Consider the following 72,089-nt stretch of genomic DNA (forward strand, 5'->3'; position numbering starts at 1 on the left):
CAAAAACAAAAATGTTATATGTTTAAAACACATGACATCATCCACCCTTGTCAAATGTATTAGCATAATCATTTCAATTGCAATGCCTTCTTATCCCAACGTTACTTTGTTTCTTTGCTACATCAGTGAACACTGAACTACTGCTCGTACTCTAAATATGACAATCAACCACAAAATTCCTTAAACCAGATAACATTAAACATGATCCAAAAAATCATGCGAGTCATCTGTCAATTCACGAGTTTGCTCACAGAGAACCTTGATTATAAAAAAGTAGTAATAAAATAAAATAAAGAAGATTACATTAACAGACATATCTTTTTAACGTCCTTGACGTCCACCTAGAAGCATTTGACATTAATTGTAGTGGTATTCACCGTGATCTAAAAAACCCGCGTGAGAGAAACTCGAACCATCTTTGAAAGCTCTGACGGTTTGGTTACCGTGATATTCGAATAACGCCTCAGCATAAGAATATGATCTTCAAAATCGCTGCGATTTATCTCAAAACAGATAAGGGTTATCAACACGCTAAGGGTTATCAACACGACTTTCATTATCTGTGTTTTTAGATCTTCGCCCAGGACGTAGCAATATTTTCTACTTATTACTTGCTTTCGCATTAATGGCTACGAAAACTTTCGATAAATTTTATGGCTACTGCCTTCTATGAGGCGAAGCCATGGTGTTGTCTTGTTGAGTGAATTAATAATTATTTTAAATATACCACAAAGATACAAAAAAGTTGCTCTATTTTTTCAAAATACCAAAAAAAGGTAGGAAATTGAACTCTTGACTCGCGCATTTGTTTCATCAGCTGCTCAAAGATGAAAAGTACTTGCTATTCACCTTCGAACTAGCTAATCAATTTCAGTTCTATAACTATAAATAGGTTAAGCGATACTACAGGGCAAAATATTCCTTTACATGTTAAATGCACTCTAATTCTCTACTTTTAGCAAGATTATCATCTTTACTCTCTCATTAAAACGTTGCATACCTTTCTTAGGATTTCCCCTTCCAGTTTAAGCACGTTTACTTCTGGGAAACTTTGTTTTGATAAATAAAGCCAACTTTTCTAGACTAGTGAGCTTTTCATTCCGATTCCTTGAGTATTACATTTTCTCTTATTGACAGCTTATGCCACATAACAATGAAATGAGGGTCACCTGAGGTACCTCTCCAGCAGCTATCGCAAAGGACATTTCAGCAAAGGAACTTATCGATTTCCTGTTTACTTGGATCAATAGTAATGCTTGTAAGGTTTAAGTCTCCTTCGTTTTGAAAAGAACCGAAACAAGTGTTGCTTAGAGAAGTGTCACTTCGATAGGACCAAGTCAAATTGAGCCCGGTATGTATTCCAGGGCCAACGTTCGCGTCGTAACTTAATGAGGCATTCACAGTGACGTTTTGCTTGGACCCCAACCGTTCACTGCTTTCTCCACCAATAATGTAATGGCTCGCACGGGAGCTGCAATAACCTCGATGAAGCCATAATCAAAGGCATTGAGAACTTTGGGGGATGTTAGATCTCCGACTTCATATGTAGCATTGAATTTGACTTGATAGACGCAGCAGGTATGGATCGTTTGTTTTTCGTCCAATCCGTTGTCCCTTGACCAACTTTAGTTCTTATGCTGACTCAGAGGCAGCTAGCTTCATTTCACGGTTAAATCTTTATTTAGACCCTGTATCAGGGCTTTTTGGACACTTTTGGCTAAACGCTGCCGAGGTGTGGCCTAATACTTGTCTTTTCAAATGTTTCTGATGGTCACAGAAAAATCTCCTGAGTATAATATAGTTAGTTTTTTTGCGTCATTCTTCCCCCTCAAAAAAAACAAAAGTTGATAAGATGGGTTTCATTCCTGATGAATTGACCTGTTTTACATCAACGTTAACACTATGAAATAGCCCTATGCTTGACATTTCTACGATCTGTGACGAATGCCCGTTTAGATAAAACTGTGCCTTTTACGTTATTCCTCGTGTCCGAGCGGTTCTAAGACAATAAACGGATGGTAGAAAAGACTTATCAGCTGAATATTCTTTTATTAAACTTTGACTTAATTCTTACCAACGTACTCACAATATATTCTATGACCAATGTAGTTTTTTCGGCACTCACAGGGATCCCGAATTGTTAAAACAGTGAGCAATGCAACGCCATGAGAGTTATGAGCTGATATTGCACATTCGTCGTCATTCTATAGAATCATAGGAACGAGCGTGTATCTCGAAGAGTTGAATTGTTTCAGGTTGCAGCAGTAAGGCTCTTTATCAGAGCTTGAAGCGTTATTTACCCCCAGTTATTTTCCTTGTTTAAGACACCAGTGGTTATCTGCATCATGTGGAAAGACAATCCGCTAGATTACCCAAAATACGAGACACACAGTCGTGTAGCTTTATATTCACGTAATGATATATGAGTAGTACTTACCCAGACAGTTCACACCACGTCCTGAGTACTCATTTAGACAAGTGCAGTCATATAAGCCAAAAGTCACAGTTGTGTTTCTGATGCTGACATTCATCTTCATCTAGGCAGAAATAGAAATTATGGGAACAAAGTTATATCCCAATCTTGAGTATAACCACTATCAACAGGCTCGTGCAGATTTCAATGTTGTTAAGGACATTTAATACAGGGCCTTCATACATTTTAAAATATTTTTTTGAAATGTCTAATGAAACAGAATAAATATTACATATAAATTTGACCATTTCAGATGTCTGTGAATGCATGCAGTTATCCATCGAGTTTTCAGATGAATTCATCAATAAATCATTAGTTAAAGTAAAAGGTTTGTAGGAAACCTAACTGACCATTTCGAATACACTGAAAACATATAAGTATAAGTAAATGCCACACATAGCTGTTCTCAGTATAACTCATTATATTCATCTTTATCTGAGCCAAGATTTTTCACTTTATTTATTTGCTCTGCTGCTAAGGCTACGTCATAAAACTGCATGGCAATAAGTTTTGTTGTCAAATAACGGGGATCGTCTGCTTTGACACCAACTCTGACGTTATGCCGGCCCCGATATTATTCGTCTGTACTGCTTTCAATCAATTAACCCATGTACTTGCTATTCGGACAGTTGTATAGTGGTAAGAAGCACCAACATAATGCCATTGGTATGACGCCAAAGTCTGGTTGGTCCAGAACGGATGTAGATAAGTGCTCTCTGTTTCTGAACTGAACGAAAAGATTTCCATACTGGACTATCCAAAAGTGAACGACCCAGTTACTACTTGATTTGTAACTGAATACATATTTGCCCGTCGTGTGTATTTTCAGGATACAGCCAACAGCTTCGATTAACTGTTATAAATAGAGCGTAATGTATATACAAATTTTGTGCATAATCAACGGTTAAACCAAAGCAATCAACACCATCTCCTGAGAATCCTTGAAGACAAGTGCAATTGAATGAGCCCACAGTATTGTTACATTGTGCCATTTCATGGCAGTTATTAGTCCGCTCTTGACATTCGTCCACATCTGTGGAAATCATGTAAGTTTATATGAGTTCCTATGTGTGTTGACTACTTCTCCTATTTAACGGTCAATTTGTCTGTCTGTCTTTCTGACTTGTCTGTGGAATCTTTCGGCTTATTTGTGCATGTGTTTCCCTATAAGAATATGCAGTTGTTTGTAAAATTCTGGCACTTTAATGTATCGATTATTCAGATGGATCTGAAGCCACTGGCTTTCATCACTTGTGCGAATCACCCAACCCCCTGCGTTGTGCTGTTTCTTTTACGTGAAGTCTACCGTAATGAGCACCTTCTGAGTTACTCCATTGGAAAGAGGTGCTCATTTGATTGTCGGAGAAGGCGCCTCTTCCATTCCTTAACCCTCTAATAAATATTATAAATGCTTTATATTAAACACACTTGCATGGTTGTTTTTCAATTGCCAATTTACGCCAATTTGGCACATGCGGTAATATGGGTTTTGATGATCAAGTCTTTTTTTTCCATTGGATCACACCAAATAGTTACCTAATTAATGAAAACTGCTTTACTACATAACTTTATGGGATTTTTTTTAATTCGCGTCGTGGTTTCCTACGCTTATCTCGTGTTCTCCCAACCTCCCGCGTGTTTACATCAGGTTATGTAAACACAGAAACCATTTTACATTTCTTTTATAAAATAACTAATGAAAGAGGTACGAAAACCGTGTTTACATACGCTCATCTAAAATGGTTTTATGGCCAATCAGAGCGCGCGTACTATTTGAACTATTTTATAAACGGAATTACAGACCATGTTCTCCTTGGGTTGCAACAATTCTCACTTCAGTAACTTTCCCGAGATCGACTTAAAGCCACTGTTCGTCATCGTTTAATTCGGCGCACCATCCATCTTCTCTGGTACCGTTCAGACGTCCATATGATGGTAGGTCGTTGACCAGGTAATTACTTTTTGCACTGATAAGGCTGTCAAGAATGAGCGGATCGGAAACTCCAAGAGCATTACTGTAGCACCTATTAGGAATATTTTTGGGTGTGAGTATCTATCAAGATCCAGAGTGAATTGTCCTTCCTTATTTCAGATCCCTTGTTATTATGTTATATAAGTAACGATTTGCCACTTAGACAATGAGGAGACTTTTAACGATGTAGTCAGCATTCGTCGTGGTCTGCTTCTCCGCTCAACTTCTGTTGTTAGTTTGCAATTACCACTCAAACTTTGTTTAAACATGTGGTTTTGGTATCTTTCCTTTTTGTGCCGTATCGGGGAAATCATTAATAGACGACCAATTATTTCATATATAAGAAGATAACAAAGAGAGAAAATAATAATCAACTAAGTGGCTGCGAGCTAATGACCTCGGAAAATAATCTGGAAGGGAGGAGGAATGGAAGGAGTGAATTTGTATAAGTAATCGCATGGGCCACGTAAAATTTAGGACAAATATCTCTTCGAGAAGTGTTACTTGTTTCAGAACTTGCAGAAATTGCCCGAGTCGAGCAGGATAATTTAAGATATTTATCGTTAAGTTTACAAGGAAACATTCGATTACTTGTTTATAATATATTTGGCAAAATTTCCTTTTACTAGGAAGGTCAAAAACGCACGCTGTTGCGCTATTTCGCAGAAAGCCATTTCACTGTTAGTTAGCGTCAATTAACTATAAAAATCAGCTGTATGAAATTTTAATTTTGTACCACGATGCTAAAGCAATGAAACCAGCCCTGCTAAAAGACATTCGCCGTCAATGAAGCTATAATACTTTTAGGAAAAGTTTAGCCTTTTTGAATATTTTTAATTTTTAGTAATTTCTCCCGAGGTAGTTACCAAAACTAAAGTCCCTGTGACAAGAAATATTTTTTTGCGTATTTATCTAGCTTATGATATGTACGAGCCAATTTAAACACAAGAAAAACTCCAAAAGAAATAAGGATCGGTTTCATTGAGCCCTTAAGCGCTTTTGTTTTGTCTTTAAAGTGTCCCGTAATAGACCTCCTTCGGTCGATGTCGATGTCGACCATGGATACTGCGGCCGAGGAGGTCGTGGTGTTGTGACTAGAACAGCATTGTCGGTGTCTGGTAAGACCAATGCGGGAGTGGCAGTCTCTGCTGCACAAAGTGCAGACGTAGTTGCTTGTGTGAGGGGGGGGGGTTTGCCGGGTCTGTGTGCCTTCTGCCTGGCTCCCCTCTTTCTGCCAGGTTCAGGATCAGGATCTTCTCCTCACCTGTCTTCAGCAACGTCTTGAGCAAACAGCGCCAGCTGTTGCGGTTTGCTGCAGTATCCTCCCAGATCTCTGTATTGATGTCCAGAGCCTTCATGTCGCGCTCGCAAATATCTTTATATCTAAGCTGGGGGTGCGCTTGGGGTCTTTTGCCCAAAGCAAGTTGATCATTGAAGATGTCTTTGGGGATCTGACCATCTTCCAGCGCAGTTCGCATTGTCTGAGTATTGTGTATATTATAGGGAAACTGGCATCGGCAAGAACCTAAGCGTTGGGCACTTTGTCCCTCCAGCTGATGCCAAAGATGCGGCAAAGATATTGCATGTGGAAACTGTTCACCTTCTGCTCTTGCTTGGCATAGGTTGTCCAGATTTCACTTCTGTACAGGATGGTGATGACTATGTTTGTGTAATACAACGCCGTCTTGGTTGGAGTGGTCAGCTTGGGCTTCTCCCAGACACGAGAAGTCAGCCGTCCAAGAGTTGTTGCAGCCTTTCGGATCGAGTTGTTGATCTGAACATCTAAGGACAGGTTGTCGCTAATGGTGGAACCAAGGTAGGTGTAGCACTTCAAGTTCATAGTTGTTGATGGTGATGACAGGTGGTGTGTCCACGTCTTGGCCTAGCACGTTGCTCTTCTTCAGGCTGATGGTTAATCCAAAGTCTTTGCAGGCCTGTCAGATACTGTAGATCCTTGTCAGTGTGTGAGGTGACTGCTGTGTCATCGGCAAAGAGCATGCCTCTGGATGGTCTCACACACCTTGGTTTTTGCTCTGAGTCTTGTGATATTGTAAAGTCTGCCTTCTGATCTTGTGTGCATTTGTACAACTTCAGTTAACGTATATTTCAAAAGGGGGGAGAAGAGGACTTCAAAGAGGGTTGGAGCAAGGATGCAGCCTTGCTTCACGCCACTTTTGATGTCAAAAGGTCTGGACATGCTGCCTTCGGACTCCGGGTAGACGCATTCCGCCAGCTGTTGAGGATGCACTAACAGGACTCTGGCATACAGTTTGCCCACGATGCTTAAGAGGGAGATGCCTCTGTAGCTGTTGCAGTTGCTCCTATCGCCTTTGTTTTTGTACAGGGTGACGATCCTGGCATCTCTTGTATCTTGTGGAACACCACCGGCACCCCAACATTTGACAAACGGTGTCATACAAAGGCTGCAAAATGGTGGTATTGCAATGCTTGATCAGGTCTGGGGGATACCATCATTCCCAGGGGCTTTGCCATAGATTAAGCTGTCAATAGCCTTGCCGATTTCTTCCAGTGTTGGTATAGCTTCTAACTCCTCCATGATTGGCAGAGGCGTCCATTGCTGAGGTGACAACAACCTTCTCTCTGGAGTACAGCTCTGAGTAGTGCTCCACCCATCTCTACATCTGCTAAACTTTGTCGTTGATCACTTCTCCGCTGCTGGTTTTCAGGGGTGCTGTTTTGCTCTAGATTGGTCCAAGATTTTCTTGATACCCTCATATATGCCCCTAAGGATGCCTGCTGCTGCTGCAGTCTGGATGTCGTTACTGAGCTCCTGCCAGTACTCGTTGCCCCATCTTCTTGCTCTCTGCTGTACTTTGCTCCTGGCTGATCTGATTCCTTGGAGGGTCTTCTCAATTGGTGAGCGCTTGTTTTCAGCAACGGAAGCACGCTTTGTAACAATAACAGGAATCAACTTCTCAGACTTGGCTTCAAACCAGTCGCAGTTCTTTGAGGTCCTCCTCCCAAAGGTAGCAAGAGCTGATTTCTGAATTGCCTCATGCAGGTGATTCCATGACCTAGAAGCGGTGTTGCATTGGTGGCCTGCAGACAGATCATCTTCAAGAGACTTTGTGAAACCTCAAGCTTCTCTAAATGTTGTATTTTGTTTTTATCAGTGCGTGGCTTCCCTAAATATTTGAAGCAGTGAAGTTTTTCTGGTGGCGGTTTGATCTTACAGCATGTTAGTGAACGGTTGGAGTCGCAATCAGCGCTGTGGTATGAGCGGGTGAGAAGCACATGCTTAGAATTGTACGTCTAACAATGACCATGTCGAGCCAATATTAGTGCTTGGATCGAGGGTGGCACCATGACATTCTGTGTTGTGGCTTCGTCTGCAAATAGGAGTTGGCAGAGTCCATGATAAGAGCAAAGCGCCAACCGGCGCTCCCGTTCTCGTTTATCTTGCCAACTCCAAAGCAACACAACCAGGAAGACCAAGATTCATGGTCTGCACCTACTCTGGCGTTGAAGTCGCTAAGGAGGACAAGGTGATCGCTGCTGTGGATTTTCTTGATGGTATCGTTCAGGTAGGTCTTTTGCCTCAGGTATGGAGGTCAAGGGTGGGGCATAGGCGCTGATGAGTGTGTTCTTACGTCACTGATCTTCGGGAGGCCATCAAGTTCAGTTGTCATGGTGTGGACGTTTGAACATCCCAGTTTAAGAGCTGTTCTTTTCTTGTTGATTTTTCTCTGTGATAAATAAGTTTTCTTGCCTGGTAAGGAAGCTACGATCTGCTTGTCGGCGTATCCTAATCCTCATACACCCAAAGAGGAAGGCAGACCATGGCGGGACAGCACCTCACTGGCTGGGGGCTGCCCAGCTTGAGGTAGGCGATAGCTGTCCAATGTGATGTGAAGATCTCTTCCACCGTTGGAAGCAGCCCCTGAAACTTCACTATACGCCAATTGAGCATTGTAACTTACAACCGGTAGTCTGCTGCTTGCCGTGTTATTTCGTCTCTGTGAGGAGATGCCTGTTTGTCCTCTTCAGAGCACAAGCCAGTGCAGGGTGGTGTTGAGGACATGCTGTTGTTCAAGTAGCAGGACCCCACTCGCCACGACAGTGATTGATCCAACGGAGCAGCAGGGCTGATACAGCGGTCGATGAGGTAGAAAACGTAGAAAACTGTAAAAACTCCTAAAAATCTCTCACAACTCTTGTGATTTTGTATTAGTCAGCGTTGAAATACTCCTGAAATAATGTCCAATAGCGATAAAATGTCCTTTGTCTTAGCCGATCAGCAATTACTAATTTTGCCCTCCATGTTTAAGAGGTTGCAACATCAATTTCGAAATTGCTTTCGGCCATTTTCCAGGTTAAAATGATGGAAGTATAAAAAAGAAAAATCGATTGTGGGTCTTGCTTAGGCGCGAGCGTATCATAGGGGACGACAAATCTTTTGAAAGATTATTCCATTTTTTGTTTAATTTGTCTTAATGGCCTCTTTTACGAAACAGCCAATTAGGGAATCCGGGATGAGGCTTCAGTCAGTACCCTTTACACCAATGTTATCGATACTACATTTTAAGGGTAGATGTTTTTGTCTTTCTTTCCCATTTTCCGGAAAATAGCTTTACGGTACGAGCTCCACACAAACAGGGCGTGGGTCCTATAAAATGTAGTGACATGTTCACATTTTACCCTTTATTCAAACACAATGAAACACATGCATGGTTCTAACTTTAAGCCTGCCAAATTTCAATACTAGCGCAAGTTATCTAAGTAAATCAAAATTTAAAGTTTCTTTCGTTTTTCATTTCTACTCTCCAGCGGTGTACTTTGGAGACATTAATCTTTTTGCAGCGGTTTTGGTTGATGCTTTGTGTGTTGGGGCATCTCTGTTTGGCAAGAACCACACAGTTTTCCGCTGATCACGATTTTTATTATAGCACTCGCACCAAGATCCTGCAAGTTTCCAATCGCAACCTTGCCATCCCCAATCTTCAAATGTGTTTGGGTATGCAGTTATCTTAGAGTCACCTGCACCTTCTTTCACTTTCTTGTAATGGACACACGTTGGACCACGGCAGGAGCACCAAATAGGTTTGTAGTGGCAGTCATCGCTATTGTGGCAGCCCTCTTTTGCCAGGGTACACTCGAATTCTGGATACTCCTCGCTGGAGCTACTGGTGTGGTCAAATTTTTGTATGGCAAGTCCAGAGTTACTTATGTATGGACAACCATAATTCAAGAACCCAAGGTAGTAGTACTCAAGGTTTGTGGCTCGGATATTGTTAGGAGATCCATGCTTAAATCGGCTCTGCAGGATGGTCCAGATCGCCATGAAGGTGTGCTGAACAGACGCGGGAAATTCATCTGCCTCATTCATGAGTTGGTCAAGCAATTCAACCGACGTCGCCCCGTTTGCCAGCTTGCTATTTGTTTCCCTTTTTCCACCTTTGACAAAGCGTTTCTCGCTTGTGCTCATACTGCTCGCTTTGGATAACTCACTTTGGCTTACGTTTGAACATGCAGAGACGCCAACCTTTCCAACCTGGGTAGGTCCTGCGACCGAAACGCAAGCTTTTACTTGGAAATCTCTTTCAGTGTAAGCCTTAGTGCTCTCTGCGAATGTCATTTGCTGAAATCTTGATCCACGCTTCACAGATGTTATGGCATGAGAACCGTATTCCTTGAGAAAATTACGATACTCTCTCCATGAGTTTGGTTCCCAGGGATTTTTGATGTTTACGGGCAAGTCCTCGAGGTCATTTAGAAATGTTTTTTTCAAGGTGGAGATGTCCTCACTCAATAGACATTCTTTATCGACGTGGATCTTTTCTGTCAACGCCTGCTTGATTAAAGACATGCCACTCACTTCACTTTGCTGTGAACTTTTGCTCTTTGTTGCTACTGATACCGTCACACCCAACGAGTAGGAGGACTGCAAAGAGGCGCTCAAGCTTGACTGGGTGGCAAGTGACTTATAAAATTCCTTGGTATTTGCGTAATATTCGAAGTGGCTGCTCGAAGACTTCAAAGTTTTCTTCACGAGACATTTGGAGGGGAGCTCCTCAAAGATCCTGTTCTCATGCTCCTGAAAGTCGGCCAATAAGTTGACCTTTCGAAGATCTATCACTCTTCCCAGCGCAGAATTCTCAGCGCTGGTAGCTTCACATGTTTCTTTAAATGTACATAACCCAAGAACGAGAAGCACCAAAGGGACATGCATCGTTCTGCTTTCCGAAGTACAATCTACGGGAAAAAATGTTGCGCAATTACTTTGGAAATTGACCACAGAACAGAACCGAAACGTTTTAACGTGTTTAACATGAGGCGATAAAGGAAATGTTTTAATGAATACATAAAATTTCAGTTAAACCGTTTTTTTCCAGATACGAGAAACAAATAATAAGCTAGTATTTTAATTCGATATTTAAAACTGAGAAACTCAGTTGATTCATCTAGAGATTGCCGTTTAGTTAGACACTTTTAAACTGGGCCATCTATTTTAAACAACATTGGAGGATCTTAGCGCTCTGAGATATTCTTCTTACACATGAATAAGCACGCTGAAGATTGGAGACCAGTCAAAAATGGTTGTTTGTTGTCGTATTTTTTGGACGTATTTGCTTGCTTGTTTAATTAAAGAAACCCCATTTTCCATGTGCAAACCTCGTGGTAGGGCTAGACCTTGAACTTAAGCACTATGCCATCATAATAGCCACAAAGAATGAATGACATAAGAATTAAAACCAATTCAACTCTTACTCTTACTTAACTTTATAATTTTTGAAAGTGAAAGATATGACAGTAAAGGGGGGTCAAATTTCAGTTTACTGACATCAATGAATTGCAACTGGTGATCATTTGCTCTTAACAAGGATCCTTCGGCAGTAACCTGGATTTAATGGTAAGTTAAAGATACAACTTAAAAAGTATGTCAAATTTGTTTATGTTACATGAAAGACGTCCTCTAAACAGGTATTGGATGATTTATAACCTGTGCTAAAAGCTCAACAATCCTCTGTGTTAAGACTGAGGCAGACTCATGAGATAGAAGTATGTTGGATGAAGGCCCTTCCCTATTAAAGACTTAATGATGATCATTCTTACGATAATTGAATAACACAAGGGTATCCAAAACAAAAACACACCCTCACGTGTCAGTTAAGTTGTATTTTAGCAGTATTTGAGCGTCTCGCAAGTTCTTGTTGACGAACCGGTAGTTTCAAAACGATAGCTTTTTCAAAGGTTTATTTTTTAAAGACTGTCTCTAAAATTAAGGGGCTTACGACTCTATATTTCACTCCAAGATTGAAATGACTCGGTCATTTAATGATGCGTGTTTCTTTAAATACCACTTGAAGTAATTTTTGAGCTTTATAATGAAGCACTCTTAAGAGTTTGTTTATCAGTTGTCTTCTTTTTAGTGGCGTATATTATATATTTGCTTCTGTCTATTTTAAAGTTTGCGCGTTTGGTTCAAATTAATTGGCTTGAAGTCAGACATCCCATTTTTAACTGGTGTGAATTCCGGCTGTTAAATTTCCAACTGAATAAGAATGAATTCAAAATATCTTCAAACAGGAAGCCTGTCTGTGAATTTCACCCAAAGAGCCTTTTGAATGATACACGAAACTGTCTACAACACGTCGGTCTGGTCAGTTCTTTAAGTACCAAGATTATCTTTATAGAGGATGCACCCTTAAAAACCGTCAGCATGGAGACCTGGAACGAACGGTTCGTATGTTGACTCTGAACAGACAGGCAGTTCCGAAACCCAACCTTGGAATCTCAAATAGTCCGTTGTGTTGAACCCCATAACCGACCAAGTGACTTTCTTTAACCATATTGCAGGCTTCAATTTTGTAACGCTCAGTGATATATGCCTTTAAGTAGAATATCTATCAGTAGTAACATTGCTAGTATTGCAACTTAGAATGGAACCACTCATCTCTCAGATCTCTCAGTAAAGCAAGATGTTTTTCCTAACCAGCCTTTTGGATTTAAGGTGTACTTTTCAAATCCAAGTTTGTCAAATTTTATGCATATTTACACCACTAATACCTCTGATGTCTTCTACAAAGAAATCATTAACAAGAATTGAACAAAATGCTATAATTTTATCGAAAAAGCTAAAATCAAGACGTTTGAATCCACCTTGTCGTGTTCGTTTTTACCAGTATCCTGTTTACCAGTGGCTAAATGAGAATTGGTACTTTTGCCGGATATTTTAAAGTTCAAAAGCGGAGATTACTTGAAAACTGTAAAGTGTGTTTGATAGGTTAACTTTATGAGTTGTTCTAAACTGCAGGATCAAAGATGAATTCCCAGATGATCTCAAGAGGATTTCCTTTAGTACCTATTCTATCTACGCACCTTATGGTATCAATTCGTTCGACGCTCTCTTTCTCCTCACCTCAATGTGATCTCGATGTGTCGAAGTGGTGAGTTGCGTTTGGCTTTTACAGATTATACTGCTGCTTAATTTAGAAGTCATATTTCATAGGAACGTTTTCATGTAGGCAGTTCATGGTCCTCCATGAGTGAGTTTTGCTGGTAGTCCGCCTACGTCGAGAGTTTCACACAATTACAAAATCCAAAAAACAAAAAAAGAAATGTAATACAAAGGAGTTTGAATCGCTAGCAGCGACGCAACTCAAGAGAACCAGTCGCTTTGATCTCCAATGTTAGAAGAACAAAAAAAGAACAATTATTTAAACGAATATTCGCTGGTTATTCTATAAATTCATGAAAGAACTACCAACACTGCCATTAAGGTTAGATCGGACAACCGTGACTCTTCTATCATGTAATCGTTTGGCAGGTAGCTTGTTAAGGTGAAAAGTTACCTACCCTTTTTCCCTTTCACAGTTGTCTTAGTCTGAGCTCGTGCTAATTGGCCCATCCAGATGATAGCATTTCGATAGCATTAAGCGACTAGGAGTGTTACAAACCCCCCCCCCCCTTGAATGAGATACCAGTCCATCTGAATGCTAACTTCAAGGATTAATTCTTATCAGGCTACCCTGACAATTCGCCTGTATCCATTTATACTCCTAAGTGAAGAGAGGCACTGTGAAAACTAAGCGTGTTGCCCAAGAACAAGCCAGGTCTCGAACCCAGACCCCTCGACCGGCGTATAAACCAATACGCTACCGCGTTCACCTTGAACTGAACTAATAGTCTACTTCTAATCCGCAATGGCTGAATAAACATACAATCAGGCCGCCTGTTCTCTAACCTGTTTCAAAACCACTAAGATTACTACCACCAGGCACGGTCTTATAGGATACTCTAGTTAGTTCTTAAAGTTTCTTTTTTTGTTTTTCTAAAATAGTTGCTTAAACTGAGCGATAAAGAGTTAACTCTTGGAAAAAGTGTCGCCAAAACTTCTACTTGTGCCTAAGACTTAGACTTCGTCTTTGTCTCAGATGAACGGAAATAATGCTTTTCGGAAAACGTTTCTGTGTAGGTTAATTCAACGAAGTTTTTTATTTCACGAAGTAAATTGTGTGTAAGACCAAAACACCACTTTGTTAGCACTTGACTTTAAGTTATCTTTTGTCTTCCTTTTACTTTGTTTTAATTTTCAATTTTGCATAATATATTTGAACTAGTATTTAAAATAAAAAATTACGCGTTTGCAGCAGTTTTCTCCGTTAGTTTTGTTTCACTCGTGAAAGCATAAGTTCATACGGAAATTACCGTTGAAGTCCATCCAGTGCAGCTAAAGTAACTCAGCAATAAATGTACCTTTTATTTGATAAGTTAATTTTTCTCTCTCTCTCTTGATGTGTTGTACTTTAAAGTTTTGTTTGTAAATTTATGTTTTGGTTTCACCGCTTGAATCCGTTTTAACAGAGTCGCCACCAGGGAAGCAGATCAAATAAAGCGCGTGTAAATTTTACTTGCTGAAGGTCCCTTGGAGAGGAGTACATTTTGGCTGTGCGTGAGGAATAGCAAAGACTAGGATCGAATTTTGCATAGGGAGGCTGAATAAATTGACCAATGGAAAGTGCGATTTTATGTGAAATATGGAAAGGATTTGGAGATAATTTTCTATGATATTTGAGGAATTTACTTTGTGTCTAAACAGTTCCATGAACTCACTCAACATTATTGACCTCGTTTTATTCCAACAATGGTAGATTCCTTATTTGAAGAACAGTTTGCAGGGATATTGTTCCTCCACCCCATTCAAATGGGAAGATACTGACCAGCTTTTGAGTTTAACAGGGTAAATTAGTGTTATCAACTGAGTTGATAACATAAATAGGCTTCCGTTTAGGGTTTTAAAGGGTAACTGACGGCTCAATGGTCATTCTTATGGAGTACTGTGTGAAGGCCTCAGGTAGCACGCACAAGGTACTTTGAACGCCTATTTGTGCCTTTTTTCGCTCGATAAACTGTCCTAAGTGTACACTAAGCAAAGTAAATATGGCAGATAGTAGTTAGAGTGAGAGCAGTTCAACTTCGGGGTGTGATCATTCAGATTTTGAAGCCTCGATGAAAGGTGAAAATAATGATAGGGCTTTTAATCCTATTTGTTAAATCAGGCCTTGCGATTTGAGCCACCAGCACGAACCGAAAATAGAGCAGGAGAGTCGGGCGAACATTTTTCTGTTAGAAATCTTAAAAATAGTGTATGTGTCTTGGAAACTTTAAAAATCGACACTCAGATTAGATAGAGGAGTAGTTCTTAGTATAGGGGAGTAGGTCTCTGGGAAACTTTCCTGTCTTGGTACCTTTTGGTGTCTTCCAATACACTATCCTCTGATCTCCAGAATGAGTCGATGTGAAGAGAAACGTTTGTCTTTTAAAGAATAAAGTTTACCTTAATCTAGAGGTCATAACTCATGGAAGTATTTGCATGTAGGCGGCTGATAAAATAAAAGGTGCGATGGTGAAAACAAAACTCCACCAGTTCGTGGTCCTCTATGAGTGAGTTTTGCTAGTAATCCTCCTGATTTGTGTACTTTTCAGTCTTGAAAGTGTTCCAATTGTGGTATTAATTGTCTCTGACCAAGGCATACTTGACTGGCGGAAATTGTGACGTGATGGATCTCACCAGAAAGCGTTAAGTTCCACTAATTTCTCTTATCAAGAATTCGACGAATCGGGAAAATCTAAATGGGTTGATTTGGGCAGGAAGCCGTATTTTAATTTGATGCAACTTGGCAGTAAAATGATAACCTCTTATACAAAACGGTCCACTTAACATTCTGTTAATAATTCAAGTACAGTCTAACCTTTCTATAACGGCCACCTTGACTAGAGGAAAGTGACCATTGTTGGAAAGTGGCCTTTTAGACAGAGGTAATGCGGACAGGAAATTGCTCTTTCCAAAAAAACGCTTTTTTGGCACATGAATCTGTACCATTAGGAAAAATTTTTAAAAACAGAAACAAGAAAGATCAAGCAAAGAAGTATATAACACCGCAAACAATTTGTGAAGTATAAATACACAACATAATTAAGAATTTATACCTTTTAACTAGGAAGCAGAATATGACCCTCTTAAACAAACAATAACTAAAAACGTTTACAAACGAAAGAAGTAATATACAGCGAGTCTTTCAGTCTGTTCTACGTTCACTTTCATTACTGCAGACTACATTGCTTTTCTTTTCCGCTTTTCCATCAATGCTGTCTGCTTGTTGGATTAGTCACCTATTTAGCTACATCATTCGTCCGCGAGTCGAGTTGTAACTGGTCGTTGTAGAAAGGGTGTTTTGGTTCGTGTTACGCGCTTTACACAGGTTTTAGATGCCCAATCATGGTACTTAATCAGACTAAGTGCTGTCGACAAAACTGTTCGTAACTGTACAAATCTCGCTAATGTGCCGTTCAGCGATATCAAATAGAAAACAATAAGACATGTTTTTTGGAGCATTTCTATTTTCATCAGTTACTTCTAGTTCTTCAGTTGACTGAACAAAAAAATTTTTCCAGGAATAATTCATCTCTAAATGAACTTTGTGATGCAGCTATGACATCGGCGAATTTCTTTTCGATATGCTGGCGTTTTACAACCCAATTTTCATCACATGATATTCAAAGGTACTGTTGATACTGTTTTACCTGTATAAAGAAATTTACGATGTTTATGCTTCACCAGTTATTCTTGTTAAACTATTGCATTGTTTACCTATTCCTGTGGTAGTTTAATTATATAGAGTTATCAAGACCTTCTCCTTTGTTATTATGTTATAAGTAACGATTTGCTACTCAGATAATGAGAAGACTTTTAACGGTATAGTCAGCGTTCGTCGCGGCCTGCTTCTCCGCCCAACTTTTGTTGTCAGTTTACAATTACCACTCAAACTTTGTTAAGACATGTAGTTTTAATATCTTTCCTTTTTATGCCGTATATCTCGGTATATCGTTAATAGACGCCCAATTATTTATCAATAAGAAGATAACAAAGGGAAGAAAATAATGATCAACTAAGTGGCTGCGAGCTAATGAACTCGGAAATAAACTGGAAGGGAGGAGGAATGGAAGGAGTGAATTTGCACAAGTAATCGCATGAGCCGAGTAAAAGTTAGAACAAATAAAGTTCCTGTGACACAAAATCTTTTTTTTTTTGTATTTATTTAGCTCATCATATGTACGAGCTAATTTAAACACAAGAAATACTCCAAAACAAATAAGGATCGGTTTTTTTTGGGACGTTAAGCGCTTTTGTTTTGTCTTAAAAGTGTCCCGTAGGAGATCGTGGTCTTGCGACCTGAACAGCATTGTCGGCGTCTGGTAAGACCAATGCGGGAATGATAGTCTCTGCTGCACAAAGTGCCTTCCGCCTGGCTCTCCTATTTCTGCCAGGTTCAGGATCTTCTCCTCACCTGTCTTCTGCAGTTTCTTAAGCAAGTAGCGCCAGCTGCTGAGGTTAGCCACGGTGTCCTCCCAGATCTCTGTATTGATGTCTAGAGCTTTGATGACGCGCTTGCAGACTTATTTATATCTCAGCTGGGGCGACCTTCCGGTCTTTTGCCCGAAGCAAGTTGACGATAGAAGATATCTTGGGATCTGTCCATCTCTCATACGGCGCTCATGACCAATCCAGCGCAGTCTACGTTGTCTGAGCAGCGCGTACATTGTGGGGAGGCTGGCACGGGCAAGAACCTGAACATTGGGCGCTTTGTCCCTCTAGCTCTTGCTTGGCATAGGTTGTCCAGGGTTTCACTTCCTTTCAGGAGGGTGCTGACTATGCACACGTTATACACTACTATCTTAGCTGGAGTGGTCAGCTTGGGGTTCTCCCAAACTTGAATGATCAGTTGTCCTAGGGTTCTTGCGGCCTTGCCGATGGGTTTGTTGATTTCAGCATCTAAGGACATGTTTTCGCTGATGGTGGAACCAAGGTAAGTGAACTGTTGAACCACTTCAAGTTTGTAGTTGTTGATGGTGATGACAGGTGATGTGTTCACGTCTTGGCCTAGCACGTTGGTCTTCTTCAGGCTGATGGTTAGTCCAAAGTCTTTGCAGGCCTGATAGAATCTGTCCATCAGACACTGTAGATCTTGTTCAGTATGTGAGGTGACTGCTGCGTCATCGGCAAAGAGCATGTCTCTGATGATGGTCACACACACCTTAGTGTTTGCTCTGAGTCTTGTGATGTTGTATAGTCTGCCGTCTGATCTTCTGTGCATGTGCACACCATCGATTGAATTCCTAAAAGTATGTTTCAGAAGGAGGGAGAAGAGGATGCTAAAGAGAGTTGGAGCGAGGACGCAGCCTTGCTTCACGCCGCTTATGATTAGATGGTTGCCTTCATACCATCATGAAAAGATCTGATCATGCTGTGAAGCTTCGGAGGACATCCGAGCTTTAGGAGGATGTTGAAGAGCCTATTCCCGCTTACCAGGTAAAAGGCCTCGATCAGATCCATGAAGGCAGTGTAGAGGGGCTTTTGCTGTTCCCTGCACTTCTACTATAGCTGGCGGAGGGGCAAAATCATGTCCACTGTAGAACGTTCTGCTCGAAAGCCATATTGGGACTCTGGGTAGACGCGTCCTCCAGCTGTTAAGGATGTACTAACAGGAATCTGGCACACAGTTTGCCCACGATGCTCAAGAGGTAGATGCCTCTGAAGTTGTTGCAGTCGCTCCTTTCGCCTGGTGGATGGAACACCACCTTCACTCCAACACTGGCAAAGGGTTTCGTGTAGAGGCTGCAAAAGGGTGGTGTTGCAGTGCCTGATCAGGTCTGGGGGATGCCATCATTCCCAGGAGCTTTGGCGCAGGTTAAGCTCTCGATAGCCTTGCCGAGTTCTTCCAGTATTGGTATAGCATCCAACTCCTCCATGGTGGGCAGAGGCTCTATGGCGTCTAGTGCTGAGATGAGAAGAACGTTCTCTCTGGAGTAGAGCTCTGAGAAGTGCTCCCCCCATCTCTCCATCTGCTTGGCTATGTCGGTGATCACTGTGCGGTGCCTGCAGACAGAGCATCTTTAAGAGGCTTTGTGAATTCCTCAAGCTTCTCTGAATGTTGCATCTTAGTCTTATCATATATTCCCTACATGTTTGGAGCGATGTAATTTCTTTGGTGGCAGTTTGATCTTGCAGCATTCTTGTGAACGGTTGGAGTCACAATCAGGGCTGTGGTATGAGCGAGTGAGAAGAATATGCTTGAGGCTTGTACGTCTAACAATGAGCATGTCGAGCAGGTGCCAATGCTTGGATCAAGGGTGGCGCCATGACACTCTGTGTTGTGGCTTCATCTGGAAATAGGAATTGGTCAAACAGCGGCCATGATAAGAGCAAAGCTCTGACAGGTGCTGCCCGTTCTCGTTTATCTTGCAAACTCCAAAGGAACCCAAGCTGGAAGACTAAGGGTCGTGGTCTGCACTTACTCTGGCGTTAAAGTCGCTAAGGAGGAAAAGGTGATTGCTATTGTGGATGTTTTTGATGGCGTCGTTCAGGTTGGTGTAGAACTCGTCTCTTGCCTCAGGTCAGGTGGCGCTGATAAGTGTTCCTAGTCCTGCAAGTATAGAGGCGGAGAGGCAGCAGGCATTCTTATCCCTTGTCGCCTGATTCAACCATCTTCAGCAAGGTTCTCCTGACTGCGAACCCTACTCCGTGGTCTATATTAGAGGGCTATGTCTATGCCTTCAATCTCGGTAGCTCGTCATTGATGACAACTGTCTGAAGGTCATCAAGTCCGGTTGTCATGGTACAGACGTTCCAAATCCCATGCCAGTTTAAGAGCTGGTCTCTTCTTGTTGATTGTCCTTTGTGATAAATAAGTTTTGTTGCCTGGTAAGGAAGTTACGATCTGCTTGTTGGTATAACTTAAACCTCATTCACCCAAAGAGGAAGGCAGACCATGGCGGGACAGCACCTAACTGGCTAAGCGCTGCTCAGCTTGAGGTGCGAAGATCTCTCCCACCGTCGGAAGCAACCCCTGGCACTTCACTCTACGCCAATCGAGTATTGTAACTTACAACCAGTAGACTGCTGCTTCCCAAGTCGCAGGACCCCTCTCTCCACGACACTGATTGATCCAACGGAGCAGCGGGGCCGATACAGCGGGTGATGACGTAGAAAACGCACAAAACTGTGAAAACTCTTACAAATCTCTTACAACTATTGTGATTTTGTATTGTTCAGCATTGTGATATTCTTGAAATAACGTCTGATAGCGATAAAATGCCCTCTGTCTTAGTCTATCAGCGTTTAGTACTTTTGCCCTCTATGTTTAAGGAGTTGAGACATCAACTCGCAAATAGCTTTTGGCCATTATCCGGGCTAAAATGATCTAAGTAAAGAAAGTAAAATCCATTCTGTGTCTTGCTTAGGCTCGAGCGTATCACAGGAGACGACAAATCTTTTGAAAGATTATTCTATTTTTCATTTATTTTGCCTTTATGGCCTCTTTCATGAAACAGCCAAGTAGGCAAACCTGGATGAGACTTCAGTCCATACCGATTTACATTAATCTTAATCGATACTACATTTTAAGAGTAGCTCTTTCTGTCTCTCTTTCCCATTCTCCGGAAAATAGCTTGTCGGTACGAGCTCTACACAAACAGGGCGTGGATGCCAACAAATGTAGTGACATGTACACACTTAATCCTTTATTCAAACACAATCAGACACATGCATAGTTCTAACTTTAAGCGTGCCAAATTTCAATAATAACGTAAGCTATCTAACCGCGTCAGAATTTAAAGTTTCTCTCATTTTTCTCTTCTATTTTCCAGCGGTGTATTTCGGAGACATTAATCTTATGACCTTTTTGCAGTGGTTTTGTTTGATGCTTTCTGGGTAGCGACATCTCTGTTTGGCAAGGACCACACAGGTTTCTGCTGATCACGATTTTCATTACATGAAAATATTATTATATATTATATATTATTACTATATATTACACATTATTATATATATTACACAGGAAATGTTTTCATGAGTACATACAATTCCAGTTAAACCCTATTTTTGTTAGATAAACTCAGTTAAGTCATCTAGATATTGCTGTTTAGTGAGACACATTTAAACTGAGCGATCTATTTTGAAAAACATTGGAGGATCTTAGAGCTCTGCCACGTTCTTCTTACACATGAATAAGCGTATCACACGCTGAAGATTGGGGACCATTCAAAAATGGTTGTTTGTTATTGTATTTTTTTTGGAGGTATTTGCTTGCTTGTTTGATCAAAAAACCCCATTTTCCATATGCAAACTTCGTGGTTGGGCTAGACCTTGAACTTAAGCACTATGCCATCATAATAGCCACAGAGAATGAGACATATACGAATTAAAACCAATTCAACTCTTACTCTTACTTAACTTTATTATTTTTGAAGGTGAAAGATACGACAGTAAAGGGGGGTGAAATTACAGTTACTGATACCGATGAATTGCAAGTAGTGAGATATCGGTGATCATTTGCCCGTAACAAGGATCATTCGGCAGTGACTTGGAATTAGTGGCAAGTTAAAGATACAACTTAAAAGGTATGTCACATTTGTTTATGTTACATGAAAGACGTCCTATAAATAGGTATTGAATGACTTGTAGTACGTTTCAACCTGTGCTTATCTACTCGAAAAGCTCAACAACACTCTCAGCTAAGATTGAGGGAGACTCAGCAGATAGAAGTGTGTTGGGCAAAGGCCCTTCCCTATTAAAAACCAAATGATGATCGTTCTTATAATAATTGAATTATTGCAAGAGCATCCAAGCAAAAACATCCCCTAACATGTCAGTTAAGTTGTATTGTAGCATTACTTGAACGTCTCGCAAGTTCTTGTCGACGAACTGGTAGTTTCAAAAGGACAGTCTTTTAAAGGTTTAAATTTTTAAAGACTGTCTCAAAAATGAAGGCTTTATATTTCACTCTAAGCTTTGAATGATTCTGTAATTTAATGACGAATGTTTCTTTACATACCACTTGAAGTAATTTTTGAGCTGTGTAAAGAAGCACTCTTTCGAGTTTATTTATCATTTGTCTTCCTTCCCGTGGCGTGTATTGTATATTTGCTTTTGTCTATTTTAAAGTTTGTGCGTTTGGTTCAAATTCGGTGGCTTGAAGTCAAACATCCCATTTTTAACTAGTGTGAATTCCGGCTTTTAAGTTTCCAACTGAATAAAAATGAATTCGGAATATCTTTAAACAGGAAGCCTGTTTGTGAATTTCCTCCCAAAGAACCTTTTTGAATAGTAAACGAAACTGTTAACAACACGTCAGTCTGGTCAGTTCTTTAAGTACCAAGATTATCTTTATAGAGGATGCACCCTTAAAAATCGTCAGCATTGAGACCTGGAACGAACAGTTCGTATGTTGAGATTTTGTACTTTTGCCGAACATTATAAAGTTCAAAAGAGGAGAATACTTGAAAACTTTTAAGTGTGTTTCTTAGATTAACTTTATGACTTGTTCTAAATTGTAGGATCAAAGATGAATTCCCAGGTGATCTCAAGAGGATTTCCTTTTGTACCTTTACTATCTACGCACCTTTTGGTATCGATTCGTCCAACACGCTCTTTCTCCTGACCTCTATGTGATCTCGATGTGTCAAAGTGGTGAGTTGCATATGGCTTTTTCAGAATATAATGTTGCTTAATTTAGAAGTCATATCTCATAGGAACATATTCAGGTGGGCAGTTCATGTAGGCAGTTCATGGTCCTCCATGAGTGAGTTTTGCTGGTAGTCCGCCTACGTAGTCCACTCTTCGGTATTCAAGCTGTCCAAAATGTGGTATTAATTCATATCTGACAAAAGCAAACGTAAGTGGCCAAATTAATAATTAAACGACTGCAGTAAAAGGAAACTTCTTTTTGTCAAACGGTCGACTTGACCCGTGGCATCCTGATGAATCCGTCACAGAAGGCGAAAAAAATTTACAGAAAGAAACAAGATATATCTTGGTAGGTAGTGTAGACAGTGCGAGCGATTTGTGGTTTACAAATACGTAACATAATTAAAAATTTATGAAACAGAGAAGAAAAGAAATGTTCCAGTTATAAAAAAGAGAAAAAAGTTTACAAACGAAAATATTAATTAATAGTGATTCTCAGTTTGTTCTTCGTTAACTTTCAGTATTGTAGACTAAGATGGTATCCTCTTTAGTTAAAATAGGTTGGGAAGTGTTTTTCTGCTTGAGGGAGAAGTTGTTGCCTATTTTGTTTAGTCGCTCATCCACGAGTGATTTACTAGTCGTTGAAGAAAGGGTCTTTTCGTCATCTGATACACACTTTACATAAGTTTCATATTTCTAATCGTGGTATTTAATTGGACTAGGTGCCGTCTAACAAAGCGTTCGCAACTGTACAATTCCCAGCCATGAGGCAATTAGCGATTACAAACACCAAACATTAAAACATGTTTTAAAGAGTGTATTTATTTTTTGCAATTTTATATCAGTTAAGTTTTACAAAATTGTGTTCCCCCTAGCAATGATTATTTCGACACTCATTTTGCGACGCAGCAATGACACTGTAATGTTACTGTTTTTTCTCGATATGATGGCGTTTTACAACTCAATTTTTATCACACAATATTGACAGGTAGTGCTAGTACTGTACTACCTGTTCACAAAGCACAAAAGAACCGGGAATATTGCCACTTTCCCTCGCTTGAATGATACCTATATGTGGACAAGAATCGATCTAACATCACTGCTGAGATAGGTAGCCCGGAGAACTGATAAGAAGCGTTTTAAAAGAGTGTATTTTGAAGCTAAGTTTTCTTTGTGGGACTTGGTAATGTCTTCTTCTTCTTGGTAAATCAAGTGCCTCGTTGATGCTATTTTTAAGAGTTTCGCAGAGTCACAAAATCCAAAAACAAAAAGAGATATGTAATATAAAGGAGTTTGAGTCGCTAACAGTGACGCAACTCAAGAGAACCAGTCGCTTTGATCTCCACTGTTAGAAGAAAGGAAAAAAAATGATTTAAACAAATACTTGCTGGTTATTCTAGAAATTCATGAAAGCACTACCAGTACGGCCACTAGGGGTTAGAAAGATTGTTACCGTACAATATTACATATATCGGACAACCGAAACTCTTGTGTCATGTAATCGTTTGGCAGGTAGCTTGCTAAGGTTAAAAGTTACGTACCCCCTTCCCTTTTCACAGTTGTTTTAGTCTGTAATCGAGTTGAGCGGCATTAAGCGACTAGGAGCGTTACTACTCCCCCCCCCCCCTCTTTGAATGAGATACCAGTCCATCTGAATGCTAACTTAAAGGATTAATTCTTATTAGGTTTCCCTGACAATTCGCCTGTATCCATTTATACTCCTTGGTGAGGAGAGGCATTGTGAAAACTAAGTGTTTTGCCCAAGACCAGGCCAGGTCTCGACCCCAGACCCCTCGACCGGCGTATTAACCAATAGACTACCGCGTTTACCCTGAACTAAACTAATAATCTGTTTTTAATCCGTAATAGCTGAATGAGCATATACTTAGGCCGCCTGTTCTTTGCACTGTTTCAAAACCGCCACGATTAGTACCACCAGGCACAGTCTTATAGGATACTCTGATTGGCTCTTAATGTTTTTTGTTTGTTTGTTTGTTTGTTTTTCTAAAATTGTCGCGTAAACTGAGCCATTAAGAGCCAACCCTCAAAATTTCGACTTGTACCCAAGAATTGGACATTATTCAATTGAAATTTCCTCCACTGATTTGTCCATGTCTCAGATGAACAGAAATAGTGCATTTCGGAAAACATTTCTACGCAGTTTAGTGGTATTTCACGACATGAAGTGTGCAACACTACGGGTGTAATTTGTGTGTAAGATCCAGACACCACTTTGTAAGCAAATTATTCTACGTTCTCCGTTGTTTTTCTTTTACCTTTTTGTAATTTTCCAATTTCGCATGATGTATTTGTATTATTACTTTAATTTAAAAACTGATCGTTTGTGGTAGTTTTTTCAGTTAGTTTTGTTTCACTCGTGAAAGCATAAGTTCATTCGTAAATCACAGTTGACGTCGCGTCCAGTGCAGCTAAAGTAACCCAACAACAAATGTAACTGTTATTCGATAAGTTAATTTTTCTCTTTCCCTTGATGTGCTGTATTTTAAAGTTTTGTTTGTAAATTTATGTTTTGGTTTCACCGCATGAATAATTAACCGTTTAACAGAGTCGCCACCAGGGAAGCAGATCAAATAGGGCGCGTGTAAATTTTACCTGCTAGAATCTCCTTTGAGAAGAGCCCATTTTGACTGTGTGTATGGGATAGCAAAGATCAGGATCGAGTTTTGCGTAGGGAGGCTGAATAAATTGACTAATGGAAAATGTGATTTGATGTCACATGACAACTGCCTCTCAAATTCAGACCGACACCTAAATATGGAGAGGGTTTGGAGATAATTTTTCATATATTCGAGGATTTTACATTGTGTTTAAACAGTTCCATGAACTCACTCAACATCATTGACTTCGCTTTATTCCATCCGTGGTACATTCATTATTAGAAGAACAGTTTGCGGTGATATTGTTCCTCCACCCCATTCGCATGGGAAGATGCTGACCAGCTTTATAATATAAGTATAGTATAGAGTGTATATGGTAATTCAGTATTGTCAACTGAGTTGATAGCTTAAATTGGCCACCGTTTAGAGTCTTAAAGCTCACGTTTCGAGCGTTGGCCCTTCGTTACAGTGATCGCTCTGACGAAGGGCTAACGCTCGAGAAGTAAACTTTAAAACTCTTAGCGGTGGCCAATTTACGTTATCAACTTATTTTATAGCACAAAATTACCCTTCAGAAACTTACCCCTTTCATAGGCTCTTGAGTGTGTCTAGTACAGTGACTCGTCTTACCTTGGTGGATACTCGTTTTTGTTCGTAACGCTTTTTCCAGTAGCCCGTTTGGTCAATCTTAATCGATACTACTGACGTTTTAGTAGTAGTTTCGGCATACACTGGCTCTGTCCTTCTCTCCTTTTCTCCGAAAAATAGCTTTCCTGCCCGTGGTACACAAACAGCACGTGGATACGATCAAATATTATAACAAGTTCACGTTTAATTCTTAATTCAAACTAATTGAGACACATGCACTATTTACCAGGTTTAAGTGAGAACAATTTCAATTATTACATAAGTTATCTCAGTTCTCCAAAACTTAAATATTCTTTCTTTTTCATTTTCCTTTCCTACCGGTGTACTTTGGAGAGCTTAATCTTTTGCCTTTTTTATGTGCGCCCTGGGTTTGTGCCTTTTGTGTAGCAGCATCTCTGTTTGGCAAGGACCACACAGTTCCGCTGATCAAGATTTTCATTCTTGCAAGTGCAGCTAGCCCCCCAAAATTTCCAGTCGCAACCATGCCATCCCCAATCGTCAAATATGTTTCACAGGACAAAATTTCAAGAATCCGTAAACGGAAACGTGGCAGAAACATGTTAAACCGTTCTGGAAACACGACGGATAACCAGTGTTTCCGTTACCGGTTTCGTGACGTTTTCTCGCGTTTCCGTTGCTGCGTATACAACGGACCGGACCACTTTTTGTGCATGTTAAACATAACGGAAATATGGAGTTGCATGTTTCCACCACGTTTCAGAAATACGGAAACATGTGATTTCGTCCTGTGTTTGGGTATGCGGTCTCTTTAGTGTCACCTGTATCCTGTGTCACCGACTTGTAATGGACAAATGTTGGACCACGACGGGAGCACCAAAGAAACAAAAAAACATTAAGAACCAACCAGAGTATCCTATAAGACCGTGCCTGGTGGTAGTAATCTTGGTGGTTTTGAAACAGTGTAAGGAACAGGCGGCCTAAGTATATGCTCATTCAGCTATTACGGATTGAAAGTAGATTATTAGTCCAGTTCAGGGTATTCGCGGTAGTCTATTGGTTAATACTCCGGTCGAGGGGTCTGGGTTCGAGACCTGGTCTGGTCTTGGGCAAAACACTTAGTTTTCACAGTGCCTCTCCTCACCCAGGAGTATAAATGGATACAGGCGAATTTTCAAGGAAGCCTAATGAAAATTAATGCTCAAAGGTAGCCCTCAGACTGACTGGTATCTCAATCAGGGTGGGGGAAGAGTGGGTAGTAACACAAACTGAGAATCACTGTTAATTAATTTTTTCGTTTGTAAACTTTTTTCTCTTTTTTATAATTGGAACATTTCTTTTCTTTCCTGTTTCACTGATAAATTTTTAAATATGTTAAACCATAAGTCGCCTGCACTGACTACAATACCTGCCAAGATATATCTTGTTTCTTTCTGTAAATTTTTTTCGCCTTCTGAGACGGATTCATCAGGATGCCACAGGTCAAGTCGACCGTTTGACAAAAAGAAGTTTCTCTTTATTGCAGTCGTTTAATTATTAATTTGGCCACTTACGTTTGCTTTTGTCAGATATGAATTAGTACCACATTTTGGACAGCTTGAATACCGAAGAGTGGACGACGTAGGCGGACTACCAGCAAAACTCACTCATGGAGGACCATGAACTGCCCACCTGAAAATGTTCCTATGAGATATGACTTCTAAATTAAGCAGCAGTATAATCTGTAAAAGCCAAACGCAACTCACCACTTCGACTCATCGAGATCACATAGAGGTCAGGAGAAAGAGTGCGTTGAACGAATTGATACCATAAGGTGCGTAGATAGAATAGATACTAAAGGAAATCCTCTTGAGATCATCTGGAAATTCATCTTTGATCCTGCAATTTAGAACAACTCATAAAGTTAATCTATCAAACACACTTTACAGTTTTCAAGTATTCTCCTCTTTTGAACTTTAACATATTCGGCAAAAGTACCAAATCTCATTTAGCCACTTGTAAACAGGATACTGGTAAAAACGAACACGAGGAGGTGGATTCAAACGTCTTGATTTTTGTTTCTTCGGTAAAATTATAGCATTTTGTTCAATTCTTCTTAAAGATTTCTTTGTAGAAGACATCAAGGGTATTAGTGGTGTAAATATGCATAAAATTTGAAAAATTCGGATTTGAAAAGTACATCTCAAATCCAAAAGGCTGGGTAGGAAAAACATCTTGCTTTACTGAGAGATCTGAGTGGTTCCATTCTAAGTTGCAATACTAGCAATGTTACTACTGATGGATATTCTACTTAAGGGCATATAATACTGAGCATCGTAACAAAATTGAAGCCCGCAATATGGTTAAAGAAAGTCACTTGGTCGGTTATGAGGTTCAAAACCAACGGACGATTGAGATTCCAAGGTTGGGTTTCGGAACTGCCTGTCCGTTCAGAGTCAACATACGAAGTGTTCGTTCCAGGTCTCAATGTTGTTCTTCGTACTTAAAGAACTGACCAGATTGACGTGTTGTAAACAGCTTCGTTTACTATCAAAAGTCTCTTTGGGTGAAATTCACAAACAGGCTTCCTGTTTAAAGATATTTCGAATTCATTCTTATTCAATTGGAAATTTAAAAACCGGAATTCACACCAGTTAAAAATGGGATGTTTGACTTCACACCACTGAATTTGAACCAAACGCGCAAACTTTAAAATAGACAAAAGCAAATATATAATACATGCCACTAAAAAGAAGGCAACTCATAAACAAACTCGAAAGAGTGCTTAATTTTAAAGCTCAAGAATTTCTTCAAGTGGTATTTAAAGAAACATGCGTCATTAAATGACCGAATCATTTAAATCCTGCAGTGAAATATAGAGTCGTAGCCCCCTTAATTTTAGAGACAGTCTTTAAAAAGTTAAACCTTTAAAAGACTATCGTTTTAAAACTACCGGTTCGTCGACAAGAACTCGCGAGACGTTCAAATACTGCTAAAATACAACTTAACTGACACTTGAGGGTGTGTTTTTGTTTTGGATACCCTTGCGTTAATTCAATTATTGTAAGAATGATCATCATTTAGTCTTTAATAGAGAAGGGCCTTTATCCAACATACTTCTATCTAATGAGTCTGCATCAGTCTTAGCACAGAGAATTGTTGAGCTTTTCGCACAGGTTGAAACTCATAACAAGTCACTCAATACCTGTTTAGAGGACGTCTTTCATGTAACATAAACAAATTTGACATACCTTTTAAGCTATATCTTTAACTTGCCACTAATTCAGGGTTACTGCGGAAGGATTCTTCTTACGGGCAAATGATCACCGATATCTCTCTAGTTGCAATTCATTGATGTCAGTAAACTGCAATTTGACCCCCCTTTACTGTTATATCTTTCACTTTCAAAAATAATAAAGTTAAGTAAGAGTAAGAGTTGAATTGGTTTTAATTCGTATATCATTCACTATTTGTGGCTATTATGATGGCATAGTGCTTAAGTTCAAGGTCTAGCCCTATCACAAAGTTTGCTTATGGAAAATTGGGGTTTCTTTAATCAAACAAGCAAGCAAATACGTCCAAAAATACAACAACAGACAACCATTTTTTAGTGGTCCTCAATCTTCAGCGTGTGATATGCCTATTCATGTGTAAGAAGAATATCCTCCAATGTTGATCAAAATAGATAGGCCAGTTTAAAAGTATCTCACTAAATAGCAATATCTAGATGACTTAACTGAGTTTCTCAGCTTAAAATATCGAATTAAAATGCTAGCTTATTGTTTGTTTCTCATATCTGTCATCATAAAAAAGGTTTAACCGGAATTTTATGTATTCATTAAAACATTTCTTTTATCGCCTCATGTCAAACACGTTCAAACGTTTCGGTCCCGTTCTGGAGCCAATTTCCCAAATAATTGCGCAATATTTTTTCCCGTAGATTGTACTTCGGAAAGCAGAATGATGCATGTCCCTTTGGTGCTTCTCGTTCTTGGGTTATTTGCATTTAAAGAAACATGTGAAGCTACCGGCGCTGAGAATCCTGCGCTGGGAAGAGTGATAGATCTTCGAAAGGTCAACTTATTGGCCGACTTTCAGGAGCATGAGAACAGGATCTTTGAGGAGCTTCCCTCCAAATGTCTCGTGAAGAAAACTTTGAAGTCTTCGAGCAGCCACTTCGAATATTACGCAAATACCAAGGAATTTTATAAGTCACTTGCTACCCAGTCAAGCTTGAGCGCTTCTTTGCAGTCCTCCTACTCGTTGGGTGTTACGGTATCAGTAGCAACAAAGAGCAAAAGTTCACAGCAAAGTGAAGTGAGTGGCATGTCTTTAATCAAGCAGGCGTTAACAGAAAAGATCCACGTCGATAAAGAATGTTTAACGAGTGACGACATCTCCACCTTCAAAAGAACATTTCTAAATGACCTCGAGGACTTGCCCGTAAACATCGAAAATCCCTGGGAACCAAACTCATGGAGAGAGTATCGGAATTTTCTCAAGGAATACGGTTCTCATGTCATAACATCTGTGAAGCGCGGATCAAGATTTCAGCAAATGACATTCGCAGAGAGCTCTAAGGCTTACACTGAAAGAGATTTCCAAGTAAAAGCTTGCGTTTCGGTGGCAGGACCTACCCAGGTTGGAAAGGTTGGCGTCTCTGCATGTTCAAACGTAAGCCAAAGTGAGATATCCAAAGCGAGCCAGATGAGCACAAGCGAGAAACGCTTCGTTATAGGTGGAAAAAGGGAAACAAATAGCAAGCTGGCAAACGGGGCGACGTCGGTTGAACTGCTTGGCCAACTCATGGATGAGGCAGATGAATTTCCCGCGTCTGTCCAGCACACCTTCATGGCGATCTGGACCATCCTGCAGAGCCGATTTAAACAGGGATCTCCTAACAATATCCGAGCCACAAACCTTGAGTTCTACTACCTTGGGTTCTTGAATTATGGTTGTCCATACATAAGTAGCTCTGGACTTGCCATCCAAAAATTTGACCACACCAGTAGCTCCAGCAAGGAGTATCCAGAATTCGAGTGTACCCTGGCAAAAGAGGGCTGCCACAATAGCGATGACTGCCACTACAAACCCATTTGGTGCTCCTGCCGTGGTCCAACGTGTGTCCATTACAAGAAAGTGAAAGAAGGTGCAGGTGACTCTAAGTTAACTGCATACCCAAACACATTTGAAGATTGGGGATGGCAAGGTTGCGGTTGGAAAGTTGCAGGATCTTGGTGCGAGTGCTATAATAAAAATCGTGGTCAGCGGAAAACTGTGTGGTCCTTGCCAAACAGAGATGCCCCAACACACAAAGCATCAACCAAAACCGCTGCAAAAAAGGCAGAAGATTGATGTCTCCAAAGTACACCGCTGTAAAGAAGAAATGACAAACGAAAGAAACTTTAAATTTTGACGTACTTAGGTAACTTGCGTTAGTATTTAAATTTGGCAGGCTTAAAGTTAGAACCATGCATGTGTCTCATTGTGTTTGAATAAAAGGTAAAATGTGAACATGTCACTACATTTGATAACGCCTACGCCCTGTTTGTGTAGAGCTCGTACAGAAAAGCTCTTTTTTCGGAAAATGGGAGAGAAAGACAAAAACATCTACCCTTATCATGTAGTATCGATAAGATTGGTGTCAAGAGTATTGACTGAAGTCTCATCCAGGATTGTCTAATTGGCTGTTTCGTAAAAGAGGCCATTAAGACAAAATAGATGAAAATAGAATACTCTTTCAAAAGATTTGTCGGCTCCTATTATACGCTCGAGCCTAAGCAAGACCCACAATCGATTTTTCTTTTTTTTAACTTCCATCCTTTTAACCTGGAAAATGGCTGAAAGCAATTTCGAAATTGATGTTGCAACCCCTTAAACATGGAGGGAAAAATTAATAATTGCTGATCGGCTTAGACAAAGGACATTTTATCGCCATTGGACATTATTTCAGGAGTATTTTAACGCTGACTTATGCAAAATCACAAGAGTTGTGAGAGATTTTTTAGGAGTTTTTACAGTTTTCTACGTTTTCTATCTCATTAACCGCTGTATCGGCCTTGCTGCTCCATTGGGTCAATCAGTTTTGTGGTGAGTGGGGTCCGGCTACTTGGGCAACAGCATGTCCTCTAAACCACCCTGCACTGGCTTGTGCTCTGAAGAGGACAAACAGGCATCTCTTCACGGAGTCGAAAAAACACGGGAAGTAGCAGTCTACCGGTTATAAGTTACAATGCTCAATTGGCGTATAGTGAAGTTTCAGGGGCTGTTTCCAACGGTGGAAGAGATCTTCACATCAAATTGGAAAGCTATCGCCTGCCTCAAGCTGGGCAGCCACCAGCTAGTGAGGTGCTGTCCCGCCATGATCTGCCTTCCTCTTTGGGTGTATGAGGATTAGTTACGCCGAGAAGCTTATCGTAACTTCCTTACCGGGCAAGAAAACATATTTATCACAAAGAAAAATCAACAAGAAAAATTAGCTCTTAAACTGGGATGTTCGAACGTCCACACCATGACAACTGGACTTGACGGCCTCCTGAAGATCAGTGACGCAAGAAAGACAGCGATCATCGACGACGAGCTACTGAGACTTAAGGTAGACATAGCCACTCTACCATAGACCACGGAGTACTGCAACACCTTTCTGAAGATGCTTGAACCAAAGGACAAGGGATCAGAACGCCTGGTACCTCTCTGTCTCCATACTTTTGTAGGACTAGTAACACTCATCGGCGCCTATGCCTCAACCTTGACCTCCATACCTGGGGCAAAAGACCTACCTGAACGATACCATCAAGAACATCCACAGCAGCAATCACCTTATCCTCCTTGGCGACTTCAATGCCAGAGTAGGAGTAGACCATGAATCTTGGTCTTCCTGCTTGGGTTCCTTTGGAGTTGGCAAGATAAACGAGAACGGGCAGCACCGGTTGGAGCTTTGCTCTTATCATGGCCTCTGCCGGACCAGCTCCTATCTGCAGATGAAGCCACAACACAGAATGTCATGGCGCCACCCTCGATCCAAGCACTGACACTGGCTCGACATGGCCATTGTTAGGTGTACAAGCCTAAGCATGTGCTTCTCACCCGCTCATACCACAGCGCTGATTGCAACTCCAACCATTCACTAACATGCTGCAAGATCAAACTGCTACCAGAGAACCTTCATTGCTTCAAACATTTAGGGAAGCCACGCACTGACAAAAACAAGAGGCAACATTCTGAGAAGCTTGAGGATTCATAAAGTCTCTTGAAGATGATCTGTCTGCAGGCCACCGATGCAACACCGCTTTTAGATCATGGAACCACCTGCATGAGGTAATTCAGAAATCAGCTCTTGCTACCTTTGGGATGAAGACCTCAAAGAACTGCGACTAGTTTAAAGCCAAGTCTGAGAAGTTGATTCCTGTTATTGTTACATAGCATGCTTCCCTTGCTGAAAACAAGCGCTCACCAATTGAGAAGACCCTCTAAGCAATCAGATCAGCCAGGAGCAAAGTACAGCAGAGAGCAAGAAGATGGGCCAACGAGTACTGGCGGGAGCTCAGTAACGACATCCAGACTGAAGCAGCAACAGGCAACATCAGGGCATATATGAGGGCATCAAAAAAACTCTTGGACCAACCTAGAGCAAAACAGTATCTCTGAAAACCAGCAGCGGAGAAGTGATCGCCGACAAAGTTGAGCAGATGGAGAGATGGGTGGAACACTAGTCAGAGCTCTATTCCAGAGAGAAGGTTGTTGTCACCTCAGCAATGGATACCTCTGCCCATCATGGAGGAGTGAGAAGCTACACCAACACTGGAAGAAATCGGAAAGACTATAAACAGCTTAACCTATGGCAAAGCCCATGGGAATGATGGCATCTCCCAGACCTGATCAAGCACTGCAAGACCACCATTTTCCAGCCTTTACATGACACCGTTTGCCAAATGTTGGAGTGACGGTGGTGTTCCACAAGATACGAGAGATGCCAGGATCGTCACCCTGTGTATAAAAAAAGGCGTTAGGAGCAACTGCAACAACTACAGAGGCATCTCCCTCTTAAGCATTGTGGGCAAACTGTATGCCAGAGTCCTGTTAGTACGTCTTCAACAGCTAGCGGAATGCGGCCACCCAGAGTCCTAATGTGGCTTTCGAGCAGAACATTCTACAGAGGAGATGATCTTCTCCCTTCGCCAAATACAGCAGAAGTGCAGGGAACAGCAGAAGCCCCTCTAAATTGTCTTCATAGATTAGGAGGAGAAGGGAAGGGTTTGGAGAGTTTTAGAAAGCTATGCCAGCCCAGACATTTTGTCCTGCAGCAGCGTTCGAAAAGTAGCACAATTCAAAACCGAGTTCAAAACATTCGAAAATGTTTACAGAAGGTGAATTATGCTTAAAGCATAAGTATTGCTTTTATTTTTAATTAGGTGACCTAAAGACCATGCATTAAAAAAAAATTGATCAAGTAAATATAAATACCCATACATATAAATAAACAGATAATTAAATAAAAATAAAATTTATTAGTTAAATTCTGTAACCCTTAATCCTTAGCTGGACAGAAAGCCGATATAAATAGGAGTGATAGGGTTTTATTTTTAACTTAGTTAAACTAGGTGAGTTGCTGCATATCTGCGACCTAATTAGGTACTTGGGATTACTGTATAATACAGAGTTACACCTGATTAAGTTTATGACTAATAAATTAATGATGATTGAACTGAGTTGAGTGTAATTCAGTCTGAAGTTATACACGTAATTTGAAATTACAGTTGAAACTACCACTTTATTACATCAAATTTGAAATGGCAAAATTCAGTTGCTAATACTTAAGATTTTGTAGTCGGTTATAAACTGATGATCTTTTGGTCTGTATACTGTGCTAAACTTGTATTTTAGAAAGGCTTTCTCATTGGCTGGGAAAAAGATGCATTTTGTATACTGTGCTAAACAGTATACAAAAAATAGAGAGTAATATACTAAAAATAGAGTATACTAAAAATAGAGAGTAATAGATATGATCACCCCTAATATTTTGGCCTCCAGTTCTGAGTGTAGAACATCTAAATGTAGAAATGTATCGTAGAATTCCAATTGCAGTTAAATTAAACCCTTGTGCCGTGAGCTCATGTCATGCCCTAACTCAAAACAAGAAACAACTTTTAATGCGGTTCGTGTACAATAAATTGTAGTGATGAAATGACAAGAGTCGATTTGAAATGGAGATATTTCAATTGTTACCTTTGAAGGAGGCACCCAGAGGTTCCTTTAACGCTTCCCATATGGTGATTATCTGGTTTCTGTCCTCCACTGACAGACCAATCTGAAAAAACCCGATTTCCTTTCAGGTCATAGTTCAGAATGCGAATTATTAGAAATTTAATAGGCAGAGTCTCCACAAAAGCGCTCCATTTGATTTCGCTTGAGATACAGCTTTCGCTCATTTCTCGTGTGTTACAAGAAATTCTTGTACTTGTACTAAAACCCCAATCTTCTTGATCGAATCTCTTTCTTTTCCTTTGTTTTAAGGAAGTCAAAGTTCACTCGTGGAACTCTAACTACGACGATTTCACTCGACGTAACCGAAGAACAATTTAAAAAAAGCCCTAGAAACTCAGTTTAAAACAAATATCACTGCCTTGTATTCATGTCTATCTTAGCCATTCAGCCGACTTTTGAAAACACCGAGTTTTGAAAAAGGTAGTGCCTTGTATTCATGTCTATCTTAGCCATTCAGCCGACTTTTGAAAACACCGAGTTTTGAAAAAGGTAGTTGACTTGAAAGAACCCCTATCGGTTCGTCAAAGTCAAACACGCGAACACAGACCAACTCCAAACGGTAGTTTTGAAAAAGTGACTCACTCTAATTAAAGGCGCCATGAGGGGTCCCACCATAGAAAAAACCTCTGCAGCTCGCCCCTTATACTATAACTCCAATCTTCTTGATCGGATCTCTTTCTTTTCCTGTGTTTTTGAATATTTTCCATAAATTATCTAATGTATCCAGCTATCTAAAAGATGATAACTGTTGGTACGTTCTAAAATTCAGTCACTGGCTGACAATCCAGATGTAAATTGATACACTTTATATTACGCATCACAGTGTACACAGTATTTCATTGATTTCACAGATATTGCGAAATATTTTTAAGATGCATTTTGAATTTACTTGTGATTAGCTCTTATCAATACCATTTATTCACGAATCGCACCATTTTTTTGCTCTTCAAAATGCATCTTTTTCCCAGCCAACGAGAAAGCCTCTCTAAAACACAAGTTTAGCACAGTAAACAAAAAAAAAGATCATCAGTTTATAACCGACTACAAAATCTTAAGTATTAGCAACTGAATTTTGCCATTTCAAATTTGATGAAATAAAGTGGTAGTTTCAAGTGTATTTTCAAATTACGTGTATAATTTCAGACTGGATTACACTCAACTCAGTTCAATCATCATTAATTCATTAGTCATAAACTTAATCAGGTGTAACTCTGTATTATACAGAAATCCCAAGTACCTAATTAGAAGGTCACAGATATGCAGCAGCTCCCCTAGTTAAACTAATTAAAAAATAAAACCTCATCACTCCTACCTACATCGGCTTTCTGTTCAGCTAAGGATTAAGGGTTACATAATTTAACTAATAAACTTTATTTTTATTTAATTATCTATTTATTTATTTTAAAAGGCATGTATGGGTATTTATATTTACTTGATCATTTTTTTTCATATATGGTCTTTAGGTCACCTAATTAAAAATAAAGGAATACATAATGCTTTAAGCATAATTTACCTTCTGTAAACATTTTCGAATGTTTTGAACTCGGTTTTGAATTGTGCTACTTTTCAAACGCTGCTGCAGGACAAAATTTGCAAATAAAAAGAATTGCTTTTTACTAAAGATCTTGTCTATAAAGCCAAGTTTTCTTTGAAAAATCTGAGCGATTGACATGATGAGTCTTTACGGTGTTGTTGTCACACAATAACTCGTTCGCGTCTGAAGCTGTTATAGTCATTGGAGATTTTACCTTCTTTGTTTGCCATGAGGTTCTTATAAACATTATTGGAAGAAAAATTTTTTCTTTTACTAAAGACCTTTTACTTTTCTATATGTTTAACTTCTGATAAGTTGTACTGCATTGAAGACCAACTCGCCGACGTTTCTACTCGATTTTATACGTCGGCGAGTTGGCGTTGGCGAGTTGAACCGTCGGCGAGTTGACCGTAATTCAGGGTGACGATCCCGGCATCTCTCGTAACTTGTGGAACACCACCGTCACTCCAACATTTGACAAACGGTGTCATGTAAAGGCTGCAAAATGGTGTTCTTGCAGTGCTTGATCAGGTCTGGGAGATGCCATCATTCCCAGGGGCTTTGCCATAGGTTAAACTGTTAATAGCCTTGCCGATTTCTTGCAGTGTTGGTATAGCTTCTAACTCCTCCATGATTGGCAGAGGCGTCCATTGCTGAGGTGACAACAACCTTCTCTCTGGAGTACAGCTCTGACTAGTGTTCCAACCATCTCTCCATCTGCTCAACTTTGTCGGTGATCACTTCTCCGCTGCTGGTTTTCAGGGATACTGTTTTGCTCTAGGTTGGTCCAAGAGTTTTCTTGATGCCCTCATATAAGCCCCTGATGTTGCCTGTTGCTGCTACAGTCTGGATGTCGTTAATGAGCCCCCGCCAGTACTCATTGGCCCATCTTCTTGCTCTCTCTGCTGTACTTTGCTCCCGGCTGATCTGATTGCTGAGAGGGTCTTCTCAATTGGTGAGCGCTTGTTTTCAGCAAGAGAAGCATGCTTTGTAACAATAACAGGAATCAACTAGTCACACTTCGCTTCATACCAGTCGCATTTCTTCGAGGTCTTCCTCCCAAAGGTAGCAAGAGCTGATTTCTGAATTACCTCATGCAGGTGGTTCCATGACCTAGAAGCAGTGTTGCATCGGTGGCCTGCAGACAGATCATCTTCAAGAGACTTTGTGAATGCTCAAGCTTCTCTGAATGTTGCCTCTTGTTTTTGTCAGTGCAGGTGTGGTATGAGCGGGTGAAACGCACATGCTTAGGCTCTAAAAATGACCATGTCGAGCCAGTTTCAGTGCTTGGATCGAGGGTGGCGCCATGACATTCTGTGTTGTGGCTTCATCTGCAGATAGGAGCTGGTCCGGCAGAGGCCATGATAAGAGCAAAGCTCCAACCGGTGCTGCCCGCTCTCGTTTATCTTGCCAACTCCAAAGCAACCCAAGCAGGAAGAAGAACATTCATGGTCTACACCTACTCAGGCATTGAAGTCGCAAAGGAGGATAAGGTGATTGCTGCTGTGGATGTTCTTGATGGTATCGTTCAGGTAGGTCTTTTGCCCCAGGTATGGAGGTCAAGGTTGGGGCATAGGTGCCGATGAGTGTTACTAGTCCTACAATCAGAACGCCTGCTGCCTCTCTGCCCCCTTATGGGGGCAGAGAGGCAGCAGGCGTTCTGATCCCTTGTCCTCTGGTTCAAGTATCTTCAGAAAGGTGTTGCTGACTGCAAACACTGCTCCGTGGTCTATGGTAGAGTGGCTATGTCTACCTTTAGTCTCAGCAGCTCGTCATTGATGACCGCTGTCTTTCTTGCGTCACTGATCTTCAGGTCGTCAAGTCCAGTTGTCATGGTGTGGACGTTCTAACATCCCAGTTTAAGAGCTGATTTTTCTTCAAGATTTTTTTTTTGTGATAAATATGTTTTCTTGCCCGGTAAGGAAGTTACGATCTGCTTGTTGGTGTAACTAATCTTCATACGCCCAAAGAGGGAGGCAGACCATGACAGGACAGCACCTCACTAGCTGGGGGCTGCCCAGCTTGAGGCAGGCGATAGCTTTCCAATGTGATGTGAAGATCTCTTCCACCGTTGGAAGCAGCCCCTAAAACTTCACTCTACGCCAATTGAGCATTGTAACTTATAACCGGTAGACTGCTACTTCCCGTGTTTTTTCGACTCCGTGAAGAGATGCCTGTTTGTCCTCTTCAGAGCACAAGCCAGTGCAGGGTGGTGTAGAGGACATGCTGTTGCCCAAGTAGCAGGACCCCACTCGCCACGACACTGATTGACCCAATGGAGCAGCAAGGCCGATACAGCGGTTGATGAGGTAGAAAACGTAGAAAACTGTGAAAACTCCTAAAAATCTTTCACAACTCTTGGGATTTTGTATAAGTCAGCGTTGGAATACTCCCGAAATAATGTCCAATAGCGATAAAATGCCCTTTGTCTAAACCGATCAGCAATTATTAATTTTTCCCTCCATGTTTAAGGGGTTGCAACATCAATTTCGAAATTGCTTTCAGCCATTTTCCAGGTTAAAGGATGGAAGTAAAAGAAAGAAAAATCGATTGTGGGGCTTGCTTAGGCTCGAGCGTATCATAGGAGACGACAAATCTTTTGAAAGATTATTCTATTTTCATTTATTTTGTCTTAATGGCCTCTTTTACGAAACAGCCAATTAGACAATCCTGGATGAGACTTTAGTCAATACTCTTGACACCAATCTTATCGATACTACATGTTAAGGGTAGATGTTTTTGTCTTTCTCTCCCATTTTCCGGAAAAGAGCTTTTCTGTACGAGCTCTACACAAACAGGGCGTAGGCGTTATCAAATGTAGTGACATGTTCACATTTTACCCTTTATTCAAACACAATGAGACACATGCATGGTTCTAACTTTAAGCCTGCCAAATTTAAATACTAACGCAAGTTACCTAAGTACGTCAAAATTTAAAGTTTCTTTCGTTTGTCATTTCTACTTTCCAGCGGTGTACTTTGGAGACATCAATCTTCTGCCTTTTTTGCAGCGGTTTTGGTTGATGCTTTGTGTGTTGGGGCATCTCTGTTTGGCAAGGACCACACAGTTTTCCGCTGACCACGATTTTTATTATAGCACTCGCACCAAGATCCTGCAACTTTCCAACCGCAACCTTGCCATCCCCAATCTTCAAATGTGTTTGGGTATGCAGTTAACTTAGAGTCACCTGCACCTTCTTTCACTTTCTTGTAATGGACACACGTTGGACCACGGCAGGAGCACCAAATGGGTTTGTAGTGGCAGTCATCGCTATTGTGGCAGCCCTCTTTTGCCAGGGTACACTCGAATTCTGGATACTCCTTGCTGGAGCTACTGGTGTGGTCAAATTTTTGGATGGCAAGTCCAGAGCTACTTATGTATGGACAACCATAATTCAAGAACCCAAGGTAGTAGAACTCAAGGTTTGTGGCTCGGATATTGTTAGGAGATCCCTGTTTAAATCGGCTCTGCAGGATGGTCCAGATCGCCATGAAGGTGTGCTGGACAGACGCGGGAAATTCATCTGCCTCATCCATGAGTTGGCCAAGCAGTTCAACCGACGTCGCCCCGTTTGCCAGCTTGCTATTTGTTTCCCTTTTTCCACCTATAACGAAGCGTTTCTCGCTTGTGCTCATCTGGCTCGCTTTGGATATCTCACTTTGGCTTACGTTTGAACATGCAGAGACGCCAACCTTTCCAACCTGGGTAGGTCCTGCCACCGAAACGCAAGCTTTTACTTGGAAATCTCTTTCAGTGTAAGCCTTAGAGCTCTCTGCAAATGTCATTTGCTGAAATCTTGATCCGCGCTTCACAGATGTTATGACATGAGAACCGTATTCCTTGAGAAAATTCCGATACTCTCTCCATGAGTTTGGTTCCCAGGGATTTTCGATGTTTACGGGCAAGTCCTCGAGGTCATTTAGAAATGTTCTTTTGAAGGTGGAGATGTCGTCACTCGTTAAACATTCTTTATCGACGTGGATCTTTTCTGTTAACGCCTGCTTGATTAAAGACATGCCACTCACTTCACTTTGCTGTGAACTTTTGCTCTTTGTTGCTACTGATACCGTAACACCCAACGAGTAGGAGGACTGCAAAGAAGCGCTCAAGCTTGACTGGGTAGCAAGTGACTTATAAAATTCCTTGGTATTTGCGTAATATTCGAAGTGGCTGCTCGAAGACTTCAAAGTTTTCTTCACGAGACATTTGGAGGGAAGCTCCTCAAAGATCCTGTTCTCATGCTCCTGAAAGTCGGCCAATAAGTTGACCTTTCGAAGATCTATCACTCTTCCCAGCGCAGGATTCTCAGCGCCGGTAGCTTCACATGTTTCTTTAAATGCAAATAACCCAAGAACGAGAAGCACCAAAGGGACATGCATCATTCTGCTTTCCGAAGTACAATCTACGGGAAAAAATATTGCGCAATTACTTGGGAAATTGGCTCCAGAACGGGACCGAAACGTTGGAACGTGTTTGACATGAGGCGATAAAAGAAATGTTTTAATGAATACATAAAATTCCGGTTAAACCTTTTTTTGCCAGATATGAGAAACAAACAAAAAGCTAGCATTTTAATTCGATATTTTAAGCTGAGAAACTCAGTTAAGTCATCTAGATATTGCTGTTTAGTGAGATACTTTTAAACTGGCCTATCTATTACACATGAATAGGCATATCACACCCTGAAGATTGGAGACCATTCAAAAATGGACGTCTTTGCTTGCTTGTTTGATTAAAGAAACCCCAATTTTCTATATGCAAACTTCGTGATGGGGCTAGACCTTGAACTTAAGCACTATGCCATCATAATAGCCACAAATAGTGAATGATATACGAATTAAAACCAATTCAACTCTTACTCTTACTTAACTTTATTATTTTTTAAAATGAAAGATATAACAGGAAAGGGGGGTCAAATTTCAGTTTACTGACATCAATGAATTGCAGCTAGAGAGATATTGGTGATCATTTGCTCGTAAGAAGAATCCTTCGGCAGTAACCTGGAATTAGTGGCAAGTTTGGGTTTGAGTGACTTGTAATGAGTTTCAACCTGTGCGAAAAGCTCAACAGTCCTCAGTGCTAAGACTGAGGCAGACTCATCAAATAGAAGTATGTTGGATAAAGGCCCTTCCCTATTAAAGACTAAATGATGATCATTCTTACAATGATTGAATTAACGCAAGGGTATCCAAAACAAAATCACACCCTCACGTGTCAGTTAGGTTGTATTTTAGCACTATTTGAACGTCTCGCAAGTTCTTGTCGACGAACCGGTAGTTTCAAAACGATAGCTTTTCCAAAGGTTTAAATTTTTAAAGACTGTCTCTTAAATTAAGGGGCTTACGAGTCTATATTTCAATCCGGGATTTAAATGATTCGGTCATTTAATGACACGTGTTTCGTTAAATACTACTTGAAGTAATTTTTGAGCTTTACAATGAAGCACTCTTTCGAGTTTGTTTATCACTTGTCTTCTTTTTAGTGGCGTGTATTATATATTTGCTTTTGTCTGTTTTAAAGTTTGCGCGTTTGGTTCAAATTCGGTGGCGTGAAGTCAAACATCCCATTTTTAACTGGTGTGAATTCCGGCTTTTAAATTTCCAACTGAATATGAATGAATTCGAAATATCTTTAAACAGGAAGCCTGCTTGGGAATTTCACCCGAAGAGCCTTTTGAATAGTAAACGAAGCTGTTTACAACACGTCAGTCTGGTCAGTTCTTTAAGTACGAAGGTTATCTTTATAGAGGATGCACCCTTAAAAACCGTCAACATTGAGACCTGGAACGAACAGTTCGTATGTTGACTCTGAACAGACAGGCAGTTCCGAAACCCAACCTTGGAATTTCAATCGTCCGTTCTTTTTGAACCCCATAAACGACCAAGTGACTTTTTTTAACTACATTGCGGGCTTCAATTTGGTTACGACGCTCAGTAGTTTATGCCCTTAAGTAGAATATCCATCAGTAGTAACATTGCTAGTATTGCAACTTAGAATGGAACCACTCAGATCTCTCAGTAAAGCAAGATGTTTTTCCTACCCAGCCTTTTGGATTTGAGATGTACTTTTCAAATCCGAATTTTTCAAATTTTATGCATATTTACACCACTAATACCCCTGATGTCTTCTACAAAGAAAACATTAACAAGAATTGAGCAAAATGCTATGATTTTACCGAAGAAACAAAAATCAAGACGTTTGAATCCACCTTCTCGTGTTCGTTTTTACCAGTATCCTGTTTACAAGTGGCTAAATGAGATTTGGTACTTTTGCCGAATATTTTGAAGTTCAAAAGAGGAGATTACTTGAAAACTGTAAAGTGTGTTTGATAGATTAACTTTATGAGTTGTTCTACATTGTAGGATCAAAGATGAATTCTCAGACGATCTCAAGAGGATTTCTTTTGGCACCTATTCTATCTACGCACCTTATGATATCAATTCGTTCGACGCTCTCTTTCTCCTGACCTCTATGTGATCTCGATGTGTCGAAGTGGTGAGTTGCGTTTGGCTTTTACAGATTATACTGCTGCTTAATTTAGAATTCATATCTCATAGGAACGTTTTCATGTAGGCAGTTCATGGTCCTCCATGAGTGAGTTTTGCTGGTAGTCCGCCTACGTAGTCCACTCTTCGGTATTCAAGCTGTCCAAAATGTGGTATTAATTCATATCTGACAAAAGCAAACGTAAGTGGCCAAATTAATAATTAAATGACTGCGGTAAAAGGAAAGTTGTTTTTGTCAAACGGTCGACTTGACCTGTGGCATCCTGATGAATCCGTCATAGAAGGCGAAAAAAGTTTACAGAGAGAAAAAAGATGTGTCTTGGCAGGTAGTGTAGACAGTGTGAGCGATTTATGGTTTACAAATACGTAACATAATTAAAAATTTATCAGTGAAACAGAAAAGAAAAGAAATGTTCCAATTATAAAAAAGAGAAAAAGGATTACAAACGAAAAAATTAATCAATAGTGATTCTCAGTTTGTTCTACGTTAACTTTCAGTATTTTAGACTAGAAATTGGTGTCCTCTTTAGTTAAAATAGGTTGGGAAGTGTTTTTTTTTTGCTTGAGGGAGTAGTAGTCGCCTATTTTGTGAAGTCGTTCGTCCGCGAGTGATTTACTGGTCGTTGAAGAAAGGGTCCTTTCGTCATCTGATACACACTTTACACAAGTTTCATATTTCTAATCGTGGTATTTAATCGGACTAGGTGCCGTCTAACAAAGCGTTCGCAACTGTACAATTCCCAGCCATGAGCCAATTAGCGATTACAAACAAATAAAGAGTGTATTTATTTTTTGCAATTTTATATTAGTTAAATTTTACAAAATTGTGTTCCCCCTACCAATGATTATTTCGACACATTTTGAAACGCAGCTATGACACTGTAGTGTTACTGTTTCTTCTCGATATGATGACGTTTTACAACTCAATTTTTATCACACAATATTCACTGGTAGTGCTAGTACTGTGCTACCTGTTCACAAAGAACAAAAGGACTGGGAATATTGCCACTTTCCATCGGCAGCGTTTCCCTCGCTTGAATAATATCTATATGTGGACAACAATCGATCTAACATCTCTGCTAAGATAGGTAGCCCGGAGAACTGATAAGAAGCGTTTTAAAAGAGTGTATTTTGAAGCTAAGTTTCCTTTGTGGGACTTGGTAATGTTTTCTTCTTGGTAAACCATGTGCCTCGTTGATGCTATTTTTAAGAGTTTCGCAGAATTACAAAATCCAAAAACAAAAAGAGATATGTAATATAAAGGAGTTTGAGTCGCTAACAGTGACGCAACTCAAGAGAACCAGTCGCTTTGATCTCCATTGTTAGAAGAAAGGAAAAAAATTATTTAAACAAATACTTGAAAGTTATTATAGAAATTCACGAAAGCACTACCAATACCGCCATTAGGGTCAGAAAGATTGTTACCGTACAATATTACATATATCGGACAACCGTAACTCTTGTGTCATGTAATCGTTTGGCAGGTAGCTTGTTAAGGTTAAAAGTTACGTACCCCCTTCCCTTTTCATAGCTGTTTTAGCCTGTACTCATAGCATTAAGCGACATCGAGTGTTACTACCCACTCTTCCCCCACCTGATTGAGATACCAGTCAGTCTGAGGGCTACCTTCAAGCATTAATTTTCATTAGGCTTCCCTGAAAATTCGCCTGTATCCATTTATACTCCTGGGTGAGGAGAGGCATTGTGAAAACTAAGTGTTTTGCCCAAGACCAGACCAGGTCTCGAACCCAGACCCCTAGAACGGCATATTTACCAATAGACTGCCGCGTTTACCCTGAACTGAACTGATAATCTATTTTTAATCCGTAAGAGCTGAATGAGCATATACTTAGGCCGCCTGTTCCTTACACTGTTTTAAAACCACCAAGATTACTACTACCAGGCACGGTCTTATAGGATACTCTGGTTGGTTATTAATGTTTTTTTGTTTGTTTGTTTTTCGCGTAAACTGAGCGATAAAGAGCCAACTCTAGGTAAAGGTGCCGCAAAAACTTCGACTTGTACCCAAGACTTAGACATTATTCAATTGAAATTTCCTCCACTGATTTGTCAATGTCTCAGATGAACGGAAATAGTGCATTTCGGAGAACATTTCTACGCAGTTTAGTTGTATTTCACGACATGAAGTGTGCAACACTACGGGTGTAATTTGTGTGTAAGATCCAAACACCACTTTGTTAGCAAATTACTCTACGTTCTCAGTTGTTTTCCTTTTACGTTGTTATAATTTTCCAATTTAACATGATGTCTTTGTATTATTATTTTAAGTTAAAAACGGATCGTTTGTGGTAGTTTTTTCAGTTAGTTTTGCTTTACTTGTGAAGGCATCAGTTCATTCGTAAATCAAAGTTGACGTCGCATCCAGTGCAGCTAAAGTAACCCAACAACAAATGCACCTGTTATTTGATAAGTTCATTTTTCTCTCTCTCTTGCTGTGCTGTACTTTAAAGTTTTGTTTGTAAATTTATGTTTTAGTTTAATCGCTTGAATAATAAACCGTTTAACAGAGAGGCCACCAGGGAAGCAGATCAAATAAAGCGCGTGTAAATTTTACCTGCTGGAATCTCCTTTGAGAAGAGCCCATTTTGACTGTGTGTGAGGGATAGCAACGATCAGGGTCGAATTTTGCGTAGGGAGGCTGAATAAACTGACTAATGGAAAATGTGATTTTATGTGACATGACAACTGCATCGCAAATTTAGACCGACACCTAGATATTCGAGGATTTTACATTGTGTTTAAACAGTTCCATGAACTCATTCAACATCATTGACTTTGCCTTATTCCAACAGTGGTACATTCATTATTAGAAGATCAGTTTGCAGTGATATTGTTCCTCCACCCCATTCGCATGGGAAGATACTGACCAGCTTTATAGCATAAGTATATTATAGAGTGTATAGGGTAATTAAGTATTGTCAACTGAGTTGATAGCGTAAATTGGCCACCGTTCAGTCTTAAAGCTTACGGTTCGAGCGTTGGCCCTTCGTCACAGTGATTCGCTCTGACGAAGGGCTCACGCTCGAAACGTAAACTTTAAAACTCTTGACAGTGGTCAATTTACGTTATCAACTTATTTTATAACACAAAATTACCCTGTTATACTCTCCCACCGACGCAGTACCACAGTTTCTTCAGAAACTTACCCCTTTCATAGGCTTTTGAGTGTGTCTAGTACAGTGACTCGTCTTACCTTGGTGGATACTCGTTTTCGGTCGTAACGCTTTTTCCAGTAGCTCGTTTGGTCAATCTTAATCGATACTACTGACGTTTTAATAGTAATAGTAGTCTCGGCATACACTGGCTATGTCCTTCTCTCCTTTTCTCCGAAAAATAGATTTTCTGCCCGTGATACACAGACAGCACATGAATGCGATCAAATGTTATAACAAGTTCACGTTTAATTCTTTATTCAAACTAATTGAGACACATGCACTGTTTACCAAGTTTAAGTGAGAAAAATTTCAATTATTACATAAGTTTTCTCAGTTCTCCAAAACTTGAATATTCTTTCTTTTTCGTTTTCCTTTCCTACCGGTGTACTTTGGAGAGCTTAATCTTTTGCCTTTTTCATGTGCGCCCTGGGTTTGTGCCTTTTGTGTAGCAGCATCTCTGTTTGGCAAGGACCACGCAGTTCCGCTGATCAAGATTTTCATTCTTGCAAGTGCAGCTAGCACCCAAAAATTTCCAGTCGCAACCATGACATCCCCAATCGTCAAATGTGTTTGCGTATGCGGTTTCTTTAGTGTCACCGGTATCCTGTGTCACCCAATTGTAAATGGACACACGTTGGACCACGACGGGAGCACCAAATGGGTTTGTAGTGGCAGTCGTTGGCACTGAGGCAGCTCTCTTTTGCCAAGGTGCCCTCGAATTCTGGATACTTCTCACTGGAGCCACTAGTATGGTCGAATTTTTGTATGGCAAGTCTAGAGCTACTTATGTATGGACAACCATAATTCAAGAACCCAAGGTAATAGTACTCCAGGTTTGTGGCAATGATATTAATAGGAGATCCCAGTTTAAAGCGACTCTAATGGATGGTCCAGATCGCCCTGAAGGTGTGCTGAACAGACGCTGGAAATTTATCTGCTTCATCCGTGAGTTGGTCAATCAATTCAACCGACGTCGCTCCGTTTGCCAGCTTGTTATTCGTTTCCCTTTTTCCACCTTTGACAAAGCGTTTCTCGCTTCACAGACGTTATTACGTGGGAGCCATATTTTTCCAGAACAGTACAATACTTCACCCAGGATTTTCACTTCACTTTGTTGTGAACTTTTGCTCTTTGTTGCTACTGATACAGTAGCACCCAACGAGTAGGCGGACTGCAAAGAGGCGCTCAAGCTTGACTAGGTGGCAAGTGATTTATAAAATTCCTTGGTATTTGCATAATATTCGAAATGGCTGCTCGAAGACATTTCGGGGAAAGCTCCTCAAAGATCCTGTTCTCTTCTTCCTGAAAGTCGGCCAGTAAGTTGACCTTTCGAAGATCTATCACTCTTTCCAGCGCAGAATTCTCAGCGTCGGTAGTCTCACATGTTAATTTAAAAGCGTATAACACACAAACGAGGGGCACCAAAGGGAAATGCATCATTCTTCTTTTCTTATGTCACTTCAGATATGATAGACGATCTACGGGAAAAATTGTTGCAAAGCATGCGCAATTGCTTTGAAATGCAGTCTCCAGAAAGAACCAAAACCTTTAAACAAGTTATACATAAGGTGCGTAAGATTCCAAGTAAAACGTTTTATACCACGAATGTGGCTGGCATTTTCCTTTAAAATTTTTATTTCGGACCTTTTAAATTTTTAGATGTGATTGTTTAGTGAGACAATTATAAGATTGTTCTTTTAATTTTGAACGGCATTGGAGGATGTTAGGTCAAGTAATCTTCTAGCTAAATTACGACTACTACGTGCTTTTAAATCATTTGCTTGTTGTTTTTTGCTTTTTGATTCTATAAAAAGGAACCTTAAGTTTTAATATTAATATCAATTCTAGTTTGATGAAAAATAATGTAAACTCCACCTTCTGAAGTAACCAAAAGCCCATGACCTACGTTTAAGTTTTTCTCTAAACGATAAAAAAGTGGTGCAAAAAAGCTTGAAAAGATATGAATTTTTCTCAGGGGGCACAGTAACGAATCCGGTAATCTGATTGGCTTTTAGTGTGGTCCAGATTTTCCTGTCTCTAACCTCAGTCACAGTAACTCTCTCGTGAGTCACCTAGAACATTCCTAGCTTCGTTGCTATTTTCCATAAATAAATTTTGTTTTGCCTGCTGGGCAGTTTTTTCAGGCAAATCAAGCCGATTAATAACTTATTAATCGTCTCTTTTCTCACTCTCAAATCGCTTTTGTTGCCACTAGAAAAGTGTTTTCTAGATGAATTTTTGGTAGCAAATGTGTCATTAAATGGGTTTACATGCGGCCTAGACACAGTTTTCAATTACTCTAATCCTTCACAAAAAGTTACTCAGAAAGTTAAAACTGCGATGTATTTGTTTACAGTTGAATTTATCGATGGAAATTTCATTCATTTCATTTTTTAATTCCCTCAAACAATTTTTCGTTGCTTGCAATAAGTCTTTACACGTCTGGCCATCTGTAACGTAAATTGCACGATAAAAACCGAGTTAATTTAACGAGAAAAAAACCGCATTAAATTCCTCTTGGGTCTAGTGTCCCATTTGACTTATGTGGTGGAAAAAGACCAGATTTACACGCGCTATTGAAACTCTTCGACTCACTGGTATCTAATACTGCGCATAAACTCCACCATCTGCCATCATATGCCACCATTTTAGAAACCAGCACAGTTTTATGTTGCCAAAAATACGCGCTAATCGTTACACGATAAGAAAATCTATATTAGAAAATCCATATCTATAATTGTGTATGTAATATTCACTAAGTGAAAAGTAGTCAGTACTGCAAAACTCCTTGATGTAGACATAAGGTATATGAAAGGCAGAAGAGCCTAAAATTAAGTAAAAATTCATAAATAGTTATAAAAACTTAGATCTCAGGAGAGTTTTGGAATTCATTTGCGTGCAAGTGCATGTGATAACTTTAGTTCACGGCAAGAACAACTCCTCCTAAAAAATTTAAAATTCCCCAAAAGGCTACAATTTATTTCTTTCGGCAACTACTTCAAAAATCGTTGTAAAAACGTAGGATTTTGACATCGAGAATTGTTGAATGTTCTGATAACCTAGAAAGAGGGGAGGGTCACATTCCAAATTCAATTGAAGAAAACTTACTGATGGTTCCGTAAACCTCAACTCTACGGCAGATTGATCGTTGCCAAGTAACTGGTAGAAAACGAAGGTATCTTGCATAAATCAGAACTTCCAGAGCATGTTGGTCAATTGTGTAGGATCCACCGTCCCTGTGAAATATCTATAAAATAATGAGAAAATATAACACAGTCACAAGTATTTGAAATGAATTTTCTCGAAAAGAGGGTTCAATAACGATAAATATTGTAAACAGCTGAAAGGAACCGCTCATCTCCAATGCTGTCGCAGAAACGTGGTGCAGAATATGGACTAACGTACGCGCCCTTTCGATTTGCCTACAAGCGATACCGCTTGATTGGATCATGTTTACTGTAGGTAATCTCGACCGATATAGCCGTCGATATATCGGTATATCGATTTATCTCTTAGTGTACCCGTTTAAAAAAAGTAAAACATTCAAAAGTCAGCCTGTTTACCCATAATACAAGTAAGGGCCTTTGAACATTCATATTGTCTCCTCTTCATTCCAAACCGAGCAAAAGCATGTTACGTGGGCGTTGTTTCGGTACATAATCCTCTTAGTTATATTTTTTTTAACTGACAGGAAAAATTTCCTCGCTGAGATTTCAAGGGAAAACAACACATCAATTTTTAATCAGGTTTCGCAATGGCCATGGAAGCGCATATTCTAGAAATATTAATCAAGTAATTGAAGAAGGGAAATTGAGTAATTTTCCAACCGTGGTGCAGCGATGTTTCTCATGGAAAACAAGTGAAATAGCAGGAGAGCGACGCTCAGCGATTTCCTAGACAAACCAAGTTAACTTTGGTACACCCACCTTTTGTATGTCTTTGCTAACTGAGAGCCTGGTGCGGGATGTTAATGAATACGATCGCACATACTAGAGTACTTATGAATCCTACGGATATGCACCGATTCCACAAGCTTCTCGTTATCTATTCGTTCGATGGATTTCTTCTTTTGGAACCTTTAGCTTATTTATTGATTTTGCTCATAATATACGTGTTGTGCTTATTGTGTACGTTTGTGAATATGAACGAGAACCCACCACTGTAATAATATTTGCTAAACTACTTCGGCTTTACTTATTGCAAAGGTTGTTAAATTACGAATCAGATAGGCTTTCCCAGACACAATTATTTTGGATATTCTGACAATGATAAACAAGGAAATGGGATACGGCAGGTTTTCTGTTTTGCATGCCAGACAAATCTTCTGCAAAGCTAACCCATAGCATTATCATACAACCTCTGGTTCTTTTCAATGCTATAAAATTGTGCTATATCAGTAGCCATATGCAGTCTTAACTGCTTATTTTTAGGATATCGCTCTTTTCACAGACCGCCAACATTTCTTTCTTTTTAGTAGTCTGATTGTCCTATATAGATTATGCTAAGAGAGTGTCCGCTTGTCAATTCCAACGCAAATAAGTAGGTCAAACTAATGATCTTTTGAAGCCGATCCTGCTAAATTACCAATCACATGCAGCGATGTGCTTATTACAGACAAACTGCATACATATCTTCATGTTCCTGAGCAACCCGGCGATATGTTATCTGTAGAGATTAGTCTGATATTATATTTTTTCACAGCAAAAACACGTTAATTCTTCCTACAATGTTAATTGTGATAAAAATACTTACATTGCAAAAACTACGAAATTACTTATGTACCGGTAACTAACTAATTACAAAAACGTTGAAAACGATAACAAACAGCCTTGCAAAAAAAGATTTTCCACGCGAGAAAAACTTCGAAATCGGACTCCGAGTCCGACTGAAAAATTTGGTCGAAATCAAGTTCGCTATTATTTCAATTGTCCTCGGTCGATTTGTAGACCATATCGTCTTCAGAACCATCTAAACCATCAGGCCAGTACCACCGCAACACGATTCTTTTCGTTTCCTGTCGTTCGCATTTTTGTGGTTTTCTCGCCTGTGTTGTTGATCGCGCGATTCGGTGGCATGTCGAACGTTGGCGGAGTCTCACCCATGTTAGCAATCAGATGCAGAAGGTAACTGTGTTCTTCGCCACAGCCTGACGTTACTTTCTGACACACCAAATTCACGTTCGGCAGCCCGGTTTCCACTTTGTTCAGCAAACTGGACAATTCTCAGCTTCTCAGAAACTGTGTAGCTCTGACTATCTAATGTATCCAGCTATATAAAAGATGATAACTGTTGGTACGTTCTAAAATTCAGTCACTGGCTGACAATCCAGATGTAAATTGATACTCTTTATATTACGCATCGAAGTGTACACAGTATTTGTTTGATTTCACAGATATTGCGAAATATTTTTAAGATACTTTACAATCTTTGTTACTTGCATTTTGAATTTACTTGTGATTGGCTCTTATCAATACCATTTATTCACGAATCGCACCATTTTTTTGCTCTTCAAAATGCATCTCTTTCCCAGCCAATGAGAAAGCTTTTCTAAAACACAAGTTTAGCACAGTATACAGACCAAAAGATCATCAGTTTATAATCTCTCGTACCGACTATAAAATCTTAAGTATTAGAAACTGAATTGTGCTATTTCAAATTTGATGTAATAAAGTGGTAATTGAACTGAGTGGAGTGCAATTTTGGTTTGAAATCATACTTGTAATTTCAAATTACGTGTATAATTTCAGACTGAATTACACTCAACTCAGTTCAATCATCATTAATTTATTAGTCATAAACTTGATCAGGTGTAACTCTGTATTATACAATAATCCCAAGTACCTTATTAGAAGGTCACAGATATGCAGCAGCTCACCTAGTTTAACTAAGTTTAAAATAAAACTTTATCACTCCTACCTACATCGGCCTTCTGTTCAGCTAAGGATTAAGGGTTACAGAATTTAACTAATAAATTTTATTTTTTTTCAATTATCTATTTATTTATTTTTAAAGGTATGTATGGGTATTTATATTTACTTGATCATTTTTTTTTTCATACATGGTCTTTAGGTCACCTAATTAAAAATAAAAGCAATACATAATGATTTAAGCATAATTCACCTTATGTAAACATTTTCGAATGTTTTGAACTCGGTTTTGAATTGTGCTACTTTTCGAACGCTGCTGTAGGACAAAATTTCTGGGTTTGGCATAAAACTTTCTAAAACTCTCCAAACCCTCCCCTTCTCCTCCTGATCTATGAAGACAATTTAGAGGGACATCTGCTGTTCCCTGCACTTCTGCTGCATTTGGCGAAGGGAGAGGATCATCGGTATCTCCACTGTAGAATGTTCTGCTCGAAAGCCACTTTAGGACTCTGGGTAGACGCATTCCGCTAGCTGTTGAAGACGCACTTAACAGGACTCTGGCATACAGTTTGCCCACGATGCTTAAGAGGGAGATGCCTCTGTAGCTGTTGCAGTTGCTCTTGTCGCCTTTGTTTTTGCACTGGGTGACGATTCTGGCATCTCTCGTATCTTGTGGAACACCACCGTCACTCCAACATTTGACAAACGGTGTCATGTAAAGACTACAAAATGGTGGTCTTGCAGTGCTTGATCAGGTCTGGAGGATGCCATCATTCCCAGGGGCTTTGCTATAGGTTAAGCTGTTAATAGCCTTGCCGATTTCTTGCAGTGTTGGTATAGCTTCTAACTCCTCCATGATGGGCAGAGGCGTCCATTGCTGAGGTGAAAACAACCTTCTCTCTGGAGTAGAGCTCTAAGTAGTGTTCCACCCATCTCTCCATCTGCTCAACTTTGTCGGTGATCACTTCTCCGCTGCTGGTTTTCAGGGATGCTTTTTTGTTCAAGGTTGGTCCAAGAGTTTTCTTGATGCCCTCATATATGCCCCTGATGTTGCCTGTTTCTGCTGCAGTCTGGATATCGTTACTGGGCTCCTGCCAGTACTCATTGGCCCATCTTCTTGCTCTCTGCTGTAATTTGCTCCTGGCTGATCTGATTGCTTAGAGGGTCTTCTCAATTGGTGAGCGCTTGTTTTCAGTAAGGGAAGCATGCTATGTAACAATAACAGGAATTAACTTCTCCGACTTGGCTTCAAACCAGTCATAATTCTTTGAAGTCTTCCTCCCAAAGGTAGCAAGAGCTGATTTCTGAATTACCTCATGCAGGTGGTTCCATGACCTAGAAGCGGTGTTACATGGGCGGCCTGCAGACAGATCATCTTCAAGAGACTTTGTGAATCCTCAAGCTTCTCTTAATGTTGCATCTTGTTTTTGTCAGTGCGTGGCTTCCCTAAATGTTTGAAGCAATGAAGTTTCTCTGGTAGCAGTTTGATCTTGCAACATGTTAGTGAATGGTTGGAGTCGCAATCAGCGCTGTGGTATGAGTGGGTGAGAAGCACATGCTTAGTTTTGTACGTCTAACAATGACCATGTCGAGCCAGTGTCAGTGCTTAGATCGAGGGTGGCACCATGACATTCTGTGTTGTGGCTTCATCTGCAAATAGGAGTTGGTTCGGCAGAGGCCATGATGAGAGCAAAGCTCCAACCGGTGCTGCCCGTTCTCGTTTATCTTTCCAACTCCAAAACAACCCAAGCAGGAAGACCAAGACCCATGGTCTACACCTACTCTGCCGTTGAAGTCGCCAAGGAGGACAAGGTGATTGCTGCTGTGGATGTTCTTGATGGTATCGCTCAGGTAGGTCTTTTGCCTCAGGTGCGGAGGTCAAGGTTGGGGCAAAGGCGCTGATGAGTGTTACTAGTCCTACAAAAGTATGGAGGCAGAGAGGCAGCAGGCGTTCTGATCCCTTATCCCCTGGTTCAAACATCTTCAGAAAGGTGTTGCCGACTACAAACGCTACTCCGTTGTCTATGGTAGAGTGGCTGTGTCTACCTTTAGTCTCAGTAGCTCGTCGTTGACGACCGCTGTCTTTCTTGCGTCACTGATCTTCAGGAGGCCGTCAAGTCCGGTTGTCATGGTGTGGACGTTCGAACATCCCAGTTTAAGAGCTGTTTTTTTCTTGTTGATTTTTCTTTGTGATAAAAAAGTTTTATTGTCCGGTAAGGAAGTTACGATCTGCTTGTCGGCGTTACTAATCCTCATACACCTAAAGGGGAAGGTAGACCATAGCGGGACAGCACCTCACTAGCTGGGGGCTGCCCAGCTTGAGGCAGGCGATAGCTGTCCAATGTGATGTGAAGATCTCTTCCACCGTTGGAAGGAACCCCTAAAACTTCACTCTACGCCAATTGAGCATTGTAACTTATAACCGATAGACTGCTACTTCCCGTGTTTTTTCGACTCCGTGAAGAGATGCCTGTTTGTCCTCTTCAGAGCACAAGCCAGTGCAGGGTGGTGTAGAGGACATGCTGTTGTTCAAGTAGCAGGACCCCACTCGCCACGACACTGATTGATCTAATGGATCAGCAGGGCCGATATAGCGGTTGATGAGGTAGAAAACGTAGAAAACTGTAAAAACTCCTAAAAATCCTTCACAACTCTTGTGATTTTGTATAAGTCAGCGTTGAAATACTCCTGAAATAATGTCCAATAGCGAGAAAATGTCCTTTGTCTAAGCCGATCAGCAATGGTTAATTTTTCCCTCCATGTTTAAGGGGTTGCAACGTCAATTTCGAAATTGCTCTCAGCCATTTTCCAGGTTTCGAAGTAAAAAAAAAGAAAAATCGATTGTGGGCCTTGGTTAGGCTCGATCGTATCATAGGAGACGACAAATCTTTTGAAATATTATTCTATTTTTATCTATTTTGTCTTAACGGCCTCTTTTACGAAACAGCGAATTAGGCAATCCTGGATGAGACTTCAGTCAATATTCTTTACACCAATCTTATCCATACTACATTTTTAGGGTAGATATTTTTGTCTTTCTCTCCTATTTTCCGGAAAATAGCTTTTCGGTACAGGCTCTACACAAACAGGGCGCGGATGCTATCAAATGAAATGACATGTACACATTTTACCCTTTATTCAAACACAATGAGACATATGTATGGCTCTAACTTTAAGCGTGCCAAATCTCAATACAACGCAAGTTATCTAAGTACGTCAAAACTTAAAGTTTCTTTCGTTTTTCATTTCTACTTTCCAGCGGTGTACTTTGGAGACATTAATCTTCTGCCTTTTTTGCAGCGGTTTTGGTTGATGCTTTGTGTGTAGGAGCATCTCTGTTTGGTAAGGACCACACAGTTTTCCGCTGACCACGATTTTTATTATAGCACTCGCACCAAGATCCTGCAAGTCTCCAACCACAACCTTGCCATGCCCAATCTTCAAATGTGTTTGGGTATGCAGTTAACTTAGTGTCACCTGCACCCTCTTTCACATTCTTGTAATGGACACACGTTGGACCACGGCAGGAGCACCAAATGGGTCTGTAGTGGCAGTCATCACTATTGTGGCAGCCCTCTTTTGCCAGGGTACACTCGAATTCTGGATACTCCTTGTTGGAGCTACTGGTATGGTCAAATTTTTGGATGGCAAGTCCAGAGCTACTTATGTATGGACAACCATAATTCAAGAACCCAAGGTAGTAGTACTCAAGGTTTGTGGCTCGGATATTGTTAGGAGATCCATGTTTAAATCGGCTCTGTAGGATGGTCCAGATCGCCATGAAGGTGTGCTGAACAGACGCTGGAAATTCATCTGCCTCGTTCATGAGTTGGTCAAGCAATTCAACCGACGTCGCCCCGTTTGCCAGCTTGCTATTTGTTTCCCTTTTTCCACCTTTGACAAAGCGTTTCTCGCTTGTGCTCATCCTGCTCGCTTTGGATATCTCACTTTGGCTTACGTTTGAACACGCAGAGACGCCAACCTTTCCCACCTGGGTAGGTCCTGCCACCGAAATGCAAGCTTTCACTTGGAAATCTCTTTCAGTGTAAGCCTTAGAGCTCTCTGCGAATGTCATTTGCTGAAATCTTGATCCGCGCTTCACAGAAGTTATGGCATGAGAACCGTATTTCTTGAGAAAATTACGATACTCTCTCCATGAGTTTGGTTCCCAGGGATTTTTGATGTTTACGGGCAAGTCCTCGAGGTCATTTAGAAATGTTCTTTTCAAGGTGGAGATGTCGTCACTCAGTAGACATTCTTTATCGACATGGATCTTTTCTGTTAACGCCTGCTTGATTAAAGACATGCCACTCACTTCACTTTGCTGTGAACTTTTGCTCTTTGTTGCCACTGCTACCGTAACACCCAACGAGTAGGAGGACTGCAAAGAGGCGCTCAAGCCTGACTGGGTGGCTAGTGACTTATAAAATTCCTTGGTGTTAGCGTAATATTCGAAGTGGCTGCTCGAAGACTTCAAAGTTTTCTTCACGAGACATTTAGTTGAGAGCTCCTCGAAGATCCCGTTCTCTTGCTCCTGAAAGTCGGCCAATAAGTTAACCTTTCGAAGATCTATCACTCTTCCCAGCGGAGAATTCTCAGCGCAGGTAGCTTCACATGTTTCTTTAAATGTACATAACCCAAGAACGAGAAGCACCAAAGGGACATGCATCATTCTGCTTTCCGAAGTACAATCTACGGGGAAAAATGTTGCACAATTACTTTGGAAATTGGCCACAGAACGGGACCGAAACGTTTTAACGTGTTTCACATGAGGAGATAAAGGAAATGTTTTAATGAATACACAAAATTCCAGTTAAACCTTTTTTTTCCAGACATGAGAAACAAATAATAAGCTAGCATTTTAATTGGATATTTTAAGCTGAGAAACTCAGTTAATTCATCTAGATATTGCTGTTTAGTGAGACACTTTTAAACTGGGTTATCTATTTTGAACAACATTGGAGGATCTAAGCGATGTTCTTCTTACACATGAATAAGCATATTACACGCTGAATTTGGAGACTATTCAAAAAATGGTTGTTTGTTGTTGTATTTTTTGGACGTATTTGCTTGCTTGTCTGATTGAAGAAACCCCATTTTCCATGTGCAAACCTTGAACTTAAGTACTATGCCATCATAATAGCCACAAAGAATGAATGACATACGAATTAAAACCAATTCAACTCTTACTGTTACTTAACTCTATCATTTTTGAAGGTGAAAGATATGACAAGAAAGGGGGGTCAAATTGCAGTTTACTGACATCAATGAATTGCACATAGTGAGATATCGGTGATCATTTGCCCGTAACAAGGATCCTTCGGCAGTGACCTGGAATTAGTGGCAAGTTAAAGATACAACTCAAAAGGTATGTCAAATTTACGTTACATGAAAGACGTCCTCTAAACAGGTATTGAATGACTTGTAATGAGTTTCAACCTGTGCGAAAAGTTCAACAATCCTCTGAGCTAAGACTGAAGCAGACTCATCAGACAGAAGTACGTTGAATAAAGGCCCTTCCCCATTAAAGACTAAATGATCATCATTCTTACAATAATTGAATTAACGCAGGGGTATCCAAAACAAAAACACACCCTCACGTGTCAGTTAAGTTGTATTTTAGCACTATTTGAACGTCTCGCAAGTTCTTGTCGACGAACCGGTAGTTTCAAAACGACAGCTTTTTCAAAGGTTTAAATTTTTAGACTGTCTCTAAAATTAAGGGGCTTACGACGAACGTCGAGGTAAGATTCTACATTTCTCTCCAAGCTTTAAATGATTCGGTAATTTAATGACGCATGTTTCTTTAAATACCACTTGAAGTAATTTTTGAGCGTAAAAATGAAGCACTCTTTCGAGTTTGTTTATCAGTTGTGTTCTTTTTAGTGGCGTGTATTATATATTTGCTTTTGTCTATTTTAAAGATCGCGCATTTGGTCCAAATTTAGTGGCTTGAAGTCAAACATCCCATTTTTAACTGGTGTGAATTCCGGCTGTTAAATTTCCAACTGAATAAAAATGAATTCGAAATATCTTTAAACAGGAAGCCTGTTTGTGAATTTCATCCAAAGAGCCTTTTGAATAGTAAACGAAACTGTTCACAACACGTCAGTCTGGTCAGTTCTTAAAGTACCAAAATCATCTTTATAGAGGATGCACCCTTAAAAACGGTCAACATTGAGACCTGGAACGAACACTTCGTATGTTGACTCTGAACAGACAGGCAGTTCCGAAACCCAACCTTGGAATCTCAAATAATCCGTTGTTTTTGAACCCCATAACCGACCAAGTGACTTTCTTTAACCATATTGCGGGCTTCAATTTGGTTACGGCGCTCAGTAATATATGCCCTTAAGTAGAATATCCATCAGTAGTAACATTGCTAGTATTGCAACTTAGAATGGAACCACTCAGATCTCTCAGTAAGGCAAGATGTTTTCCTAATTAGCCTTTTGAATTTGAGATGTACTTTTCAAATCCGAATTTTATGCATATTTACACCACTAATACCCCTGATGTCTCCTACAAAGAAATTATTAACAAGAATTGAATAAAATGTTATAATTTTACCGAAGAAACTAAAATCAAGGCCTTTGAATCCACCTTGTCGTGTTCGTTTTTACCAGTAGCCTGTTTATAAGTGGCTAAATGAGATTTGGTACTTTTGCCGAATATTTTCAAGTTCAAAAGAGGAGATTACTTGAAAACTGTAAAGTGTGTTTGATAGATTAACTTCATGAGTTGTTCTAAATTGCAGGATCAAAGATGAATTCCCAGATGATCTCAAGAGCATTTCCTTTGGTACCTATTCTATCTACGCACCTTATGGTATCGATTCGTCCAACGCACTCTTTCTCCTGACCTCTACACAATATCGATGTGTCGAAGTGGCGAGTTGCGTTTGGCTTTTACAGATTATACTGCTGCTTAATTTAGGAGTCATATCTCATAGGAACATTTTTGTGTAGGCAGTACATGGTCCTCCATGAATGAGTTTTGCTGGTAGTCCGCCTACGTCGAGAGTTTCACACAATTGCAAAATCCAAAAACAAAAAAAGAAATGTGACATAAAGGAGTTTAAGTCGCTAGCAGCGACGCAACTCAAGAGAACCAGTCGTTTTGATCTCCGATGTTAGAAGAACAACAAAAAAAAAAAAACAAGTATATGAAACGAATATTGGCTGGTTATTCTAGAAATTCATGAAAGAACTACCAACACCGCCATTAGGGTTAGATCGGACAACCGTGACACTTCTGTCATGTAATCTTTTGGCAGGTAGCTTGTTAAGATTAAAAGTTACCTACCCTCTTTCCCTTTCACAGTTGTCTTGGTCTGAACTCGTGCTAAGTTGCCCATCCAGATGAAGCTTATCTCCATTTCAATAGCCTTAAGCGACTAAGAGTGTTACCACTTCCCCCCTTTGAATGAGATACCAGTCCATCTGAATGCTAAATTCAAGGATTAATTCTTATCAGGCTTCCCTGACAATTCGCCTGTATCCATTTATACTCCTGTGTGAGGAGAGGCATTGTAAAAACTAAGTGTGTTGCCCAAGACCAAGCCGGGTCTCGAACCCAGACCCCTCAAACGGCGTATTAACCAATACGCTACCGCGTTCACCTTGAACTGAACTAATAATCTATTTCCAATCCGTAATGGCTGAATAAACATATATTCAGGCTGCCTGTTCTCTAACCTGCCAGTGTTTCAAAACCACCAAGATTACTACCACCAGGCACGGTCTTATAGGATACTCTCGTTAGTTCTTAATGTTTTTTGTTGTTGTTGTTGTTTTTCTAAAATTGTTGCTTAAACTGAGCGATAAAGAGCCAACTCTTGGAAAAAGTGACGCAAAAACTTCTACTTGTGCCTAAGAGTTAGACTTCGTCTTTGTCTCAGATGAACGGAAATAATGCTTTTCGGAAAACGTTTCTGTGTAGGTTAGTTCAACGGAGCTTTTTATTTCACGACGTGAAGTGTGTAACACTACGGGTGTAAATTGTGTGTAAGCTCGAAACACCACTTTGTTAGCACATGACTTTAAGATATCTTTTGTCTTTCTTTTACATTGTTTTAATTTTCAATTTTGCATAATTTATTTGAGCTATTGTTTAAAGTTAAAAAATTAAGCGTTTGCAGCAGTTTTCTCAGTTAGTTTTGTTTCACTCGTGAAAGCATAAGTTCATTCGGAAATCACCGTTGAAGTCCCATCCAGTGCAGCTAAAGTAACACAGCAATAAATGTACCTGGTATTCGATAAGTTAATTTTTCTCTCTCTGTCTTGATGTGCTGTAGTTTAAGTGTAAATTTATGTTTTGGTTTCACCGCTTGAATAATTAACCGTTTAACAGAGTCGCCACCAGGGAAGCAGATCAAATAAAGCGCGTGTAAATTTTACTTGCTGGAGGTCCCTTGGAATGAATAAAAGGTGCGATGGTGAAAACAAAACTCCATCAGCTCGTGGTCCTCTATGAATGAGTTTTGCTGGTAATCCCCTGATTTGTGCTCTTTTCAGTCTTGAAGGTGTTTAAAATGTGGTATTAATTGTCTCTGACAAAGGCATACTTGACTGGCGGAAATTGCGACGTAATGGATCTCACCAGAAAGCGTTAAGTTCCACTAATTTTACTTATCAAGAATTCGACAGATTGGGAAAATCTAAATGGGATGATTTGGGCAGGAAGCCGTATTTTAATTTGATGCAACTTGACCGTAAAATGAGAACCTCTTCTATAAAACGGTCCACTTAACATTCTGTTAATAATTCAAGTACAGTCTAACCTTTCTATAACGGCCACCTTGACTAGAGGAAAGTGAACATTGTTGATAAGCGGCCTTTTGGACAGAGGTAATGCGGGCAGGAAATTGCTCTTACCAAAAACGCTATTTTGGCACATGAATCTGTACCATTAGGAAAAAAAATTAAAAACTGAAATAAGAAAGATCAAGCTAGGTAGTATATAACATTGCGAACAATTTGTGAAGTATAAATACACAACATAATTAAGAATTTATATCTTTCAACTAGGAAGCAGAATATGATCCTCTTAAACAAACAACAACTAAAAACGTTTACAAATGAAAGAAGTAATATACAGCGAGTCTTTCAGTCCGTTCTGCGTTCACTTTTATTACTGCAGACTACATTGCTTTTCTTTTCAGGATTCATTTCTGAAATGCCGTCTGCTTGTTGGATTAGTCACCTATTTCCCTATATGATTCGTCCGCGAGTCGAGTCGTAACTGGTCGTTGTAAAAGGGGTGTTTCTGGCTCGTGTTACGCGCTTTACACAGGTTTTAGATGCCCAATCATGGTACTTAATCAGAATAAGTACTGTCGAAAAAACTGCTCGTAACTGTACAAATCTCGCAAATGCGCCGTTCAGCGATGTCAAATAGAAAACAATAAGACATGTTTTTTGGAACATTTCTATTTTCATCGGTTGCTTTTAGTTCTTCAGTTGACTGAACAAAAAAATTTTTCCAGGAATAATTAATTTCTAAATGAACTTTGTGATGCAGCTATGACATCGGCGAGTTTCTTTTCGATATGATGGCGTTTTACAACCCAATTTCATCACATAATATTCACAGGTACTGCTGATACTGTTTTACCTGTATAAAGAAATTTACGATGTTTATGCTTCACCAGTTATTCTTGTTAAACTATTGCATTGTTTACCTATTCCTGTGGTAGTTTAATTATATAAAGTTATAAAGACCTTTTCCTTTGTTATTATGTTATAAGTAACGATTTGCCACTCAGATAATGTTTATTATAAATATGGCAAAATTTCCTTTTAATACGAAAGTCAAAAACGCACGCTGTTGTACTATTTCGTAGGAAGCCATTTCAGTGTTCAGTAAAATGCACGAATCAGCCAAATAAAATTTTAATTTTGTACCACGACGCTAAAGCAATGAAACCAGCCCTGCTGAAGAATATTCGCCGTCAATGAAATTATAATACTTTTAGGCAAAATTTAGCCTTTTTGAATGTTTTCAATTTTAAATAATTTTGCCTTGGACAATTACCAAAATCAAAGTGCCTGTGACACAAAATCTCTTTTTTTTTGTATTTATTTAGCTTATCATATATACGAGCCAATTTCAACACAAGAAATATTCCAAAACAAATAAGGATCGGTTTTTTTGGGACCTTAAGCGCTTTTGTTTTGTCCTAAAAGTGTCCCGTGGGAGATCGTGGTGTTGCTACTAGAACAGAGATGTAGTTCGTCGTGGGGGGGAGGGGGAGGGGGAGGGGGGGGGGGGTGTCGGTGTCTCTGGGCCTTCCGCCTGGCTCTCCTCTTTCTCCCGGGCTCGGGATCTTCTCCTCACCTGTCTTCAGCAGTATCTTGGACAAGCAGCGCCAGCTGCTGAGGTTTGCCACAGTGTCCTCCCAGATCTATGTATTGATGTCTAGAGCTTTGATGTGGCGCTTGCAGACTTATTTATATCTCAGCTGGGGCGACCTTGCGGTCTTTTGCCCGAAGCAAGCTGACGATAGAGGATATCCTTGGAAATCTAATCGTCTTCCATACGGCGCACATGGCCAAGCCAGCGCAGTTTACGTTGTCTGAGCAGCGTGTACATTGTGGGGAGGCTGGCACGGGCAAGAACCCGAGCATTGAGCACTTTGTCCCTCCATCTGGTGCCAAGGATGCGGCAAAGACATTGCTTGTGGAAACGGTTCACCTTCTGCTCTTGCTTGGCATAGGTTGTCCAGGTTTCACTTCCTTACAGGAGGGTGCTGATTATGCATGCGTTATACACTACTATCTTAACTGGAGTGGTCAGCTTGGGGTTCCCCAGACGTGAGTGATCAGTTGTCCTAGGTGATTTCAGCATCTACGGACAGGTTGTCGCTGATGATAGAACCAGGGTAGGTGAACTGGTGTACCACTTCAAGTTTTTAGTTGTCGATGGTGATGACAGGTGGTGTATTCACGTCTTGGCCTAGCACCTTGGTCTTCTTCAGGCTGATGGTTAGTCTAAAGTCTTTGCAGGCCTGAGAGAATATGTCCATCAGACACTGTAGATCTTGTTCAGTGCGTGAGGTGACTGCTGCGTCATCGGCAAAGAGCATGTCTCTGATGATGGTCTCACACACCTTGGTGTTCGCTCTCGAGTCTTGTGATATTGTATAGTCTGCCGTCTGATCTTCCGTGCATGTTTACACCTTCGGTTGAATTCCTAAAGGTATGTTTCAGAAGAGGGAGAAGGGGATGCTGAAGAGAGTTGGAGCAAGAACGCAGCCTTGCTTCACGCCGCTTATGATTAGATGGTTGCCTTCATACCATCATGAAGAGATCTGATCATGCTGTGAAGCTTCGGGGACATCCGATCTTTAAAAGGATGTTCAAGAGCCTATTCCGGCTCACCAGATCAAAGGCCTCGATCAGATGTATGAAGGCAATGTAGAGGGGTGTTTGCTTTTCCTTGCACTTCTACTATAGTTGGCGAAAGGACAAAATCATGTCCTCCGTAGAACGTTCTGCTCGAAAGCCATATTGGGACTCCGGGTAGACGCGTTCCACCAGCTCTTGAGGATGTACTAACAGGACTCTGGCATACAGCTTGCCCATGATGCTCAAGAGGGAGATGCCTCTGAAGTTGTTGCAGTCGCTCTTATCGCCTTTCTTTTTGTTCAGGGTAACGATCTTGGCATCTCTCGTGTCTTGTGAATGGAACACCACCTTCACTCGAACACTGGGAAAGGGTGTCGTGTAGAGGCTGCAAAAGGTTGGTCTTGCAGTGCCTGATCAGGTCTGGGGGATGCCATCATTCCCAGGAGCTTTGGTGCAAGTTAAGCTGTCGATAGCCTTTCCGAGTTCTCCTAGTGTTGGTATAACATCTAACTAGAGAAATACAGCGTCACGCCATCGTGATAACGTACATGTTTATGACAAATGACCGGTATGAGGATAGTTTCGTGTAGATCAGCCGACTTCAACATGTTTCCAATGACATACAAGTATAACAGTGTACCTTCAGAGGATTTCGGATCGCTCAAATTCCTATGAAAGAAGGTGCAGCACTCGGAATTTGGATGATATGCACACGATTTGAGTTATATGTTTGTAGTTACGCGGAGTTGTCCTCCATGAAGGTTAATCAATTTCTTTAAAAGAGGCCAGATTTCTCTTCGGGATATTGCTCACAAGATAACATTCTTTCAAATCCTCGCACGTTCCATTTGTTGAGAACATTAGATGTAAACATCGCCAAATTATGCAATATCTGGTTTTGAGCTTTTTTCGCGAATTGCCCCTATAAAAAGTAGAGGCAGGCCCGCAGAGATTTTTACATATGTAGAAACTAGAATATTATAACCAGCTAGGTGGATAGTTTTAGTTCCGGAATTGGTGTACTTTTGGAGAAATTCAGATAAACGTTTTCCCTGTTTTACCCGACAACAAAAATGACCGAAACTGTACCGAGATGAATAATCTATTGATGTGTTCACATTCACTCCAGGGAAAAATTACATGTGTCACAGTGAAGACGAATGATGTTACAATGTATGGTAGAAGTGCCAATTTATAATGTTGTATTTAGCTTGAGACAGAGAAATAAAAATTTCACTCTTTTTTTGCGACGTTTTTGTATGAAAATGTGGCCCCAGGCCTCGAACAAGCAGCCGTTGTTACCATGGCAACAAGAGTGCTGCGACCTTTAAAAAGGGCATTTTTGTGCATCCCCCTGAGCGCCTAACTGCATGCAAAATTTGAAGGGGGGTTGAAAATTTTCATTTCCCAAGATGTTTGATTCTTACAGAGACTTGTTCTTAAGTCTTCTAACTACCTTTTTTGAAACTCGGTGTCTTCAAAAGTCGGCTCCATGGCTAAGATAGACATGAAATATAAAGCAGTGGTATTTATTTTAAACTGAGTTTTCAAGGTTCTTTTTAATTGTTCTTCAGTTACGTCGAGTTTAGGTCTTGCAAATCGTCACGGTTGGCATTCGCTCGAGTGAACTTTGACTTCTTTTATAACTCAGGAAAAGAAAGAGATACGATTAAGCAGATTAGGGTTTTGGTATAAGTAATATAAGGCGCAATGGACAGTGCTATAAGCTCTTCGACTCAGTGGTATCTAATAGTGCTCATAAACTCCACCATCTGCTACCACTCAAGAACATTGGCAAATACAATTTTAGAAACCAGCGCAGTTTTACGTTGCCACAAATACGCACAAATCGTTACACGATTAGAAAATCCATATTAGAAAATCCATATTAGAAAATCCATATTAGAAAATCCATTTTAGAAAATCCATATTAGAAAATCCATATTAGAAAATCCATATTAGAAAATCCATATTAGAAAATCCATATTAGAAAATCCATATTAGAAAATCCATATTAGAAAATCCATATTAGAAAATCCATATTAGAAAATCCATATTAGAAAATCCATGTTAGAAAATCCATATTAGAAAATCCATGTTAGAAAATCCATTTTATAAAATCCATCATGCTTGCGTATGTATTATTCGCTATGTGAAAAGTGGTGAATGCTGCAAAACTCATTGATGTAGATATAAGGTATATGAAAGGCAGAAGAGCCTAAAATTAAGTAAAAATTCATAAATAGTCATAAAAAACTTAGATATCAGGAGAGGTTTGGAATTCATTTGCGTGCAAGTGCATGTGATAACTTTAGATCACGCCAGGAACAAACTCCCCCTAAAAAATTGTAAAAACTCCCCCAAAGGCTACGATTTATTTCTTTCGGCAACTACTTCAAAAATTGTTGTGAAAACTTAGGATTTTGACATCGAAAATTGTTGAATGTTCTGATAACCTAGAAAAAGGGAAGGGTCACATTCCAAATTCAATTGAAGAAAACTTACTGATGGTTCCGTAAACCTCAACTCTTCGGCAGATTGATCGTTGCCAAGTGACTGGTAGAAAACGAAGGTATCTTGCAAAAACCAGAACTTCCAGAGCATGTTGGTCAATTGTGTAGGATCCACCGTCCCTGTGAAATATCTATAAAATAATGAGAAAATATAACACAGTCACAAGTATTTGAAATAATTTTTCTCGAAAAGAGGGTTCAATAACGATAAATATTGTAAACAGCTGAAAGGAACCGCTCATCTCCAATGCTGTCGCAGAAACTGAGATGCAGAATATGGATTAACGAACGCACCCTTTCGACCTGCCGACAAGCGATCATGTTACGTTGGCTATATCGCCAACGATTGCAAGTCTGAACATTATCAACTTGCGAATAACATTGTCTATTTGGACTCTGTGCGATGATTAACCTAAGGCAATAAAAAATTTCAGTGACTTACTCAAGAAAGCTGATTCCTACCTTAAAAAAGAAATTTCAGTCAGTAATACCTTAATCAGTCCTTCTCGGGACTACTCTCACCCGGACGATCAGACTGCACAATAAACTCTTATTCCTGAGCTCAAACCGATTACTACTGAATCTAACTGTAGAACACCATGAAATGTTCGATGCTCCCGGTTTAAAAGGACATTTTGGCCCAAATCTTACCACTTCCAAGCCTTTAGCACCCTTATAAGTTGGCCACAAGTCTTCATAGGATTTAGAGTGTGCTGGTTTAAAGTATATCACCCATTCATTGCCATTGATATCTCCTTGGGTTGCAACAGCGTACACTTTAGTAACTTTCTCGAGATCGACTTGAAGCCACTTTTCGCCATCATTTAATTCGGCGCACCATCCATCTTCTCTGGTACCGTTCAGACGATCATATGATGGTAGTGCGTTGACTGAGTAATGATTTTTTTCCCTCGTAAAGCTGTCAAGTATGATATTCGCATCGGAAACTCCAACAGCATTTCTGCAGCAGTTATCATGGGTTTCTGCGCTCAAAAAATTTAGATAATCAGTTAATCACAGCTTTAACTACCTTATCGCCGTTTATTGTTCAGTAAAATTAACGGGATCATTCCTTTCTACAAAAGGAAAATTTTTGGACTTTTGTGGTACCTATATGCGGGACGTAAGACGCGCGGAAAGGTATAGGAGCGGATGCCATGGGATAGAAACCATCAGCAAATAAAAATAAGGCTACGAAATCCAAAATTGTAACATTTTTTTCGTACTGATATTATGTACTGATTTTGATAATTTATTTACCAAGGTTAGGAAAATACTTCACCTCTTCACCCCAAACCGTCCTGCTTTGGACTTTAGACATACACCTCGCGTACGCTGAAATGCGATAATTTTTACTTCTCTTAAATAATGATTTATCGTGTTCCACGAGGATGTCTTTGGATTATTATGCTTTGATAAGTTAAGTGTAAACGCTCTTCTCTCCATATTTTCAGATTACAATACTAAATCTTCGTCAACAGCGTCTTGGTATTTCTTTCATTATAAAGCCTGGAAGCCTTGCAGGCAATTTTTCGACGATTGTTCCAGCAAAACACAATTGTAAAAGCAAATGCTCAGAATATAATTTCGTAATAACAAAAAACATCCCTTGAATAAGGGCGATAGATACCAAAAAAAATAAAAATGCGTTCACAGAGGCTTCAGGAGCATAATTAACCTATTCTGCACAACGTTTATTGATTTAAAGTATCATAATCTCCAAATTATAAACCCTGTTTCTAATATTAGAGTGTCCTTTAGTACAAAATCATACGAGAAACAAACCTCTGCTTGTTACCACGCTCAAGATTTGAACCTATAGAGGGAGGGATTTTCTCTTCTGGAGGTTAAAAAAAATATGTTTATGTCTCAGTGTGTCCATCTAAAAAAAAAGGAAAACATTCAAAAGTCAGCCTGTTAACCCATAGTACAAGTAAAGGCCTTTGAACATTCATATTGTCTCCTCTTCATTCCAAACCGAGCAAAAGCATGTTATGTGGGCATTGTTTCGGCACAATCCTCCTAATTATATTTTTTTTATTGACAGGAAAAATTTCCTCGCTGAGATTTTATTTAAGGAAAAACAACACATCAATTTTTTAATCAGGTTTCGCAATGGCCATGGAAGCGCATATTCTAGAAATATTAATCAAGTAATTGAAGAAGGGAAATTGAGTAATTTTCCTACCGTGGTGCAGCGATGTTTCTTATGGAAAACAAGTGAAATAGCAGGAGAGCGACGCTCAGCGATTTCCTTGACAAACAAAGTTAACTTTGGTACACCCACCTTTTGAATGTCTTTGCTAACTAAGAGCCTGGTGCGGGATGTTAATGAATACGATCGCACATACTAGAGTACTTATGAATCCTACGGATATGCACCGATTCCACAAGCTTCTCGTTATCTGTTCGTTCAATGGATTTCTTTTCTTGGAACCTTTAGCTTATTTATTGATTTTGCTCATAATATACGTGTTGTGCTTATTGTGTACGTTTGTGAATATGAACGAGAACCCACCACTGTAATAACATTTTGCTAAACTACTTCGGTTAAAAACATGATTATTGCAAAGGTTATTAGATTACAAATCAGATAGGCTTTCCCAGACACAATTATTTTGGATATTCTGACAATAATAAACAAGTGAATGGGATACGGCAGGTTTTCTGTTTTGCATGCCAGACAAATCTTCTGCGAAGCTAACCCATAGCATTATCGTACAACCTCTGGTTCTTTTCAGTGCTATAAAATTGTGCTATATCAGTAGCCATATGCAGTCTTAACGGGGTATTTTTAGCATATGGCTCTTTTCACAGACCGCCAACATTTCCTTCTTTTCTGTTGTCTGATTGTCCTACATAAATTATGCTAAGAGTGTGTCCGCTAGTCGCTTCCAATGCAAATACCAAGGTCAAACTAATGATCTTTTGAAGCCGATCCGGCTAAATTAACAATCACATGCGGCGATGTGCTTATTTTGGACAAACTACATTCATGCAAAAATCTTCCTGTTCCTAAGGAACTCGGCGAACATCGTCCGTGGTGATGAATCAAATTACATTTTTCACTTACCAGAATTAGGACGTGCTTGACGAACAATAGAATCCGTGTATAATACGCACTGCGATTTTGATGATTATTTTTATAGGAAAAAAGTGCGTATTATACACGGGTAAATACGGTACAGTCGACTGCGAGTTTTTGCTATGATCAGAATTGTTAGTCTTCGGGGAAGAGCTCTGTACTCTGGTAACTTCATAAAATTCCAAGGTAACTTTTAGTTGAAAAACGATTCTCTTAGCTTTACAACATAGACAAGGTATATTGCAGAAGGCCAATAATGATTGGCAAGAACTGAGATATCATTTACTTAAAATTGATAAAAGTTGAGGTAGATTATTTCAAAACTTTGGTTCAAATGACAGTGACCGGAAAATAAGACGAGAATAAGGAAACGAAATTTTTTTAGGGGGAATGCGCCAATAACCACACTCATTTGAAGCGAATTCAAGACAATAACAGCCACAAAACGAAATACGAAAAGCATACAAGAGGTCCTTTTTGTTGATTTTAAAGAAGAGAATGGTTTCTTGTTTTGGATTCAATTCTAATTAAGGTTCAGGACCACAGATTTTGCATTTTTGACTGAATGAAGCATAGGCAAAAAACTTGTAATTTTGTTTTTCTTTCTGATCACTGAACAGTAAGTTTTAGCTTAACCCAAAAGTTATCTTTCTTCTTTCCTCTTAATTTTAATACTGAATTTAAGGAGTTATAGAATTTTGTCAAGGGGTGAGCTGCAGAGGTTTTTTCTATGGTGAGAATCCTCATGGTGCCTTTGATCACAGAGCGTCACTTTTTCAAAACTTCCGTTTGGAGGTGGTCTGTGTTCGCGTGTTTGACTTTGACGAACCGATAGGGATTCTTTCAAGTCAACTACCTTTTTCAAAACTCGGTGTTTTCAAAAGTCGGCTCGATGGCTAAGATAGAAATGAAAACAAGGCAGTGGTATTTGTTTTAAACTGAGTTTCTAGGGCTTTTTTAAAATTGTTCTTCAGTTACGTCGAGTTAAGGTCTTGTAAATCGTGACAGTTAGAGTTCCACGATTGAACTTTGACTTCTTTAAAACACAGGAAAAGAAAGAGATCAGATCAAGCAGATCGGGGTTTTGGTATAAGTACAAGAATTTCTTGTAACACACAAGAAATGAGCGAAAGCTGTACCTCAAGCGAAATCAAACGGAGCGCTTTTGTGTAGAAATGCCTATAAACATTTTCGAATGTTTTGAACACGGTTTTGAATTGTGCTACTTTTCGAACGCTGCTGCAGGACACAATTTCTGGGGTTTGCATGACTTTCTCAAATTCTCCAAGCCCTCCCCTTCTCCGTCTGGTGTTTAGGAGAGGCTACGGAAAAGAGTACTATATCGTCTAATATTTTTCAAACATTATTCCACAAACTAATGGAGAAAGTGTCAATTTTCACCTCATCTAATCGAATCTATCGACCATTGCATGAGAGCGCGCGTTGTATCTTAGGTATACTATTAACATCAACAAATTAATATCAGTTTCGGCCCCAGACCTAAATTTGAGGCCCCGTCCATCCCCAACTTCAGGCTCGATGCATGTCATTCATAGCACGAGGTCGGGTCTCGTGTTCAGCCTTGGATAGGATAAAAACAAAGAAATATGAATTATTTTCGAAAATGTTGCTCAAGAATAATAAGGCAAGTAAGAATTAGTCGAAAGGCAAAGAGGCACGTTATTCGAAGGCATTTTCTGCCCAAAGCTACCGGAAGAGTATCTGTCTTTAGCCACAAACTTTCGCCAAATGATGTCTTTGAAATAACCCTAAACAAGCTACGCTCAGGGCAACTACAAGGAAAAATCCATTATAATTGCCTGAGATATCGCATCTTGTTCCATTCCGTAGTGGGAGTCTCCGTAGATGGAAGTCCAAGCAAGTGTATTAGAGTCGTTTCAACTACTAGAAAATGTCCGAATGCCAATTGCCAAAGAACTTTACCCAAAGAAATCAAAACAATATATCCTATTTAAAGCTGAATTTGTCATCTCACATCGACAACGAAAGTCCTCAGAGATATTAAACTACCGTGTCATGACTGAGCTGTTATCAAGCTTCGAACAGTTTTATGGGAATCAGCTACTTTCTCGAACTGAGGTCCCTAGTGTGGTAGTACCTGCGGCTATGATTGTAACTTGATTTGTGACTAGTGCTGTGAAACAGGCTGATGAGAGCCACGACAAAGGAGAATGTAGATACTATTTTTACCGCAGCAATTTCTAAAAATATAGCTGTGCTTTTAGTTGCAATTGTTCATGTGACTGTGATTTTAGATACAATCTGTCCTTGTCCATGAATTAAGCGCAAGAAACCTCCAAACTTTCCCATAATAATTTGCCTGAAGCACAATGTAAATAAAGCCTTATTTCTCGATGCACAATTCCTTCCATCTGGGTTTTCCAAAGTAATATCATCTGTAAAGCACAAAACTTAAGTTAGTATGTCTAGCCGATTTTCAGCAGTTAGAATTCTTTTTTAAAAATTGTCCCTTTTTACTGTCCGAAAGTAGAGTATTTGGCTTCCCCTGTTTGAATTATGTGAAATATGAAATGCTTTCCTAGTTAAGAATTCTGATTTCTTTCATTCCTTCACAACATTTATGTGGTATTCCCATACTTGTAAGTTCTCTTTGAGATTGAGCATTATTATTGGAAGTCGTTGATGATATCCCTGTCGACAGACATAATGAAAGAGAGACTCTTTATATGAAAGTACCTTTTGCCGCTCTGTACCACTCAGAGCGGTATGGCTCTGAGTGGAGGATCACGTTCACCCCAGGACTCCCCTTTGCTACGCCCTTTTGATCTGAATCTATCAGCCTTGGTGGTTTGGTGCGGGCTAGGTCATTTATCCGTAAAGATAAAGTCATAATCATTCATCCTGAAAAATTGCAGCAACTCATATTATCAACCTATTCAATAAAACCAAATCATCTTGACCACCGCTACTGATTGGTTTTCTACATCTGAGTCGATATCCCATGATAATTTATCATGGGTTTGGTTTTCTACCTCCATGTGTAAAGTCCTAATCATTCCTCTAGACAAATGGAAAAATGAATCTCCAAATATTATTAGACCTTCTAGCCGGAGTCTTTAAGTCACTCACTCTCTAGTAAGCTATATCATTCACCCATGATTCAGTTTGCCTAACTGAAAA

At 39.9% G+C, this 72,089-nt stretch overlaps 4 protein-coding genes and 1 pseudogene across 4 annotated transcripts; 1 reads left to right on the forward strand and 4 right to left on the reverse strand.

Moving 5' to 3' along the window:
• Positions 1–9,107: 9,107 nt before the first annotated feature.
• On the reverse strand, positions 9,108–22,428 carry LOC131779005 (DELTA-thalatoxin-Avl2a-like). Its single transcript, XM_059095517.2, has 2 exons — positions 22,367–22,428; positions 9,108–10,658 (listed from the first exon to the last, which is right to left on the reverse strand). The coding sequence occupies exon 2, from the start codon at positions 10,633–10,635 to the stop codon at positions 9,223–9,225; it is 1,413 nt and encodes a 470-aa protein (XP_058951500.2). The 5' UTR covers positions 10,636–10,658; positions 22,367–22,428; the 3' UTR covers positions 9,108–9,222.
• Positions 22,429–27,391: 4,963 nt separating this feature from the next.
• On the forward strand, positions 27,392–31,130 carry LOC131778975 (DELTA-thalatoxin-Avl2a-like). The gene is made up of 2 exons (XM_059095468.2): positions 27,392–27,468; positions 29,575–31,130. Exon 2 carries the CDS (start codon positions 29,595–29,597, stop codon positions 30,987–30,989), a length of 1,395 nt encoding a protein of 464 aa, XP_058951451.2. The 5' UTR covers positions 27,392–27,468; positions 29,575–29,594; the 3' UTR covers positions 30,990–31,130.
• Positions 31,131–39,327: 8,197 nt separating this feature from the next.
• On the reverse strand, positions 39,328–40,830 carry LOC136283089 (DELTA-thalatoxin-Avl2a-like). Its single transcript, XM_066171314.1, has one exon. It carries the CDS (start codon positions 40,812–40,814, stop codon positions 39,420–39,422), a length of 1,395 nt encoding a protein of 464 aa, XP_066027411.1. The 5' UTR covers positions 40,815–40,830; the 3' UTR covers positions 39,328–39,419.
• Positions 40,831–46,444: 5,614 nt separating this feature from the next.
• On the reverse strand, positions 46,445–47,554 carry LOC131778929 (DELTA-alicitoxin-Pse2b-like; annotated as a pseudogene).
• Positions 47,555–55,118: 7,564 nt separating this feature from the next.
• Positions 55,119–56,653, reverse strand: LOC131779024 (DELTA-thalatoxin-Avl2a-like). The gene has a single exon (XM_059095542.2). The coding sequence runs from the start codon at positions 56,651–56,653 to the stop codon at positions 55,259–55,261; it is 1,395 nt and encodes a 464-aa protein (XP_058951525.2). The 3' UTR covers positions 55,119–55,258.
• Positions 56,654–72,089: the final 15,436 nt, after the last annotated feature.

Source organism: Pocillopora verrucosa, chromosome 8, assembly GCF_036669915.1.
Source record: "Pocillopora verrucosa isolate sample1 chromosome 8, ASM3666991v2, whole genome shotgun sequence".
Classification (NCBI taxonomy): domain Eukaryota; kingdom Metazoa; phylum Cnidaria; class Anthozoa; order Scleractinia; family Pocilloporidae; genus Pocillopora; species Pocillopora verrucosa.

What these genes read in the sequence shown, in the direction of transcription:
- LOC131779005 (XM_059095517.2), bottom strand. Translation starts at nt 10,635, where the DNA reads ATGCATGTCCCTTTGGTGCTTCTCGTTCTTGGGTTATGTACATTTAAA.
- LOC131778975 (XM_059095468.2), top strand. Translation starts at nt 29,595, where the DNA reads ATGATGCATGTCCCTTTGGTGCTTCTCGTTCTTGGGTTATTTGCATTT.
- LOC136283089 (XM_066171314.1), bottom strand. Translation starts at nt 40,814, where the DNA reads ATGATGCATGTCCCTTTGGTGCTTCTCGTTCTTGGGTTATTTGCATTT.
- LOC131779024 (XM_059095542.2), bottom strand. Translation starts at nt 56,653, where the DNA reads ATGATGCATGTCCCTTTGGTGCTTCTCGTTCTTGGGTTATGTACATTT.